Source organism: Heterodontus francisci, chromosome 46, assembly GCF_036365525.1.
Source record: "Heterodontus francisci isolate sHetFra1 chromosome 46, sHetFra1.hap1, whole genome shotgun sequence".
NCBI lineage: Eukaryota > Metazoa > Chordata > Chondrichthyes > Heterodontiformes > Heterodontidae > Heterodontus > Heterodontus francisci.
In genome coordinates, this window is record NC_090416.1 from 20,252,462 (window position 1) to 20,324,550 (window position 72,089).

General features: G+C 47.5%; 2 protein-coding genes across 5 annotated transcripts in view; one reads left to right on the forward strand and one right to left on the reverse strand.

Annotated features, from left to right (window-relative positions):
- The window catches only part of bola1 (bolA family member 1), a 4,179-nt gene extending 1,530 nt beyond the window's left edge, over window positions 1-2,649 (forward strand). The window contains exons 1-2 of one of the 4 annotated variants that reach the window (XM_068022884.1): window positions 417-505; window positions 1,962-2,648. In XM_068022884.1, the coding sequence (XP_067878985.1) occupies window positions 1,983-2,420 (438 nt within the window). In that variant the 5' untranslated portion in view covers window positions 417-505; window positions 1,962-1,982 and the 3' untranslated portion in view covers window positions 2,421-2,648. Of the gene's footprint in view, window positions 1-416; window positions 506-530; window positions 939-1,957 lie in introns of those variants that run through there. The other 3 variants (XM_068022883.1, XM_068022885.1, XM_068022882.1) reach the window with 3 other exon arrangements.
- Window positions 2,650-4,834: 2,185 nt separating this feature from the next.
- On the reverse strand, window positions 4,835-35,783 carry sv2a (synaptic vesicle glycoprotein 2A). Its single transcript, XM_068022819.1, has 12 exons — window positions 35,207-35,783; window positions 22,712-22,892; window positions 20,377-20,528; window positions 18,511-18,644; window positions 17,289-17,378; window positions 15,740-15,850; window positions 15,499-15,587; window positions 7,414-7,578; window positions 6,818-6,951; window positions 6,043-6,246; window positions 5,636-5,795; window positions 4,835-5,018 (listed from the first exon to the last, which is right to left on the reverse strand). Exons 1-12 carry the CDS (start codon window positions 35,781-35,783, stop codon window positions 4,835-4,837), a joined length of 2,181 nt encoding a protein of 726 aa, XP_067878920.1.
- Window positions 35,784-72,089: the final 36,306 nt, after the last annotated feature.

Below are 72,089 nucleotides of genomic sequence, written 5' to 3' on the forward strand. Positions count from 1 at the left end.
ATCCAGTTCGAGAGAGGGTGGAGATCCTGACTCTCACAGATCCAGTTCGAGAGAGGGTGGAGATCCTGACTCTCACAGATCCAGTTCGAGAGAGGGTGGAGATCCTGACTCTCACAGATCCAGTTCGAGAGGGGGTGGAGATCCTGACTCTCACAGATCCAGTTCGAGAGAGGGTGGAGATCCTGACTCTCACAGATCCCCCAGCCTCTGAGCTACTTTTACTGCCGTCACAGGTCCGCCTTTGGCAGAAAGCCCGGTTCCTCAACCGTCACCCGGCTTCGCGCGCTCGCGCCTGCGCAATGAGCAGCCACCGGTGGCGGCGCCCTGCATTCTGGGAGGCGGCTGCGCAGGCGCACTCGCTCCTTCGGCCCGCGGACGACAGTTCCCGTGAGTCTCTGCATCTATGCGCAGGCGCGGTGGCAGCAGCGCTTGGTTGACTGTTGGTCTCGGAGCTGTTCGGCTTCCATCCGTTGTGGAGCAGGATCATCCCACAGCGAGCGGCCAGGTAGGAGGGTCAATCCTGAGGGAGTGCCGCACTGTCGAGGGTCAGTGCTGAGGGAGTGCCGCACTGTCGAGGGTCAGTGCTGAGGGAGTGCTGCACTGTCGGAGGGTCAATCCTGAGGGAGTGCCGCACTGTCGAGGGTCAGTGCTGAGGGAGTGCCGCACTGTCGGTGGGTCAGTACCGAGGGAGTGCTGCACTGTCGGAGGGTCAGTACCGAGGGAGTGCCGCACTGTCGGAGGGTCAGTACCGAGGGAGCGCCGCACTGTCGGAGGGTCAGTACTGAGGGAGCGCCGCACTGTCGAGGGTCAGTGCTGAGGGAGTGCTGCACTGTCGGAGGGTCAGTACCGAGGGAGTGCCGCACTGTCGGAGGGTCAGTGCCGAGGGAGTGCCGCACTGTCGGAGGGTCAGTGCCGAGGGAGTGCCGCACTGTCGGAGGGTCAGTACCGAGGGAGTGCTGCACTGTCGGGAGGGTCAGTAGTTGTCCTCGGTGCCCTGTGTAAAAACAGCCTACTCTGATATATTGCTTCTTCTTACACCAATCAGAAAGTGAAGCCAGACCCTCCATTATCCGATTGGATGATTCCTGGCTGTCAGTCAAACAGTCTTTTGCCATATTCAGTATCTGTAATAAGTAGAGTTGTTCAGTGAAAATTGTTTCAAGCCCTAATGATTTTCACTCCCGGGTTTTTGCTCTGTGCAGTGTCCTGCAAGGTTTTTTTTGAAAAACTCTTTTCGGGATATGGGCATCACAGCCACAATTGCCAATTATTGCCAATCCCAAAGGAATTTCCATAGAACCATAGAAAAATTACAGCACAGAAGGAGGCCACTCCACCCATTGTGTCTGTGCCGGCTGAAAAACTAGCCACCCAATCTAATCCCACCTTCCAGCACCTGGTCCATAGCCTTGCCGGTTACAGCACTTCAGGTGCATGTCCAGGTACCTTTTAAATGAGTTGAAGGTTTCTGCCTCCACCACCATTCCTGGCAGTGACTGCCAGACACCCACCACCCTCTGGGTGAAAACATTTTTCCTCATGTTCCCTGTAATCCTTCTACCAATCACCTTAAATCCGTGCCCCCGGTAACTGACCTCTCCGCTAGGGGACACAGGTTCTTCCTGTCTACTCTATCTAAGCTCCTCATAATTTTGTACACCTCAATTAAGTCACCCCTCAGCCTCCTCTGTTCTAAGGAAAACAACCCTAGCCTATCCAATCTTTTCTCATAGCTGCAACTTTCAAGCCTTGGCAACATTCTTGTAAATCTCCTCTGTACTCTCTCCTTGAGAAAGTGGTGATGGATTCTGCTGTCTTTAGCCTGTTGTCTATGGGAATTAATTGTGGAGTGTTGACAATGCGAGGAGGCAGTGATGTTGGGGGGCTGGGGTGGAGTGGGAAGTTTAACCTGGTGTACTCACGGCCTCAGGATCGCTAACCAGCCTTACTGCTTCAGTCAGCAGGTGACGAAGGCAGCTTGGATGAGTTTCCTGGTGAAGCTGCTTCAGTTTGTGCCAGCCCTGAGCTCGAGAGCAGTGACGACAACATCAGCCCGTGCCATGGAGAGGCCCGTGGAGAGTGCCATCCACAGCAAGCTGGTGCAGTGCCTGGCACCCACGCACCTGCAGGTCATCAATGAGAGCCACATGCATGCAGTGCCCACAGGCTCAGAGACCCACTTCAAGGTGGTAGTGGTCAGCGAGAGGTTCGAGGGGGTGCCCCTGCTCCAGAGGCACCGGATGGTCAATGAGACCCTGAAGGAGGAGCTGGCAACCAGGGTCCATGCCCTCTCCATCCAGGCCAAGACCCCCCGGCAGTGGGGAGCTGAACCCCACATTGACAGGAGCCCAGCCTGCTTGGGGGGCTCCAAACACGACCAGCACATGGCAGTCAAATTGGGAGCACTTTCCAAAGACTGAGGGCCGCTGAGCTGGTGATGCAGCCCCTGCAGAGCGGATGTAGACTGAGGGAAGCAGAGTTACTGTCGCATTACTGACTTCTCACATGTTCTGATGAGGCAAAGCTTTCGTCAGGTACTTCTTTAAAAATGGCAGTTTGGTGATCAGGAAAATAAATCTCTTTGCTCTGCAGTTTCGATAATATCAGTCATGTGGAATTACAGAACAGGATTTGACCATTCAGCCCATTGTATCTGTTTTCCTTTTGAAAGTTACTATTGAGTCTGCTTCCACTGCCCTTTCAGGTAGCACATTCCAGATCATAACTCGTTGTGGAAAAAAAATTATGTCCCCCCTGGCTCTTTTGTCTGTCACCTTAACTTTGTGTCCTCTGGTTACCAACCCTTCTGCCAATGGAAATTATTTTCCCTGTAATTTTGACCACCTTTGTTAAATCTCTGTTCGAAGGAGAACAATCCCTGCTTCTGTAGTCTCTCCAGGTAATAGTCCCTCATTGAAGAAGTTCCTGACCATTGAATTTCTCTCCCTCAGGTGTGTTCTTAACGTGCAAACTGAGTCAGTGTCTGTAAGTTATTTGACTGTAGGGGGCACAACCTATTCTCATCCCATCTTCACTCAGTATCCAGTTGAGGTCACTGGATAATTACAGGAGGCAGAACGTGCTTCTTCCCTTATATAAAAACAAGAAATGCTGGAACCACTCAGCAGGTCTGGCAGCATCTGTGGAAAGAGAAGCAGAGTTAACGTTTCGGGTCAGTGACCCTTTTACTGACCCGAAACATTAACTCTGCTTCTCTTTCCACAGATGCTGCCAGACCTGCTGAGTGGTTCCAGCATTTCTTGTTTTTATTTCAGATTTCCAGCATCCACAGTATTTTGCTTTTATTTTAGTGCTTCTTCCCTTAGTGACCCTGAGCACTGAGGTCCACTGTAGCTTCCCTCTTCCCAGGGGAAGATAGAACACAGACACTCCAGAAAGATTGCTATATCGAGCATTCCCAGTGACGGATGGTCCACAGTTCTTTTTATTTATTTTTGTTACAGCTTGGAGTAGATTTTTGCCAATGATTGGCCTTTTTTTCTTTTTTTAATATAATACAAAACAGCTAAAATTCAGACAGGCTACAATTATACTCTTACTATATCTGAAACGATACAGATAGCCTCCATCTATCACAGGGTTTACACAGACAGACAAGGCTGCATCCAAATACAAGGAACAGGGCACAACTGCACAAAACCAGTTACACACACACACACACATTGGTTTCTAAATCTACAGTATTCACAAGTCTGAACAAATCTCTCACCAGAAAATTAAAACGAGACGCAAAGTAGAAAAATATTTGGCGATTGACAACGGGTCACTCCGTACAACAGTCACAGAGCCACTGATTGTCACTACATTGGCCTACGGTTACTTAAGTGAGCACCATGGGCGGGGAGAGGGCGGTAAATGGGGAGACAAGGGGTGAGGGATGGGAAAGGGGGAGGAGTTTTGATTTGGACCGGCTTCAGATTTGCTGAAAATGCACATTTTGCAATCAGGGTTCTGATTTTGAAATTTTAATTTGTAAATGATTTTCAATTTTTTCTTTTCCTGCCCTGAGGATACAAAGGTCTGCAGCAAGACAGTCAGTGCCAGCCCAGGGCTCTCCCGTAACTAGACTCCAGGGGCTGAATGGGTCTGTTTAGTCTCTGATTATTAGTTGGGACTGGTTAGGGATTGGTTGTTGTTTGGGTCTGGTTAAGGGTTTATTAGTGACTGATCCCCTGCACCTCCCTCCAACCCTGCCAAGTTATAGTAACTACCAGTTAGAAGTGGAGAGGAGTAAATTCTTGCTCTTCTTCCATTGCACCCACTTGGCCCAGTGCTTCACCCTCGGACTGGATTATTGTACTGAATCTAACAGGAAAAGGTCACTCTGGACACCTACACCTAGAAATTGCACAAAGTTTGTCTGATACCAGGAAATGGAAAAGCTGGGTCACTGTACAGATCACATAATCAGGGCCTGGTAAACTATGCCTCAACAGGATGGGGCTTGGACCCTCGGCCATTTTTGACTTTTACACGCTGTATTTACAGTTCAAACTGACACTGCAGCTGGGATCACACGGCAGGTAAATGATGCGGTTGATTTGTGCTCTGTGGGTGGTCGGGTCACTTTCAACTATGGGGTGGGGCTCTCGAGGATCCTGACTTATATCAGACCAACTGTGATCTGTACAGTGAGACTTGTGTACACAATACAAGGAGGATTTGTATTTACATCTCCCGCAGGAGCTGGTAATGAGCGCTATAGAGTTTTATTTCTTTGTCCATGTGGGAAGACGTACAAGAACAATATGAAAAACGGGAGAAAAATGAGTCACAGTGTCTACAACTACAGGGGCTCTAGCCAGAGCCAGACTCACTGCAGCACCTGGCCGCGAGTCTCTGGCAGTTTTAAAGCCAGGTAGCTGCCCATAGCCAGGGCGATGGAGGCCAGCATGATGGGCACTGCTCGCGTCACTCCCACAAAGGACTGGAATATGCTAATACCTAGCACAGCCGCCAGCTTACACAGAGCGTTGAGGAATCCAAAGGCCGTGGTCCTGCCAGGATACAAAAGAAACATGTTACCAATTGAAACACCAGGGAGACCAGCAGCACTGGAAAACATGGAGCGGCGCGAGACCAGGCGTACTGGAAAACGGGGTGCGGTGAGAGACCGGCAACACTGGAAAACAGGGAGGGGCGAGATACTGGGAGCACTGGAAAACAGGGAGGGGCGAGATACTGGGATCACTGGAAAACAGGGAGCGGCGAGACACCGGGAGCACTGGAAAACAGGGAGGGGCGAGAAAACGGGAGCACTGGAAAACAGGGAGGGGCGAGATACTGGGATCACTGGAAAACAGGGAGCGGCGAGACACCGGGAGCACTGGAAAACGGAGCGGCGAGAGACCGGCAACACTGGAAAACAGGGAGGGGCGAGAAAACGGGAGCACTGGAAATCAGGGAGGGGCGAGACACCGGGAGCACTGGAAAACAGGGAGCGGCGAGAGACCGGCAACACTGGAAAACAGGGAGCGGCACAAGACTGGGATCCCAACGTTCCCTGTAAGCTGCACAGCAATCGAGTGTACCACGCGGGAACAAACAGTTTGCGCCTAACAATGAAAAATGAAAGGGAGTATTGCCAGGAGAGCTGAGAGAGGCTCACTCGTACCGTTTATCAGAGGGATACAGTTCCACCGTTATGACATCCAGTGCATTCCACGAAGCAATGCTGACTCCCCCGAACAGACACAGCAGTGCAATCATCGCAGACTCATTGTTACCAAAAGACACAAAGAAGCAGCTGATACAGGAGAGTGTGCTGGAGCCGGCTGGTGAGAGAGAGAAAGAGCAGGGGTGCAGTTACACACAGGACTCAGGCAAAGTTACAACCTTCTGGATTACACTGTATTACTCTACTAGCCCAGTACAGGCCCACCAATGAGGTGTGGAGAGGAATTGCCAAGCCCATCTACCCCGCGCCAAGCACCCCCCCCCCCCCCACAAAACCAAAATCCTAGAGCCGGGAAGAATCAGAGAAGATCCCCCAAACCCCCATTCCCTGCTCCCGCCACTCACCCAGCATCCTAAGCCGGCCGATCTTGTCCAGGAGGAGGGCAGACACAATGTTTCCAGGCAGCACAGCCAGAGATCCCAGGAAACTAACGAAGTAGATCATGTAGGCATTGTTATCATCACTGAAGTCCAGCTGACAGCCCTCCTTACTGTGTAGGAAGGTGCTGTTCACCAAGCGGCAGCTCATCAACTTATAGTCAAAGAAATCTGTACATAGACAATGACACATTTCATCACCACAGCAGTGCAAGGATACCTCACCTCCCCACACAGCTGAAAATCTCCCCCCAGCCCCCCAATTTAAATAGTAAGTTTCCACAGGATATTCAGCCACATGGGCAATGTGGAGAGACCAATCCTGTCCTTATCCATAGTCTCACATACACTGCATTATCATTAGGAGCAGGAATCCTGATTGAACTTCCAACCACCCCTGTTTTCAGCCCCCTGCAACCATCCCTGGGGCACTGAAGCAAACTGCAGGAGCTGCTCACTATTCATCCACAGGTCCAGACACATACACACTCCCCCATTCAGCCACAGATCCAGACACTTACACTCCCCCATTCAACTGTAGGGAGAGCCCTGGACACACTCCCTCCCCAATGCATACACACAAAAGCACACACATCTGAGTTACTGCAGATAAAAAAACATCATCAGACTCTCATGCCCACCTCCCTCCCACCGCCCCACCATCTTCCGAGACAGTGAAGCAGAGGGAGAGTGCGAGCGAGCAGTAGGCAGTCACAAGGAGCAGGGGACTGAGCTGATGAACCTGTGTTGTAGAAGATTGTTGAGATAAAGGTGCAGTTCTTGAAGAAGCTGTTACTGGAGGTAATGTCTTCAAAATAACATTCTTCAAAGAGAGAGTCCTCAAATATCACCGATTTCATCTTCATCCCTATGAACCTGCCCAGAACAACAAGATGATTGGATCTTAACAAAAGGGGCCAAACTCACAGTACGCAGGGAATAATTTTATCACTGTGCCTTAAGGAGACGGTGCTAAAAATCACAAGAAACATAGTGCAGACAGCTAGATAACGTTAGGCAGTCCCGGAATGAGTCGTGAGTTTATCCACACCACACTGACCAAGAACACCCTGATCCACACCCACTTTGCCAGTCTCCACCAGGAACAGAAGTAGAGAGCAAGAGGTCAGCCAGGGTTCCTGATCCTGATCAGCCAGACACATCTGGTGTGTGCAGGAGCTAGCTCAGGTGTGACATCCCCACATGGTGCAACTCTGGGGGAGGTGCCAGAGGGCAGCCCGTGCCCACAGCTGTAGGGCAGGATGTGTAGCCACAGTGACACAATAATACAACTCCTGGGAAGCCCATCCTCTTTTAAGTAATCTCCTGGACACTCACTTGTCATTGTAGTAATCTCCATTCTTATGAATTTGATTTTCCAATGTGAAGTTGAAGGTGAAATGTTCAACCTTCTCCTTGTAGAAGACTTTAGTGCGCGACGAATACTCCATCATCTGCAGATGTTTGATCATATCCGGGAACCACACAGTCAACCCATAGTAACTGAGGAATACAGAGCTTAGATCAGCATGTGTCACTCACCTCAGCTGGAGCAATGGTTACAATTTTCATTTCAGACACAGCAGCAGATTAGATACAGAGTAAAGCTCCCTCTACACTGTCCCATCAAACACTCCCAGAACAGGTACAGTACGGGGTTAGATACAGAGTAAAGCTCCCTCTACACTGTCCCCATCAAACACTCCCAGAACAGGTACAGTACGGGGGTTAGATACAGAGTAAAGCTCCCTCTACACTGTCCCCATCAAACATTCCCAGAACAGGTACAGCACGGGGTTAGATACAGAGTAAATCTCCCTCTACACTGTCCCCATCAAACATTCCCAGAACAGGTACAGCACGGGGTTAGATACGGAGTAAATCTCCCTCTACACTGTCCCATCAAACACTCCTAGGGCAGTTACAGCAATTCACAAGTCCAGGCTGTGAGCCATCGGGGGTGGGGGGGGTGCGGGATTCGTCCTCCCTGATTGCCAGCCCCTCTTCCGCGGTTACGTTCATGCCCGGGTGTCCCTGGAAAAGGAGCATAAGGTGTCCGCCGGTACGCTTGAGGCCTTCCGCGACTGGTGGGCACCGCAAGCACTGGAGTGCATAATTGACGCCGAGAATGGCATTTTAATGAATATAAAGGGGGCCTGAGGAATAAAGGCCCCCTTGACATAAAATACATAAAAGGGGCCTGGGGTATAAAGGCCACCTTCAAAAAACAAGAAAAAAAATGGGGCTGGCTGTTGTTTGATTGGAGGTTTTTTTTATTTCCAAAATATACTTTATTCATAAAAATCTGTAAAAAATACATTCCCAAACAGTTTCAAGCAGCACCAAGTCAAAAAATACAAACAGTGCAAAGATGATCAGTTTCCTTCAATACAATCATGAGCTGCCTCACAACCCTTCCATTTCATTTGTCATGCCATATACATTTTACAGCAAACGAAAATTTTCCCAATACAGTTTGAGGGGTTTCCCATGGATCCAGCCCCTCAGTTCAGTTTGGTGGGGGGACCTTACACAGTGGTCTTTCCCCATTGAGCCTTTGCTGTGGCTGCCCCAAGCTTTAGTGCGTCCCTCAGCACGTGGTCCTGGACCTTGGAATGTGCCAGTCTGCAACATTTGGTCGTGGACAACTCTTTGCGCTGGAAGACCAACAAGTTTCGGGCAGACCAAAGGGCGTCTTTCACCGAATTGATAGTTCTCCAGCAGCAGTTGATGTTTATCTTGGTGTGCGTCCCTGGGAACAGCCTGTAGAGCACAGACTGCTGTGTTACAGAGCTGCTTGGGATGAACCTCGTCAAAAACCACTGCATCTCTTTCCACACCTGCTTTGCAAAGACACATTCCAGAAGGAGGTGGGCAACCATCTCTTCCCCACCACAGCCACCACGAGGGCATTGTGCGGAGGGGGTGAGACTTCGGGCATGCAAAAAAGATCTGACGGGGAGGGCTCTTCTCACCACCAGCCAAGCTACATCTTGGTGCTTGTTTGAAAGTTCTGGTGATGAGGCATTCCGCCAAATAACTTTGGCGGTCTGCTCGGGGAACCATCCGACAGGATCCACCGTCTCCTTTTTCCGCAGGGCCTTGAGGACGTTCCGTGCAGACCACTGCCTGATGGATCGGTGGTCAAAGTGTTTTCCTGCAGAAACTGTTCCACGAAGGATAGGTGGTACGGCACAGTCCAAATGGATGGAGCGTTCCACGGCAATGTGACCAGGCTCATCCTTCACAATACCGGGGACAGATAGAACCTCAGCACGTAGTGACACTTGGAGTTTGCGTACTGGAGGTCTACACACAGCTTGATGCAGCACACACGAAGGTAGTCATCAGGATGAGGGCGACGTTGGGTACATTTTTCCCGCCCTTATCTTGCTTGATTGGATGTGCTGATTGCAGCCTCAGCTGACAGTGCTAGTGGCAGTTGGAGGTTGCAGAGGGAAAGCTTCAGCAACAATCACCATTACAGTGAAGAAAGAGACCTTTTGTTGGAAACAAGGCTTTGTCTGAAAGGTGGGTGCTGAACACCAGTAGTTTGCTTTGGACTGTTGGGGGAGGAACAAGTGGCCGGAACAACAAGGGGTGTGGCTGCCAATTCAGCAGGAATCTGTGCTGTTGCAACAAGCACACAGGGAAGCTCCCTCCCCATCCCAATTGCCCAGCCTGGGTCAGCTGAAGCTGCCCGGCTAAAGAGACGGAAGGGATAGATAGTGCCTGGGCAGTTTCAGCTGACCCAGGTGAAGACACCTCCCCCAACCAGAAGACCGAAAGACCAAGAGTAATGGCGAAGACTGTTTTAAGTGTGCTGTGTGCACCACCTCCCGACAGCAAGTCATCCATTACAGCCTGTCTTCCCCTTTCCTCAGTACCCTCAGCCTCTCCCCTAACCTGTTGTTTGTTGTTTTTATATATATTCAGTATCTCTGGTGAATCTTTCAAGTTATTCGATTTGCACGCCTACAATTCGGGGTGGGTTTAGCTCTTAGACCCATAGCAAGCCCTTCATCTCCGGTGGCGATGCCCTCTACTACCTATGCAGCTGCAGCCTCTGTGGCTGCCCACGTGACCCCATCACCCTTTAAATTGATAACATTCAGCCATGGGGTGAAGAGCTATCCCCACGCCCAACATGTCCATTGAGGCCTGCGAAAAGGCAATGGCCGAGGTTGTCAGCCCCACGGCCATTGTTGCAGCCCCAAAGATGTACGGGAAGGCTGTGTTCTTTCTGAAGACCGAGCGGATGGTGTCCCTGGCCCTGAGTAAGGGGCTCACTGTGGGGGGGGGGACCTTCCTGCCGGTGGACCCTCTGGGGGCCACAGCGCAGCGGATCGTGCGATCAAACGTTTCAGCCTTCATTCCCAGTGAGCTCCTCCTCCCCATATGCACCATCTGGGGGAAGGTAAGGTCAGGGATCACCCCAGTCCCGCTTGGGCTTCGGGAGCACAGCCTCCAACATGTCTACTCCTTCCACCGCCAGCTATTCATGCAGCTGACGTGGGAGGAGGTCTTGGAGGCCACTTTATGGTGGAGTTCCAGGGGACAGCCTACCACGTTTTCTGGACCTCAGACGGGGCGCGATGCCATGTCTGCAAGGGGATGGGACACATTTGTAAGAACTGCCCCAACCACCCAGCTGCCAACTCCAACTCGGCGGCCCAGTGTGGCACCACTGCACCTCCTCCCACTCCCCCTATACCTTCTACAGACATCGCTCCGTCGGTTCCGGAGGCTGTGGTTTTCACGGCCTCCGGTGGGGAGTGGGGTGCCCTTCCGAGTGGAAAGAAGACATGGAGGAAAAATAAGCGCATCCCCTGGACACCGTGGCACAACCTGAGCTCAGCCCTAGGCCTGCTAATGGGGAACCCACCTGCCCCAGGGCTGGGCTCAGTCCCAGGGTGACCAGTCAAAAGGAGGGTGCAGAGGCCTCTGATGACATGGAGGTCTCTGAGCCTCCGCGCCCAAGTTGGAAAAAGAGGAGAAGGCATCCCTCCAAGGAGGTAACTCAGGGTCTTGAGGTGCAGGGCCCATCTATTGGAGGGGAGCTGTCTCCTGGTTCGGGTTCCCAGGTTCCCCCTGCCACCACCAGCATCAAGGCTGTAAACTTTGGGTTGGAGCTCCCTACCCCTCAGGATGGAGGGGAGGGGGAGACCCCTGTACATGCAGCCCCTCTGGAAGAAGCAAGTGGAGCCCTGCTTGTGGTGGGAGAGCCTGGGGACGCTCCTGGAGAAGCCTCCCATTCTGCCACTGGGTCGGGTGCCCTGAGGGGAGGGCGAGGCTCCAAAGGATCGACCCTCCCATCCAAAATCCACTCCCAACCAGGACATACTCGACCCAGCTATGGTTGAAAATGCTGCCCGGTGGGCATTGGTGGGACAGGAGATGGCTTCCTCTCTCCACCTGCAGTCCTGGCTCCGGCTGGATTTCCAGAGTCGGGAACATGATTCTCCCCTGGACCGCTCATTGGCCTGGGGATGGAGGTGGAGGGGGGTCCTGAACCGCTGGCGCCCATTGGCTCCAATTGCATTCTAGAACCCAGAGAGAACTCCTCCGCCATCGATCCTGGGGGTGGGATCGTGACGGAGGGGGGACCGGCTGGCGTGGCTGGGACGTCCGCCCCACAGTGTGTGGTGGGTGTGACGGCTGCTGGAGGTGATAACCCGGAGGAGGATGCGGACTCGATATGGGGCACGGAGGACAATCTTGATTCCATAGTCAGTGAGGCGGTGGAGTCCGTCGTGCCTCCCACCGGGTTTCCTGTCATCCCCATGGTGGAACACCAGGATTTCCTCGCGGCATGCAGGGGTTGCTGCAATAAATTTCAGCTGGCCCTCAGCCGTTGGTCGAATCTGGTGCTGATCATCCGGTCTGTCCGTGCCGCCCTCGAAAGTGGGAAAGGGCACGGGCGTGAAACTGGTTCAGAGGTGCCAGTTTAATGTGTTCCTAATGCTGGAAGAGTGGAAGGCCAGGTGCTCCATCCCAACTCCAGCACCTTCACATGGAGGTCTGGAGGAGAGTCCCGAATCGACCACCTCTACTTTTGACAGGCATACGTCTCCCACGTCTCGGCGGCCTCCATACGGCTGGTGCCATGCTCGGACCACCACCTGGTGTGGGCAGAGTTCACTCCGCACGCGGGTGGGGTCCTCGTACTGGCACTTTAACAACCGGCTACTGGAGGACGAGGGATTCCAGGACTTGTTCAGTCAATTCTGGGCTGACTGGAGAAGGAAGCAGGGGGGCTTCCCCTCCTTGAGGCTATGATGGGATTTGGGCAAGACATCCGTGTCTTCTGTCAGGAGTACGCGAAGGGGTCGACCAAGAGGCGGGAAGCCGAGATCGGGCACCTAGAGACTTATAGTCCCGCCTCGGTCATGCCATCGCCGACCCGGCCCTGTGACAGGCGTAGAGAGAGAAGAAGGGCGCGCAGAGGGACCTGCAGCTCATAGGGTCCCGAGGCGTGTATGTGAGGTCGCGGATTCAGATCCTGGAAGATTTGGACCGCGCCTCACCCTTCTGCCACTCGTTGGAAAAATGGCAGGGGGGGGTGGGGGGTGGAGGGGGTGTTGCTCCATAAGCAGCTCATTGAGCTGCTGGCCGACAACGGATCCTTCATCACAGATCCGGAGGGAATGGGTCTCTTGGTCCGTACTTATTACAGAGCGTTGTTCACTTTGGATTCGTCCAGCGAGGACGCGCAAGGAGATTTGTGGGAGGACCTGCCGAAGGTCAGCCCGGAGGGCGCCGAGGGATTGGAGACTCTGCTCACATTGGCGGAGCTGACCGGCACCCTCCACCAGCTCTCGAGGGACAAGTCCCCGAGGCTGGATGGGCTGACCGTAGAGTTCCTCCGGGCGTTCTGGGACATCCTAGGGGATGATTACGTGCGGGTCCTGGGGGAAAGCCTGGCAACCAGGGAGATGCCCGTCTCGTGGCGCAGGGCAGTCATTGTCCTGCTGCCGAAGGGCGATCTCCGCCTGCTTAAGAACTGGCGTCCGGTCTCCCTGCTCAGCACGGATTATAAGATCTTTGCCCGGGCTATGTCTACCCGCCTGGACTCCATGCTGGCCCACACGATCCACCCCAACCAGTCCTACACGGTCCTGGGCCGGTCCATCCAGGACAACGTCCACCTGGTCCAGGACCTCTTCCATCTTTCCCAGAGGACTGGTCAATCGGTCGCATTTCTCTCCCTCAATCAGGAGAAGGCTTTCGACTGGGTGCATCACAAATATCTTTTTGGGACGCTGCGCGCATTCAGACAAGGGCCACATTTTGTGTCCTGGGTCCAACTTTTATACGCTGCCACAGAGTGTCTGGTCAAAGTTAACGGGTCCTTGATGGCACCCCTTCACTTTGGGAGAGGAGTGCATTAGGGATGCCCCATGTCCAGCCAATTGTATACCATCTGCATGGAGCCGTTCCTGTGCCTGCTTCGCAGGAGGTTGACGGGTTTGGCTCTGCACGGGCCGGCCATGCGGGTCGTCCTCTCAGCTTACGCCAATGACATGCTCCTCGCGGTCACAGATCCCGTTGACCTTCAGAGGATGTGCGACTGCCAGCAGACGTTTTCTGCCACATCCTCCACAAGGATCAATTGGGAGAAATGTTCCAGACTCCTGGTGGGTCAGTGGCAGGTGGACTCCCTACCGGAGGAGGTGACACCTTTCGTGTGGAGCACCACGCACCTCCTCTATCTGGGAGTCCACCTTAGCCCCGCTGAGGAAGCCTGGCCGGCAAACTGGCAGGAGTTGGAGGCAAAAGTCACCACTCGGCTGGGGCGCTGGACAGGACTGCTCCGAGTGCTTTCCTACAGGGGCTGAGTGCTGGTCATAAACCATAAATGGCCTCAATGCTGTGGTCCTGGTTGGTCACTTTGGCCCCGCCCCCTGCATTAGCCACCAAGATCCAGCTCGTTGATTTCTTCTGGGGCAAGAGGAAGCACTGGGTCTCTGCCGCAGTCCTGAGTCTCCCGATTGAGGAGGGTGGCCAGTCGCTGGTATGTGTCCGCACCCAGGCTGCGACTCTCTGCCTTCGGACCCTGCAGAGATACCTTTACGTCGAGCGTCTTTCCAGATGGTGTGCGCTGGTGATGTATTTTTTCCGTCAGTGTCACTGCCTTCAAGACAACACGCAGCTCCCGGCGGAGAACATTAGCCGTGCCTCTCTGAGGGAGTTGCCTGTCTTTTACCGGGATCTATTCAGAGTCTGGTACATTGTCGCCTCCAGTCAGGGCACTCACTCGCTGGCGAACAGCGCCTCAGCTGTCCGGGCGGCCGGCTCCGGGGACAGACCGATGGGCGGAGGAGTAGCTGAAGCACCCTGGACACCCCTCGCTGCAGGTGACGAGGGGGCTCGTGAGCGCAGAACGCTCCCAGCCGAGCTGACCTCCGCTCGTCCGGAACTGCTCATCAGACCCAGGCCCCAAAACCCTTCTTGGGAGCCGGTCCCACACAACTCCAGCCACCTCTCGGAAATGCCCTTCGTGCCATTCTAATCGGCGTGGAGGGGTTTCCCATACAGGCTGCTCCTGCACACTCTCCACTTCCTCACCCTCGTCAGCCAGCCGGACACGCCCTGGCGGCCTGCGTTGCCATCTGGCAGGGAGGGGAAACCCTGGTGGAGGTCTCTCTACGTGGGAGTCCTCCCCCTTTACATCGGGGACCTGGGGTGGAGGGTGTTGCACAGGGCAGTTCCGTGCAATAGACTTTTAAGCAGGTTCACAGACTCCCAGGCCACCTGTAATTTCTGCGGCCTAGACGAGTCCGTGTTCCACGTGCATATAGTGTGCAAGTTTGCAGCCCCTGTTTGCATATTTAAAGGGGCTGCTCAAGTTTTGGCTGCACTTCATTCCCACGCTCCTGATCTTTGGGCACCTGGTGCGGAAGGCCGCGGGCCGGGAGCAGGATCTCCTCGTCGGTCTGCTCCTGGGCCTGGCCAAGGTGGCAGTTCACAGGTCCAGGCTGCGGGCCGTCGGGGGGGGGTCCGTCCTCCCGGATTGCCTGCCCCTGTTCCGAGGTTTTGTTCGCACCCGGGTGTCCCTGGAGGAGGAGCATGCGGTGTCCGCCGGTACACTTGAAGTTTTCCGCAACCGCTGGGCACTGCAGGGGCTGGAGTGCATCATCAATGCCGAGAATTGCATTTTTATTTGAGTCTTGTTTTATTTATCTGTTTATAAAGGCCACCTTATATTTAAAAAAAAGGGTCAGATACAGAGTAAAGCTCTCTCTACACTGTCCCATCAAAGACTCCCAGGGCAGGAGTGAAGTATTTGAAAGGTAGCACAGGACTGGAGGGCTGGGTCAATGGAAGGGGGCGTGTTTGGAGAGGGTGCGTTAGCACCGATCTCTGTCACGCACCGACTCCAGGTTAATGAGCGACATACTCAGGGCTGGAGGGAAAACATACCTGAAGGCCATTGTGAACCAGACTGCCATCAAAAGCAGTGTTGTGTGACGGTACTTGATCGAGAAGCATTGCAGGAAGTTGTTCCAAACCTACAAGAACAGAGAACAGACTTAGTCCCACACTGTGTCTGTGTCCATGCTGCCCCCTTATCTGCGGTACACAGCCCATAGACGGAAAGGTTCTAATGATACATACACTGCCCCACCACATGATGTATAAGGGCTGCGCCTGGGTTCTGTACCTGCTGAAAGATATTGGTGAAGCGGACCAGCCAGCGTCGGTACCAAGTGCCTGTATCTGACTGGATCTCAATCAGCTCATCCAACTGTTTCGGGGTTTTAATGTGAGTTACCTGCGGAGACACAAAACATCAGCCGCTAGAGGAAAGATGATACATCTCAACGGAGCACTGACTCATCACCTCTATTTCAACTGATGCCCTTGGCAGGTGAGCCTCCAGAGTCCAAACTCTTCTTCCAAGTGTAAAAGGTGCAGGAGAGGAGTTCAGTGGCTGAACATCCCCTTGCACTGTTGCCAGGCACATTAAATGATTAACCACGGTATAAATCTTCATCCTTCAAAATGCACGCAAAGATGGTGAAGCTTGAGAAAAATGATCAAACACGATTTATTGTAAGGCTATAAATGAGTAAATCTACAGATCAGATAGCAATCAGCACTTGACTTTCAAATTGTTCACAGAGCCTCTCCACCACTGACAAGCCAAAGTCAGAACTGTGGTGCAATACTCTCCATTTATCTGGATGAGTGCAGCTGCCAAAACACTCAAGAAGCTCAGCACCATCCAGAACAAGGCAGTCTGCTTGATCAGGAGCCCCACCCCTGGCTGAAACATCCACTGCTTCTACCAGCAGTGCACCATGGCTGCAGTGTGTACCATCTACAGGCTACATTGCAGCAACTCGTGAAGGCTTTATCAACATCACTGCTCCAGTGATCTCTGGGTTAGAGACAGGGGGAAATCAGCCAGGGTTCCTGCTCCTGATCACTGTCCAGTGACTCCTGGGTTAGAGAGAGAGGGCAAATCAGCCAGGGTTCATGTTCCTGATCACTGTCCAGTGACTCCTGGGTTAGAGAGAGAGGGCAAATCAGCCAGGGTTCATGTTCCTGATCACTGTCCAGTGATCCCTGGGTTTGAGAGAGAGGGGAAATCAGCCAGGGTTCATGTTCCTGATCACTGTCCAGTGATCCCTGGGTTTGAGAGAGAGGGGAAATCAGCCAGGGTTCATGTTCCTGATCACTGTCCAGTGATCCCTGGGTTTGAGAGAGAGGGGAAATCAGCCAGGGTTCCTGCTCCTGATCACTGTCCAGTGACTCCTGGGTTAGAGAGAGAGGGGAAATCAGCCAGGGTTCCTGCTCCTGATCACTGTCCAGTGACTCCTGGGTTAGAGAGAGAGGGCAAATCAGCCAGGGTTCATGTTCCTGATCACTGTCCAGTGATCCCTGGGTTTGAGAGAGAGGGGAAATCAGCCAGGGTTCCTGCTCCTGATCACTGTCCAGTGACTCCTGGGTTAGAGAGAGAGGGCAAATCAGCCAGGGTTCCTGCTCCTGATCACTGTCCAGTGATCCCTGGGTTAGAGAGAGGGGGGAAATCAGCCAGGATTCATGTTCCTGATCAATGTCCAGTGATCCCTGGGTTTGAGAGAGAGGGGAAATCTCACTGCTAGGACTGGGTGAATGAGGCTAGCTAACTTTGCCACGACTGTACAAACATACCTCAGTGAGTCAGGAGAACAGTAAAGAGAATTGAGAACAAATAAGAAACTCACAGAGAAGACCCTCTCCGGGAACCCTTTGGCTCTCATGTTGGTGTCATGAACCTGTTTCAGAATCATCCAGCCCTCGTCGTGTTTCCCATTCTGTCAGAAAAAAGATAGTACAGGTCATGATTCTGGGAAACTCTCCATGAAACACTCCCCTTCTCAGCCTTTTGGATCATTCAAGTTCATCACTGTCCCTCTGCCTAGCAATTCCTGTACTGGCATGTCCCCAGGGCGCTTTGCTTGTACCCGAACACCAGCTGCTCTGGAGACAGAATGTCCCGTGCCACGCTGATGTCAATCCAAGATGGACATCGACACACAATCTTGCTTCATACCTCATCAGGATGAAATTACAACTACCTTCTCTTCATTTAGGGCAGATACAGCACGGGGTTAGATACAGAGTAAAGCTCCCTCTTCACTGTCCCATCAAACACTCCCAGGACAGGTACTGCACGTTCCATATCGCATTCGTGTGCGTTTATCCAGAAAACACAATGAAGCTGAGGATACACCTAACAAACTCTACACGTTGGTAACCTATGTTCCTGTCACGTCCTACAAAGGTCTGCAGACAGTCAATGTTGATGAAAACTGATCTGTAAATGTTAAAATAAACTTCAAAAACTGAAAAAAAAAACGGGGTTAGATACCATTCTCGGCCGAGAATGGCATTTTAATTTGAGTTTTTTGTTTATCTGTTTTTGATTTTTAAAAAAAGAAAAAAAAAAACGGGGTTAGATACAGAGTAAAGCTCCCTCTTCACTGTCCCATCAAATACTCCCAGGACAGGTACAGCACGTGGTTAGATACAGAGCAAAGCTCCCTCTACACTGTCCCATCAAACACTCCCGGGACAGGAACAGCACGTGGTTAGATACAGAGCAAAGCTCCCTCTACACTGTCCCATCAAACACTCCCAGGACAGGTACAGCACGTGGTTAGATACAGAGCAAAGCTCCCTCTACATTGTCTCCATCAAACACTAAAAAAAACAAAAAACGGGGTTAAGTAGAGTAAAGACCCAGGGGGAACAGTCTGTGTCTGGCCCCAGGATCCAGAGGAATGGTCAGTGTCACTGTAATACAGCAGGGAAAGATGATAGTTGATTAAGTCAATACTTTGTTCATGGACTAAATAGAAGTCTCCTGCCAGACTGTTGCCTGGGGGAGATGCTGAAGATTGCAAGCAAGTGTGTAGTGAAGGAAGGGAAACAGTGGGTATTTACCTCTAGGTAGAAGCGAGGACTCTCAGGCATGAAGTTGAGGGCCACAATCGCAGAAACGGAGGGAAAGACACAGACAAGGACAAAGACTCGCCAGCTGTGGAACTGGTATGCTGATCCCATCTGGAAACTCCAGCCTGGATGGAGAGGGGGAAGAGGGTAGAAAGAGAGTGAGGGAAACAGGGATGGAAGGAGAGTGAGGGGAAGAGGGATGGAAGGAGAGAGAAGAGATGAAGAGGAGGAAAGGAAGGAGAAGGGTGAGCAAGGGGTTAGAGGAGAACAAGGGGGTGAGAAAGATGGAGCAAGGAGGGGAGGGGGAAAGAGATGGAATGGGACAGAGAGGGGAAGTGGCGAGTTATAGGGATGGAAGGGGGAGGTGAGGGAGGGTGGAGAGTAAATGAGGGAGTGGGATTGTGGAGAGGAAATGAGGGAGGGGTGATATTAAAATGGTACAGGAAAACAGAAGTGTTGATGAGAGTAAAAAGCCAGTGGAAAGGAAGATTGCAGCAGGATAATTAGCAGAAAAGTACATCAGAGAGGAGAGACAGCAATGGATGGAGAAAGTTCAAAGGAAGGAGAGGGTGAGACATAGAGATAGAGAAGGAAAGAGTTAAAATGTCATCGTATGGTTAAAAGGGTGCAGTGTTCCGACAGTGCAGACCAGCACTTACCATAATCACACAAACTCAAGCTGCAGTGATTCAGTGTAACATATCACAATGCTGATTCGCTTCCCAGGACAGGTACAGCACGGGGGTTAGATACAGAGTAAAGCTCCCTCGACACTGTCCCATCAAACACTCCCAGGACAGATACAGCTCGGGTTAGATACACAGTAAATCTCCCTCTACACTGTCCCATCAAACACTCCCAGGACAGGTACAGCTCGGGTTAGATACAGAGTAAAGTTCCCTCTACACTGTCCCCATCAAACACTCCCAGGACAGGTACAGCTCGGGTTAGATACAGAGTAAAGTTCCCTCTACACTGTCCCCATCAAACACTCCCAGGGCAGGTACAGCACGGCGTTAGATACAGAGTAAAGCTCCCTCTACACTGTCCCCCATCAAACACTCCCAGGGCAGGTACAGTACGGGATTAGATACAGCCCCTCTCTTTGAGTATCTGAAGGGGCTGCTCCTCAAATTCTGGCTGCACTTCAGTCCCACGCTCCTGCTCTTTGGGCACCCAGTGCAGAGGGGCTTGGGCTGGGAGGAGGATCTCCTCGTCGGTGTGCTCCTGGGCCTGGCCAAGGTGGCAATTCACAGGTCCAGGTTGCGGGCCGTCGGGGGATCCGTCCTCCCCGATTGCCTGCCCCTCTTCCGCGGTTACGTTCGCACCCGGGTGTCCCTGGAGAAGGAGCATGCGGTGTCCGCCGGTACGCTTGAGGCCTTCCGCGACCAGTGGGCACCGCAAGGACTGGAGTGCATTGTCGACGCCGAGAATGGCATTTTAATTTGAGTTTTGTTTATTTATCTGGTTTTAATAAAGTTATTTTAAAATTATGTATATAAAGGGGGCCTGAGGAATAAAGGCCCCCTCGACATAGATTATATAAAAGGGGCCTGGGGTATAAAGGCCACCTAAAAAAAAACGGGGTTAGATACAGAGTAAAGCTCCCTCTACACTGTCCCCATCAAACACTCCCAGGGCCGGTACAGCACGAGTTATCTGTGTTGAGCACACTGGTGGTGTGTCTGGTGCTTGAGAACTGGAGCTGGCATTCTAAGCCCAGTTTTAGAAACAATGACTATGACACTGGCATTTGAACCCCTGTATAATCTTGCCATTGCCCCTTCCTCATATCTCCCTCCAGAGCCGGCTCGGTGTTGCTGTCTGACGGCTAGGATCTGATGTTGGTGTCCTTACCATAGTGAGGGATGATGGCCCAGGCCATTGCTGAGGCATAGATTCCCCCGATCATCCAGAAGAGGCAGAGCCAGCTCAGGTGCTCCCCTCGCTTCTCCTGGGCCAGGAACTCCGAGAAATAAGAAAACACAATGGGAATGGAACCTCCGATTCTAGAGTGAGTGGGAGAAAGAGGCATGTTGACAAACCAATCTACTGTGCCTCTTCAGCGTTATCACAGCATCACAGAATCTTAGAATGCTACAGCCCAGAGGGGGGCCATTCGGCCCATTGTGCCTGTGCCAGAAATCTCAGGATCTATTCAGCTCCGAGGGAGAACTTACACACAGGCATAAACATGTACTGTCCTCAGCACATGTACACATGGCGCGCACAGACAGACAGATAAGACATGCACACAAGCACACCTAGAGACAGACACACACTTACTTGTAGGGGGTCACTGGACAGTGATCAGGAGCAGGAACCCTGGCTGATTTCCCCCTCTCTCTCTAACCCAGGGGTCACTGGACAGTGATCAGGAGCAGGAACCCTGGCTGATTTCCCCCTCTCTCTAACCCAGGGGTCACTGGACAGTGATCAGGAGCAGGAACCCTGGCAGATTTCCCCCTCTCTCTCTAACCCAGGGGTCACTGGACAGTGATCAGGAGCAGGAACCCTGGCTGATTTCCCCTCTCTCTAACCCAGGGGTCACTGGACAGTGATCAGGAGCAGGAACCCTGGCTGATTTCCCCTCTCTCTAACCCAGGGGTCACTGGACAGTGATCAGGAGCAGGAACCCTGGCTGATTTCCCCCCCTCTCTCTAACCCAGGGGTCACTGGACAGTGATCAGGAGCAGGAACCCTGGCTGATTTCCCCTCTCTCTAACCCAGGGATCAGTGGACAGTGATCAGGAGCAGGAACCCTGGCTGATTTCCCCCTCTCTCTCTAACCCAGGGGTCACTGGACAGTGATCAGGAGCAGGAACCCTGGCTGATTTCCCCTCTCTCTAACCCAGGGATCAGTGGACAGTGATCAGGAGCAGGAACCCTGGCTGATTTCCCCCTCTCTCTCTAACCCAGGGGTCACTGGACAGTGATCAGGAGCAGGAACCCTGGCTGATTTCCCCCTCTCTCTCTAACCCAGGATTCACTGGATAGTGATCAGGAGCAGGAACCCTGGCTGATTTCCCCTCTCTCTAACCCAGGGATCAGTGGACGGTGACCAGGAGCAGGAACCCTGGCTGATTTCCCCCTCTCTCTAACCCAGGATTTACTGGATAGTGATCAGGAGCAGGAACCCTGGCTGATTTCCCCTCTCTGTAACCTGGGAGTCAGTGATCAGGAGCAGGAACCCTGGCTGATTTCCCCTCTCTGTAACCTAGGAGTCAGTGATCAGGAGCAGGAACCCTGGCTGATTTCCCCCTCTCTCTAACCCAGAGGTCACTGGACAGTGATCAGGAGCAGGAACCCTGGCTGATTTCCCCCTCTCTCTAATCCAGAGGTCACTGGACAGTGATCAGGAGCAGGAACCCTGACTGATTTCCCCTCTCTCTAACCCAGGGGTCACTGGGCAGTGATCAGGAGCAGGAACCCTGGCTGATTTCCCCCTCTCTCTCTAACCCAGGGGTCACTGGACAGTGATCAGGAGCAGGAACCCTGGCTGATTTCCCCTCTCTCTAACCCAGGAGTCAGTGATCAGGAGCAGGAACCCTGGCTGATTTCCCCCTCTCTCTAATCCAGAGGTCACTGGACAGTGATCAGGAGCAGGAACCCTGGCTGATTTCCCCTCTCTCTAACCCAGGGGTCACTGGACAGTGATCAGGAGCAGGAACCCTGGCTGATTTCCCCCTCTCTCTAACCCAGGGGTCACTGGACAGTGATCAGGAGCAGGAACCCTGGCTGATTTCCATTCTCTCTAACCCAGGGGTCACTGGGCAGTGATCAGGAGCAGGAACCCTGGCTGATATCCCCCTCTCTCTAACCCAGGAGTCATTGGACAGCGATCAGGAGCAGGAACACTGACTGAACCTCCCCTCTCTAACCCAGGTACGGAGACTAACTAGGTCATTGAGTTACCCCTGGTTGGAACCTGCCCCCCCCCACCCCACCCCACAATACCACAAGGGGCAGTGGATTTTTTTCAGTGAGTCACTGGGGATGACCATTAACATTGTAAACCGATTGTGAACCTTCAGTGTAGCAGTGACAGCAATGGGCCATTCCCCTCACCTCAGCAGGTGGGTTTCAGCCTGGGGCTGTCCAGGAGGTTAATTCCCATCAGAGCAAGCAGGCTAGCACAGTGCAGTATTCAGCATGAGAAAAGGAGCAAGGAAGCAGAGCTGGTCTACCTTACCCAATGCCAGAGAGAAGCCTGCAGAAGAGAAAGGTTCCGTATCCTTGCACAAAGGATGAGAAGAAAGCACAGACACTGTTTACCGAGAGAGAGATGAGCAGACACTGCCTGCGGCCCATTCTGTCTGCAAGACCTCCCCAAAGGAAGGCCCCCACCATCATCCCCAAATACACAATCAGCCCTGCAAGAGAAACAGAGACACAGTCTAGTGAGCCACTCAGTGCACACCCACCCCTGTCCTCTAACCCACTCACACTGGAATGACCCGTCTAACCGACCAGTCCCACCCTTTACCCGCCTTCCCTCTAGCTTGGTGACTAATAACTATTCTACCTGTCTCACACCAAGTTTCATCGCTAACCACCCTGCCCTTCCTGACCTGCATTGACTCCTGGTCCCTACAATGTCTCCAATTTATGTAGCGTCTTAAAGGAGAAGAGGGAGTTGGAGTGGTTTAGGCACTGCATCAGTGGTGGACAAAGGGAGGGTGAAATGCAGCAGAGGCAAGAGTTGCAAAAGGGCAGATATCTTGAAGGGCTCTAAGGCTGGAGGAGGTTACAGAGATAGGGAGCGGGTGAGGCCATGGAGGAACTAGATCACAAGGATGAGAATTTTAAATTGGAGACAGCGGCTGTTTTCTTAAATTCCTGTCCCCTCCACCCTCACCTCCAATAAGTGCAAGGAGCTCTTGGACTTCTTAGTCACTAAGATTGAGACCATCTGATCAGCTGTTTCTGCCGTTCCCTCCCTTCCACCTGGCCAAACGTCCTCTAATGCTCCCCTTTGCCCTAGCCCTGAACTCGCATCTTTATCGTGTTTCTCTCCTATCTTCCCTCATGCCCTCTCTGAGCTCATCTTGTCCATGAGACCCACCTCCTGTCCCCTCGATCCTATTCCCACTAAAGTGCTGACCGTCCAACTTCTCCTCCTGGTCCCCGTGTTAGCTGATATTGTTAACAGTTCTCTCTCTTTAGGTATTGTTCCCTTTCCTTTAAATCTGCTGTCATCACCCCTCTCCTCAAAAAACTAACCTTTAACCCCACCATCCTTGCAAACTACTGCCCCCTCTCCAAAGTCCTTGAGCGTGTTGTCATCTCCCAAATCCATGCCCATCTTTCTGGAACTCCATATTTAAACCTTTCCAATCAGGTCTCTGCCCCTGCCACAACCTTTATCAAAATTGCAAAGGACACCTTATGTGACTGTGACCACACCATTCCCCTCCAACACCTCTCCACCATTGTCCAGCTGGGTGGGACTGCACTCGTCTGGTTCCATTTTTATCTATCTAATTGTAATGGGAGTATCACCTGCAATGGCTATTCTTCCCATTCCCACATTACCACTGATGTGCCCCAAGGATCTATCCTTGATACCCTATTTCTCAGCTACATGCTGCCCCACAGCGATATCATCTGAAAACACAGTTTTCACATGCATACTGACAACACCTAGTTGTACCTCACCACTACCTCTCTCAGCCCCACCACCATCTCTGAATTATCAGACTGCTTATCTGACATCCAGTACTCGATGAGCAGAAATTACTTCCAATTAAATATTGAGAAGACTGAAGCCATTGTCTTTGGTCCTGTTTACAAACTCCGTTCCCTCGACCCCGCCTCTATTCCTCTCCCTGGGAACTGTCTAAGGTTCAAGGTTCTTGCAGCTTATGTGGACGAGATGTGGGACTGCAAGGAGGAAGAGCAAACTGACCACAGCACCAAGTGGGGGGAGTGAAAAGGAATTTATTAAGTAGTAGGGGACAATATAGTTAAGGGGTAGGTACTGTTCTGTGCAGCCGAGAGCGCGAGTGGCAAAGGCGATGTTGCCTGCCTGGTGCCAGGGTTAAGGACATCTCCTTGGGGCTGGAGAGAAACTTGGAATGGGAGGGGAAGGATCCAGTTGTTGTAGTCCATTTGGGTACCAACGACATAGGTCAGACTAAGAAAGAGATTCTGCTGAGTATGAGCAACTAGGGGCCAAATTAAAAAGCAGAACCACAAAGGTAACAATATCTGGATTAGTACCTGAGCCAAGAGCGAATTGGCATAGGGTAAATATGATGGTGAGATTTGTGGGATAATTGAGATTGCCAAGACCAGCTTTGTCAGAATGAAGGACGTGTTAACATCAAAGAAACTGAACTTGAATCTTAAGAAAAGAATGCTACATTTTGTCATCTGTGTTATATGTCTCAGAGACATGGATAACAAACAAAGAGACTATTGATAAGCTGAATGCATTCGAGATGTAGACATATAGGAGGATGTTCTGCATATCCTATAGACAGACAGACTAATGAGGAAGTGCTGGAAATGGCTGGAGAAAAGAGGAAATTAGTGCATAACATCAGAGAGAGAAAGATACAATACTTCAGTCACATCATTAGAGCAGAAGGTAGACAGAGACAATTATAGGAAGGAAAGATCGATGGAAAACGTAGGAGAGGGAAGCGGAGAAGAAAATGGATGACCAATATAATGTACAGGATGCAGTTGACCTATGTGAAATGTGTAAGGGTAGCACAGGACAGACTGGTTGAGATCCATGACAGACAACTTTCTGGGAAGAAGTTGACAAATGAATAAAATAAGATCAGAGTTGAATGCGTGACTTAAAGATTGGTGCAGGAGAAATGGGTTTAGATTCATGGGGCACTGGCAGCAGCACTGTGGAAAGAGGGAGTTGCAAGGACCAGTGGCCTGGCGAATCATAAAACTAGGGCTATAGAGAGGGCTTTAAACTAAATAGTGGAGAGGTGGGTTCAGGTGAGGGAAAATTTAGTAAGTTAACAAGAAAGGACAAGGCAATAGCGCAGGGTAGCGATACAGGTAATGATAACCAGAGTGCGACAGGAAAGGACTGAGTGTACAAACTTAAGAGTGCACCAACAAATAAGGTCAGATTAGGAAAAAATGGCAAAAAGAAAAAATTAAAAGTTCTTTATCTGAATGCATGCAACATTCGTAACAAATTGAATGAATTGATAGCACAAATAAAAATTAATGGGTGTGATATGATAGCCATTCCAGAGACATGGTTGCAAGGTGACCAAAGTTGGGAACTAAATATTCAAGGGTATTTGACATTTCGGAATGATAGGAAGAAAGGGAAAGGAGGTGGGGTAGCTCTGTTAATAAAGGATGAAATCAGAACAGTCGTGAGAAATGATCTAGGCTCGGAAGATAAAGATGTAGAATCAGTTTAGGTGGAAATAAGAAATTGCTAAGTAAAGAAGTCACTGATGGAACTACTTTATTGTTCCCCTAACAGTAGCTACAATATAGGATAGAATATAAATCAAGAAATAAAGAGGGCTTGTAGGAAAGGTATTGCAATAATTGTGGGCAATTTAAACCTTCATATAGATTGGACTGATCAAATTGACAAAGGTAGCCTGGAGAATTAGTTCATAGAGTGTATTAGGGACAGTTGCTTAGAACAATACATTCTGAAACCAACCCAGGAGCCAGCTATTTTAGACTTGGTAATGTGTAATGAGACAGGATTAATAAATGATCTCATAGTAAAGGATCCTGCAGGCAAGAGTGATCTTAACATGATAGAATTTCACATTCAGTTTGAAGGTGACAAGTTTGGGTCTGAAACTAGCATCTTAAACTTAAATAAAGGCAGTTACAAGGGTATGAAGACAGAGTTGCCGAAAGTAGACTGGGAAAATAAGTTAAAAGGTAAGGCAGTAGAGAAGCAGTGGCAGACATTTAAGGAGATATTTCATAACTCTCAACAAAGATATATTCCATCAAGAAAGAAAGACCCTATGAAAAGGATGCACTACCTGTGGCTACCTAAGGAAGTTAAGGATGGTATCAAATTGAAAGTAAAGGTGTACAATGTTGCAAAGATTAGTGGTAGGCCAGAAGATTGGGAAAATTTTAGAAACCAGCAAAAGATGACTCTTACCTTCTGGGAGCGGAGCGGAGCTGACCTGTGGGGAGAACGCTGGGAGCGGAGCCTATAAGTCGACCCTGAGGATTGAGGCCCAGTCTCTTACCTTCTGGGAGAGGAGCAGAGAGGAGCTCTTCCAGCGCGCCGGAGTTTTGAAAAAAAAGGGCAAACAGTGACATCAGAGCAGAGCTGCAAGGTTGGTGAGTAGCAGCAGTTACAATATCTTAAAAAAAGGGGAACTTTTTTTTTTGTTGGAAAAAAACCTCTGGTGATAAGGTGACTACTACTAAATTGTTTTTTTTTTAAGGACTTTAGGTTGAAGTGGGTAAAACAAGGCCCCTAGTGTAATTAGTATTTTTTAATTAAGGGAGTAACTAATTAACCTAAGGGTAAGTCATGGCAGGAGAGCTCAGCCCCGTGATATGCTCCTCCTGTGCTATGTGGGAAATCAGGGACGCTTCCAGTGTCCCTGACGACCATGTGTGCAGGAAGTGTATCCATCTGCAGCTACTGGCTACCCGCATTATGGAGCTGGAGCTGCGGGGGGAATCACTGTGGAGCATCCGCGATACTGAGGAAGTCGTAGATAACACGTTTAGTGAGGTGGTCACACCGCAGGTAATGGCTGCACAGGCAGAAAAGAGATGGGTGACCACCAGACAGAGTAGTAGGCACAGGCAGGTATTGCAGGAGTCCCCTGCGGCCATCCCCCTCTCAAACAGATATACCGCTTTGGATACTGTTTGGGGGGGGGATGACCTCCCAGGGGAAAGCAGCAACAGCCAAGTTCGTGGCACCACGGAGGGCTCTGCTGCACAGCAGGGGAGGAAAAGGGTTGGAAGAGCTATAGTGATGGGAATTCTATCATAAGGGGTGCAGATAGGCATTTCTGTGGCCACAACCGAGACTCCAGGATGGTATGTTGCCTCCCTGGTGCTAGGGTCAAGGATGTCTCTGAGTGGCTGCAGGACATTCTGAAAGGGGAGGGTGAGCAGCCAGAGGTCGTGGTCCATATTGGTACTAACGACATAGGCAGGAAGAGAGATGAGGTCCTGCAAAGTGAATATAGGGAGTTAGGCAGAAGGTTAAAAAGCAGGACCTCGAGGGTTGTAATCTCAGGATTACTCCCTGTGCCACGTGCGAGTGAGGGTAGGAATAGGCAAATGAATGCGTGGCTGAAGAGCTGGTGTAGGCGGGAGGGCTTCAGCTACTTGGATCATTGGGATCTCTTCTGGTGCAGAGGTGCCCTGTACAAGAAGGACAGGTTGCATCTAAACTGGAGGGGGACCAATATCCTTGCAGGGAGGTTTGCTAGTTCTACTCGGGAGGGTTTAAACTAGTCTTGCAGGGGGGTGGGACCCAAAGTAGTTGTCTCTCAGATGAGATAGTTGAGGCAAATGTAGAGGTTAAAGCAAGCAAGTCCAGTAGGCAGGCCGGACAGGGGCAGGACAGGGAACATGGAAGGTCTGGTAGGCTAAACTGCATTTACTTTAATGCAAGAAGCCTTACAGGTAAGGCAGATGAACTCAGAGCATGGATCGGTACATGGGATTGTGATATTATAGCTATTACGGAAACGTGGTTGAGGGATGGGCAGGACTGGCAGCTCAATGTTCCGGGGTACCAATCCTTCCAGCGTGACAGAGGTGGAGGTAAGAGAGGAGGGGGAGTTGCACTATTGATTAGGGAGGACATCACGGCAGTACTTAGAGAGGATATCCCAGGGGAACGTCCAGCAAGGCCATATGGGTAGAACTTAGAAATAGGAAAGGGGTGATCACTTTGATGGGATTATACTATAGGCCCCCCAATAGTCAGAGGGAAGTGGAGGAGCATATATGTAGGGAAATCACAGATAGGTGTAGGAATTATAGGGTAGTAATAGTAGGTGATTTTAACTTCCCTAATATTGACTGGGACTGCCTTAGTGCTAAGGGATCAGATGGGGAAGAATTTGTTAACTGTGTCCAGGATAGTTTCCTGAAGCAGTATGTGGATGGCCCTACTAGAGAAGGGGCTACACTCGACCTCCTCTTAGGAAATGAGGATGGGTAGGTGGTTGATGTGCAGTGGGGGAGCACTTTGGGACCAGTGACCATAACTCTTATTAGCTTCAAGATAGTTATGGAAAAGGATAGGACTGGTCCTCAGCTTGAAGTCCTAAACTGGGGGAAGGCTAATTTCAATGGCATCAGACAGGAACTCTCAAAAGTTGAATGGGAGAGGCTGTTTACAGGTAAAGGGACGTCTGGCAAGTGGGAGGCTTTTAAAAGTGAGATGGGAAGCATTCAGGGCCGGCATGTTCCTGTTAGATGGAAGGGCAAGGCTGGCAAGTTTAGGGAACCTTGGTTGACGAGGGATATTGAGGGTCTGGTCAGGACAAAGAGGGAGGCATATGTCAGATATAGGCAAGTGGGAACGAGCGAGTCCCTCGAGGCGTATAGGGGATGTAGGACAACACTTAAGAAGGAAATTAGGAGGGCGAAAAGGGGCCATGAGATTTCCCTGGCAGAAAAGATAAAGGAGAATCCTAAAAGATTCTATAAGTATATTAAGAGTAAAAGGGTAGCTAGGGAGAGAGTAGGTCCCCTTAAGGATCAGTGTGGCAATCTATGTGTGGAGCCACGGGAAATGGGCGAGGTCTTAAATGAATATTTCTCGTCCGTATTTAGCGTGGAGAAGGTCATGGAAGCTAGTGAGTTCAAGGGAGAGAACACTGATATCCTGGAGCATATCAGCATTACAAAGGAGGTTGTGTTGGAGGTTTTGAAGTGCATTAAGGTGGATAAATCCCCAGGGCCTGACCAGGTGTATCCTCGGATGCTATGGGAAGCAAGGGAGGAGATTGCTGGGGCCCTGGCAGAGATTTTTGTATCATCGTTAGCCACGGGTGAGCTACCGGAAGACTGGAGGATAGCTAATGTTGTGCCTTTATTTAAGAAGGGCAGCAGGGATAAGCCAGGGAACTACAGGCCGGTGAGCCTTACATCAGTGGTGGGAAAGTTATTGGAAGGGTTTCAGAGAGACAGGATTTATATGCATCTGGAAAGGCAAGGTCTGATTAGGGATAGTCAGCATGGCTTTGTGCTTTGGAAATCATGTCTCACAAATTTGATTGAGTTTTTCGAGGAGGTGACCAAGAGGATTGACGAGGGCAGGGCGATGGACGTTGTCTACATGGTCTTTAGCAAGGCCTTTGACAAAGTTCCGCATGGTAGGCTGGTTCAAAAGGTTGGAACATATGAGATCCAGGGTGAGCTAGCAAATTGGATACAAAATTGGCTTGGTGATAGGAGGCAAAGGATGGTAGTGGAGGGTTGTTTTTCAGATTGGAGGCCGGTGACCAGTGGTGTGCTACAGGGATTGGTGCTGGGTCCTCTGTTGTTTGTCGTATACATTAATGACTTGGATGTGAATGTAAGGGGAATGATTAGTAAGTTTGCAGATGACACCAAAATTAGTGGTATAGTGGACAGTGAAGAAGGTTGTCTAAGGTTACAACAAGATATAGATCAACTGGGAAAGTGGGCAAGGGAGTGGCAAATGGAATTTAACGCAGACAAGTGTGAAGTGATGCATTTTGGGAAGTTAAACCAGGGTAGGACATATACAGTGAATGGCAGGGTCCTGGGGAGTGTTCTTGAGCAGAGAGACCTTGGGGTGCAAGCACATAGTTCCCTGAAAGTGGCAACAGGTAGACAGGGTGGTGAAGAAGGCGTATGGCATGCTTGCCTTCATCAGCCGAGGCATTCAGTGCAAGAGTTGGGACGTCATGTTACAATTGTACATAATGTTGGTTAGGCCGCACTGTGTACTGTGTGCAGTTCTGGTCGCCGCACTACAGGAAAGATATGATTAAGCTAGAGTGGGTGCAGAAAAGATTCACAAGGATGTTGCCTGGTTTGGAGGGCTTGCGTTATAAAGAGAGATTGAATAGGCTGGGTCTGTTTTCTCTGGAGCGAAGGATGCTGAGAGGGGACATGATAGAGGTAAATAAAATTTAGAGAGGCATAGATAGGGTAGATAGCCAGAATCTGTTTCCCATGGTAGGGGTGACTAAAACTAGAGGGCATAGATTTAAGGTGAGAGGGAGGAGGTTTAAAGGGGTAAATTTTTCACACAAAGAATAGTGGGTATCTGGAATGAGCTGCCTGAGGTGGTGGAGGCAGGAACAGTAGCGACGTTTAAGAGGCATCTGGACAGGTACTTGAATGAGCAAGGCATAGAGGGATATGGAATTAATGCAGGCAGGTGGGATTAGTATAGATAGGCATTATGGTCGGCATGGACACGGTGGGCCGAAGGGCCTGTTTCTATGCTGTACGACTCTATGACTCTAAAAAGGGAGAAATTAGAGTATGAGAGTAAACTAGCAAGAAATATAAAAACAGACAGTAAAAGCTTCTACAAATATTTAAAAAGTAAGAGAGTAGCTAAAGTAAGTGTTGGTCCCTTAGAGGATGAGAATGGAGAATTAATAATGGGAGACAAGGAATAGCAGAGACTTTGAACAAGTGTTGTGTATCTGTCTTAACAATAGAAGACACAAAAAGCATCCTAAGAATAGCAGAAAATCAAGAGGCCAACAGGAGGGAGGAACTTGAAACAATTACTATCACTGGAGAAAAAGTACTAGGAAAACTAATGGGATTAAAGGCTGACAAGTCCCCTGGACCTGATGGCCTGCATCCTAAGGCCTTAAAAGAAGTCGCTGCAGAGATAGCAGATGTATTGGTTGTGATCTTCAAAAATTCCCTAGATTCTGGAAAGGTCCCAGCCAGTTGGAAAACCGCAAATGGAACATCTCTATTCAAGAAAAGGGGCAACAGAAACACAAAACTGTAGGCCAGTTAGTCTAACATCTGTCATTGACAAAATGCTAGAATCCATTATTAAGGAAGTAATAGCAGTATATTTAGAAAATCATAATGCAATCAGGCAGAGTCAACATGGTTTTATGAAAGGGAAATAGTGTTTTACAAATTTATTAGAGTTCTTTGAGGATGTAGTGAGGAGGGTGCATAAAGGGGAACCAGTAGATGTCATGTATTTGGATTTCCAAAAGGCATTCGATAAGGTGCCACGTAAAAGGTTACCTCACAAGATGAGCGCTCATGGAGTTGGGGTAATATATATTAGCATGTAGAGGGGCATTTTCAGGTTGGTAAACTCTAACTAGTGGAGTGCAACAGGGATCAGTGCTGGGACCTCACAGAATCAACTATTTACAATCTATATCAATGACTTGGATGAAGGGACTGAGTGTACAGTATCCAAATTTGAGATGATACAAAGATGGGCGGCACAATGGCGCAGTGGTTAGCACCGCAGCCTCACAGCTCCAGCGACCCGGGTTCAGTTCTGGGTACTGCCTGTGCGGAGTTTGCAAGTTCTCCCTGTGACCGGGTGGGTTTCGCCGGGTGCTCCGGTTTCCTCCCACAGCCAAAGACTTGCAGATTGATAGGTAAATTGGCCATTGTAAATTGCCCCTAGTGTTGGTAGGTGGTAGGAGAATGGTGTGGATGTGGTAGGGAATATGGGGTTAATGTCGGATTAGTATAAATGGGTGGTTGTTGGTTGGCACAGACTCGGTGGGCTGAAGGGCCTGTTTCAGTGCTGTATTTCTAAATAAATAAAATAAATAGGTAGGAAAGCAAGTGGTGAGGAGGACATAAAAGAGAGATATAGGATAGATTGAGTGAGCAAATGTTTGGCGGATACATGGACAGACACTGTAGAATGCTGCAGTACAGAGGGATCTGGGTGTCCCTTGTACATGAACTACAAAAAGTTAACATGCAGGTTCAGCAAGTAATTCGGAAGACAAATGGAATGTTAGCATTTATTGCAAGGGGGACAGAGTATAAAAGTAAGGAAGTCTTGCTACAACTGTACAGGACATTGGTGAGACCGCAGCTAGAGCACTGCGTACTGTTTTGGTCTCCTTATTTAAGGAGGGATATACTTGCATTGGAAGCAGTTCAGAGAAAGTTCACTAGGTTGATTCCTGGGATGAAGGGGTCGTTTTATGAGGAAAGGTTGAGCTTTGGAATTTTGAAGAATGAGAGGTGATCTTATTGAAACATACAAGATTCTGATGTGGCTTGACAAGGTAGATGCTGAGAGAATAAAAATGTTAAGTCTGTTTCTCTCTTTACAGATGCTACCTGACCTGCTGAGTATTTCCAGCACTTCCTTGTTTTATTTCATATTTCCAGCATCCGCAGTATTTTGCTTTTATTTTAGATGCTGAGAGGATGTTTCCTCTCATGGGGAATCTCAAACTAGAGGACACAGTTTCAGAATAAGAGGTCTCCCATTTAAAATGGAGATGAGGAGAAATTTCTTCTCTCAGAGGGTTGTTAATCTGTGGAATTCTCTTCCCCAGAGAGCAGTGGAGGCTGGGTCATTGAATATATTCAAGGCTGAGTTAGACAGATTTTTGATCTACAAGGGAGTTGAGGGTTGTGGGGGGCAGGCAGAGAAGTGGAGTTAAGGTCACAATCAGATCAGCCATGATCTTAGTAAGTGGTGGAGCAGACTCGAGGGGCCAAGTGGCCTGTTCCTGCTCCTATTTCTTATGCTGTTATGTTCTAAGGCTGAACTTGGCGTGATATTTGACCCCGAGATGAGTTTCCGACCACATATCCACACAATCACCATGACCGCCTACTCACACCTCCGTAACATTATCCCTCTCTGCTCCCGCCTCAGCTCACCTGCTGCTGAAACCTTCAATCATGCCTTTAGATTCCAGCACCACCCAGCTTTCACCCACATTCTACCCTCCATAAACCTGACCTCATCCAAAGAATGAGCTTGGGAGGAGTGAAAGGGGTTTGTAACCGGTCACGGAATGGAGTGAAAGGGGTTTGTAACCGGTCACGGAATGGAGTGAAAGGGGTTTGTAACCGGTCACGGAATGGAGTGAAAGGGGTTTGTAACCGGTCACGGAATGGAGTGAAAGGGGTTTGTAACCGGTCACGGAATGGAGTGAAAGGGGTTTGTAACCGGTCACGGAATGGAGTGAAAGGGGTTTGTAACCGGTCACGGAATGGAGTGAAAGGGATTTGTAACCGGTCACGGAATTGAGGGAAAGGGATTTGTAACCGGTCACGGAATGGAGTGAAAGGGATTTGTAACCGGTCACGGAATGGAGTGAAAGGGATTTGTAACCGGTCACGGAATGGAGTGAAAGGGATTTGTAACCGGTCACGGAATGGAGTGAAAGGGATTTGTAACCGGTCACGGAATGGAGTGAAAGGGATTTGTAACCGGTCACGGAATGGAGTGAAAGGGATAAATTATACTGTTGCACTCTCTAAATGATGTGGAGACTAAAACCCCTCAGTCTGGGTGTCCCTTTCTTAGTTACTGTGGGAGGCTAAAGGATGTGTGGATGGCATCGGGTTGCTCTGACTTAGTGTGTCCTCTGTTTAATATTGTAGCTCTCTGAAGAGTGCATCAATCTGTCGATGAGATGAATATCACTTAAAACCTGGCTCCCCGACCTGAACCCAACTAGACCCGATTACGTGTCGGGTTCGGGTCAGATTAAAATTCCGAGTCCAGCATTCGGGCTCGGGTTGGGTCGGGCTGGACACTGCTTCTGGGAAGTCACGGGATCAGGCTTACCCATGATTCCCCACAACTCCAGCTGCAGGAATAGGTGCTGCCCAGAACAGGTAAAAGAGATTCACGTCGGGTCAGGCGCAAAAAAAAATTGAAGGGCTTGGGTTGGGTTTTAATTTTATACCGAAGCCAGGACCGCGGATTGCAAACTGTGACACCAACAGCATCGAAAACACCTTGAGCAGCCTCAGTCAATGATGCAGTCAGTGGCTGTTTCCCTCTGCAATTACCCCACGTCAAGAATAATTACAGCTGATTGATTCCCATTTGCAAAAACACAATCTTTCAATGGGGGAAGATGCGAGAACCCCAGACTGAGGGCGGGGCCAGGGCCACACACGCAGCGGGGCGGGGCCTGGGGGGGGCCACACACGCAGCGGGGCGGGGCCTGGGGGGGCCACACACGCAGCGGGGCGGGGCCTTGGGGGGCCACACACGCAGCGGGGCGGGGCCTGGGGGGGGCCACACACGCAGCGGGGCGGGGCCTGGGGGGGGCCACACACGCAGCGGGGCGGGGCCTGGGGGGGCCACACACGCAGCGGGGCGGGGCCTGGGGGGCCACACACGCAGCGGGGCGGGGCCTGGGGGGGGCCACACACGCAGCGGGCGGGGCCTGGGGGGGCCACACATGCAGCGGGCGGGGCCTGGGGGGGCCACACACGCAGCGGGGCGGGGCCTGGGGGGGCCACACACGCAGCGGGGCGGGGCCTGGGGGGGCCACACACGCAGCGGGGCGGGGCCTGGGGGGGCCACACACGCAGCGGGGCGGGGCCTGGGGGGGCCACACACGCAGTGGGGCGGGGCCTGGGGGGCCACACACGCAGTGGGGCGGGGCCTGGGGGGGCCACACATGCAGCGGGGCGGGGCCTGGGGGGGCCACACATGGGTCACAGTGACTATATAACAGTTTGTGGCCTATAGCAGTTGGGTTTGAACGTTCCTTGCACTTACCGAGCATGCCCTTGTTGGAGTCAGATAGACACATGTCCTTCTCAGCACTGGGGAGCACGAATCCAACCACAAAGACCTCGACTCCGTCTGCCATGAGAGCCAGGCCCAGGACAAAGTACAGGGTCCACTGGAAGCGGCCATGACCACACTCCTGCAGGATGAGCTCATACTGCTGGGCTAGCTGCTCTTTCTCCTTCTCCAACTCGCCTTCCATGTCCTCATAATCCCTGAACTCCTCCACCATGGGCTGTGTGCTCGCCATGTGGTCCTCTGCCATCTTGTTGGCATGGGGGATGCCCTGATATTCCCCCTCATAGATCTCGTCTTCCTCATCATGCCCCTCAGTGGCATCGCTTGAGCCTCCCTCTTCATCGTTTCCACGGGAGTAGCTACGTTGCGGCTGGTAATCATCGTCATCGTCCTCCTCCTGGAATCGTGTGTAGGAGCGCCGGCTGTACTCATCCTGGAGCCGGTCTGTACCCTTGCCCACCTTTTTTGCTGCCTGCCGTTTCACCTCCTTGGCAATGTCCTTGGCTCCTCGGATGAAGGCTGTCCGATCTTTGAAGTTGTCATCCATGGCGACTTGTCTCAGCAGCTGCGGGGGATTGTATGGGAGATTGGCCTTGTGTTTCACATCCAGGAGCAAAACTGCAGAGGCACACGGCACACTGGCTCTAGATGGCGAAACTCAGCAGGGATCAGACAGAGCTTGAGTCGGGAGAGCGAGCGGGCGGGGACGGAGCGGGGACGGAGCGGGAACGGAGCGGGAACGGAGCGGGAACGGAGCGGGAACGGAGCGGGAACGGAGCGGGAACAGAGCGGGAACAGAGCGGGAACAGAGCGGGAACAGAGCGGGGTATGTGTTGATTTAAAACGCAGGTAGTGTGTTAAGAAGTAGGGCAGAACAGTGACTTTGTGGCAAGGAGTCACTGATGTACTCAATACAGACAGGTGAGCAGCTGTTGGTTCGGCAGATCCTGAAAGTTAAGAGAGAAAAAAGTGAATTTTATTGGTTCACAGTGAAAGTAGTGCAGAGCTGTTCAACTAAAGGAGACAGGAGTTGCTAAGCCATGTCAGGTAAGGAGCTTGCAGCAAGCAGTCTAACTCCCATACAGGCCCCTGTGAACAGCTCTACCACACCAAGGTGAAGCACACAGATATCAGTCCTGGAGAACGGAGAGGTAGTCGGTCCATTGGGTGGGTTAGAGACAATGAGCCAGTGGTTAGCAGTCATCCAGAACTTATACGACCTGTTCCTCAGGAGCTGCATGGCAGAGCGAGGTGCCAGCTTGTGAGCTCCTGGTCTCTGTGGCTTTGTCCCACAACAATGATGGGGGAGGGGGGGGGTCAGAGACAGGGAGAGAGAATTATAGAATGGTTACAGCACAAGAGGCCATTCAGCCCGTCATGTCCATACCGGCTCTCTGCAAGAGCATTTCAGGTAGTCGCACTCTCCCACCCTTTCCCCATAGCCCTGCAAATTTTCTCTCCAAAGGCTTAGCCATTCCCTTTTGAAAGCCACAATTGAATCTGCCTCCACCACCCTCTCAGGCAGTACATTCCAGATTGTACCAATCACTGCATAAAAAAAGATGTTCCTCATGTTGCCATTGGTTTTTTTGCCAATCGCCTTATATCAATGTCCTATAGTTCTTGACCATTCTGCCAATGGGAACAGTTTCTCTCTATACTGTCTAAACCCCTCGTGATTTTGAACACACCTATCAAATCTCCTCTCAACCTTCTCTAAGGAGAACAACCCCCGTTTCTCCAATCTCTCCTCAACTGCAGTCCCTCAAACTAGAACCATGCTCATAAATCTTTTCTGCACCCTCTCTAAAACCTTCACATCCTTCCTTAAAGAGAAAGAGGGGCAGATACAGGGAGAGAGAGACAGGGGCAGAGACAGGGGTTCAAGAAAGCAGTTCAGCATCACCTTCTCAAGGGAAATTAGGGATGGGCAACAAATGCTGGCCTTGCAAGCGACGTCCACATCCCATATCAGCTCTCCTTAATATCTTGAAAATTTGGATCAAATCACCCCTTAATCTTCTAAATTCCAGGGTATACAAGCCTAGTTTGTATAATATCTTTTCATACCATTGGGAGTTCAGGTATCATTCTAGTAAATCTACACAGCACTCCCTCTAAGGCCAATCTATCCTTCTGAAGGTGTGGTGCCCAGAACTGCTCATAGTGCTCCAGGTGTGATCTCACCAAGGTTGTGTATATCTGAAGCATGACTTCTAATCCTTTGTATTCTTGTCCTCTCGATATAAAGGTCAGTATTCCGTTAGCTGCCTTGATTATTTTTGTACCTGTCCATGACATTTTAATGATCTATGTACATGGACCCCTAAGTTACTTCAGACGTTCACTCTAGCTTTTCACCATTTATACAGTACTCTGATCTCTCCTTTTTAAGATCCAAGTTGGATGACTTCATACTTGCTAACATTGAAATCCATTTTCCACAGTTTTGTCCATTCACTTAATCTGTTAGTAACCCTTTATTAATTTTTGTTTCCATCTACACTACTGGCTTGATTGATTATGTGAGGGCATCACAGCTGCTCCTGCTCCTGTCCTTCACTGCGCTTTAGACAGGCACCCTGCTTCCTCCAAACATTTACAATGTCTGCTCTTCTGCCCAAGCTCAGATTATCTAAACAGATACCAACCTGTGATTTTAATTAGGAATTTAATTCCTAGTCTGTCTCTCTTGTTACACCTGGTGGTGGTGCATTTTCCCACGAAAATATCAGTGAGTTAACATTCTTTTCAACGTGGCGGCATCGGCTCTATCAGCCGAATGGACACCTTCTGTGCTGTAAATGACTCTGCATGACTGAGAGGGAGGGCAGAGACAGGGGAGAGGGGGTCAGAGACAGGGGAGAGCGAGAGGGGGTCAGAGAGGGGAGAGGGAGAGGGGAGAGAGGGAGAGGGGCAGAGACAGTGGAGAGAGAGAGAGAGGGGCAGAGACAGTGGAGAGAGAGAGAGGGGCAGAGGCTGGGGAGAGAGAGAGGGGCAGAGACAGTGGAGAGAGAGAGAGGGGCAGAGACAGTGGAGAGAGAGAGGGGCAGAGACAGTGGAGAGAGAGAGAGGGGCAGAGACTGGGAGAGAGAGAGAGGGGCAGAGACTGGGGAGAGAGAGAGAGGGGCAGAGACTGGGGAGAGAGAGAGAGGGGCAGAGACTGGGGAGAGAGAGAGAGGGGCAGAGACTGGGGAGAGAGAGAGAGGGGCAGAGACTGGGGAGAGAGAGAGAGGGGCAGAGACTGGGGAGAGAGAGAGAGGGGCAGAGACTGGGGAGAGAGAGAGAGGGGCAGAGACTGGGGAGAGAGAGAGAGAGGGGCAGAGACTGGGGAGAGAGAGAGAGGGGCAGAGACTGGGGAGAGAGAGGGACAGAGACTGGGGAGAGAGAGGGACAGAGACTGGGGAGAGAGGGGGACAGAGACTGGGGAGAGAGGGGGACAGAGACTGGGGAGAGAGGGGGCCAGAGACTGGGGAGAGAGGGGGCCAGAGACTGGGGAGAGAGGGGGCCAGAGACTGGGGAGAGAGGGGGCCAGAGACTGGGGAGAGAGGGGGACAGAGACTGGGGGGAGAGAGGGGGACAGAGACTGGGGAGAGAGGGGGACAGAGGCTGGGGAGAGACGGGCAGAGGCTGGGGAGAGAGACGGGCAGAGGCTGGGGAGAGAGACGGGCAGAGGCTGGGGAGAGAGACGGGCAGAGGCTGGGGAGAGAGACGGGCAGAGGCTGGGGAGAGAGACGGGCAGAGGCTGGGGAGAGAGACGGGCAGAGGCTGGGGAGAGAGACGGGCAGAGGCTGGGGAGAGAGACGGGCAGAGGCTGGGGAGAGAGACGGGCAGAGGCTGGGGAGAGAGACGGGCAGAGGCTGGGGAGAGAGACGGGCAGAGGCTGGGGAGAGAGACGGGCAGAGGCTGGGGAGAGAGAGGGACAGAGACTGGGGAGAGAGAGGGGCCGAGAGACGGGCAGAGGCACCACCTTTTAGGCAGTGCATTCCAGAACACAACAACTCACTGTGTGAAATAAAAATGTTATCTCAGCTCTGGTTCTACTGCCTATCTCCTTGAATCTGTCTTCTCAGGTTACCAGTGGAACGAGTTTCACCTTATTTATTCTATTAAAATTAGGAACACTTCTATCAAATTTCCTCTTAACCTTCTCGGCACTAAGGAAACCAATCCCAGTTTCTCCAGACTCTCCACATTAACTATTGTTCCTCATTCCTGGTACCTTTCTAGTAAATCTCCTCTGCACCCTCTTCAAGGCCTTGGCAACCTTTGTAAAATGTGGATTCCAAAGTTGAATACTCCAGCTGGCCTAATAGTGATTATCATGATTTCAGAACCGAAGAATACACAAGAGTGATCTCCTTGTTTTTGGACAGTCTTGCTCTATTAATAAAGCCAAGGATCCCATATGCTTTTAAACAGCTTTCTCAAATTCTCCTGCCCCTTTCTAAAATGTTTGCACTTACAACCTCAGGTCTCTGTTCCTGCACCACTCTTAAAATTGTATAATTTATTTATATATAAACCGCCAAACCACTGGAATAGATTCCAGTCGGTAACTCACTCCCGCCTATCCATTACTCCCTATGCAAACCCCCCGAACTAGAGGCCTGCGATCCGACCCGAACCCCACGGGACCCGATGACATGTGTCAGGTCCGGGTCGGGTCGGGCCCATCTTCCGGGGCCAGCTTTCGGGCACAGGACTTGTCTATTTGGATCGGGTCGGACAGACATGGGAAGTGCTCTGCTGGTAAGTATTAAAACATTTTTTAATTACTTGAGCTGGGAGTCCGGGACGAAATTGAGTCTGCGCAGTGCGTGCGATGACATCATAGTGACTGTATGAGCAGCAGCTCGGTGGAGCTTCCCAGTCTGAAGGTAAGTAAACGGAGGGTCGGGTAGGGCAGAGTACTGACGGGCTCGGGCCGGGTCGGGCTTCGGTCGGGTTCGGGTCAGGTTCATTTTCCCGAACGAAAGAAGGCCTCTACCCCGAACCCCTCGATTAGATTCCGGTCTGCAACTCACTCCCAGGTATCTGTTATTCTATATATAAACCACCCCGAACCCCTCGATTAGATTCCAGTCTGTAACTCACTACCGGGTATCTGTTATTCTATATGTAAACCACCCCGAACCCCTCGATTAGATTCCAGTCTGCAACTCCCTCCCGAGTATCTGTTATTCTCTATATAAACATCCCCGAACACCTCGATTAGATTCCAGTCTGCAACTCCCTCCCGAGTATCTGTTATTCTCTATATAAACATCCCCGAACACCTCGATTAGATTCCAGTCTGCAACTCCCTCCCGAGTATCTGTTATTCTCTATATAAACATCCCCGAACACTTCGATTAGATTCCAGTCTGCAACTCACTCCCGGGTATCTGTTATTCTATATCTAAACCACCCGAACCCCTCGATTAGATTCCAGTCTGTAACTCACTCCCGGGTATCTGTTATTCTATATATAAACCACCCGAACCCCTCGATTAGATTCCAGTCTGTAACTCACTCCCGGGTATCTGTTATTCTATATATAAACCACCTGAACCACTCGATTAGATTCCAGTCTGTAACTCACTCCCGGGGATCTGTTATTCTATATATAAACCACCCGAACCCCTCGATTAGATTCCAGTCTGTAACTCACGACCGGGTATCTGTTATTGTATATATAAACCACCCGAACCCCTCGATTAGATTCCAGTCTGTAACTCACTCCCGGGTATCTGTTATTCTATATATAAACCACCCGAACCCCTCGATTAGATTCCAATCTGTAACTCACTCCCGGGTATCTGTTATTCTATATATAAACCACCCTGCACCCCTCGATTAGATTCCAGTCTGTAACTCACTCCCAGGTATCTGTTATTCTATATATAAACCACCCTGCACCCCTCGATTAGATTCCAGTCTGTAACTCACTCCCGGGTATCTGTTATTCTATATATAAACCACCCGAACCCCTCGATTAGATTCCAGTCTGTAACTCACTCCCGGGTATCTGTTATTCTATCTTTAAACCACCCGAACCCCTCGATTAGATTCCAGTCTGCAACTCACTCCCGGGTATCTGTTATTCTATATATAAACCACCCAAACCCCTCGATTAGATTCCAGTCTGTAACTCACTCCCGGGGATCTGTTATTCTATATATAAAACATCCGAACTCCTCGATTAGATTCCAGTCTGTAACTCACTCCCAGGTATCTGTTGTTTTATATATAAACCACCCTGCACCCCTCGATTAGATTCCAGTCTGTAACTCACTCCCGGGTATCTGTTATTCTATCTTTAAACCACCCGAACCCCTCGATTAGATTCCAGTCTGTAACTCACTCCCGGGTATCTGTTATTCTATATATAAAACACCCGAACCCCTCGATTAGATTCCAGTCTGCAACTCACTACCGGGTATCTGTTATTCTATATGTAAACCACCCCGAACCCCTCGATTAGATTCCAGTCTGCAACTCCCTCCCGAGTATCTGTTATTCTATATATAAACATCCCCGAACACCTCGATTAGATTCCAGTCTGCAACTCACTCCCGGGTATCTGTTATTCTATATCTAAACCACCCGAACCACTCGATTAGATTCCAGTCTGTAACTCACTCCCGGGTATCTGTTATTCTATATATAAACCACCCGAACCCCTCGATTAGATTCCAGTCTGTAACTCACTCCCGGGTATCTGTTATTCTATAGAGAAACCACCTGAACCACTCGATTAGATTCCAGTCTGTAACTCACTCCCGGGGATCTGTTATTCTATATATAAACCACCCGAACCCCTCGATTAGATTCCAGTCTGTAACTCACGACCGGGTATCTGTTATTGTATATATAAACCACCCGAACCCCTCGATTAGATTCCAGTCTGTAACTCACTCCCGGGTATCTGTTATTCTATATATAAACCACCCGAACCCCTCGATTAGATTCCAATCTGTAACTCACTCCTGGGTATCTGTTATTCTATATATAAACCACCCTGCACCCCTCGATTAGATTCCAGTCTGTAACTCACTCCCAGGTATCTGTTATTCTATATATAAACCACCCTGCACCCCTCGATTAGATTCCAGTCTGTAACTCACTCCCGGGTATCTGTTATTCTATATATAAACCACCCGAACCCCTCGATTAGATTCCAGTCTGTAACTCACTCGCGGGTATCTCTTATTCTATCTTTAAACCACCCGAACCCCTCGATTAGATTCCAGTCTGTAACTCACTCCCGGGTATCTGTTATTCTATATATAAAAGACCCGAACCCCTCGATTAGATTCCAGTCTGCAACTCACTCCCGGGTATCTGTTATTCTATATATAAACCACCCAAAACCCTCGATTAGATTCCAGTCTGTAACTCACTCCCGGATATCTGTTATTCTATAAATAAAACATCCGAACCCCTCGATTAGATTCCAGTCTGTAACTCACACCCGGGTATCTGTTATTCTATATATAAACCACCCGAACCCCTCGATTAGATTCCAGTCTGTAACTCACTCCCAGGTATCTGTTATTCTATATATAAACTCCCTGAACCCCTCGATTAGATTCCAGTCTGTAACTCACTCCCGGGTATCTGTTATTCTACAGATCAAACACCCCGAACCCCTCGATTAGATTCCAGTCTGTAACTCACTCCCGGGTATCTGTTATTCTTTGGAAAACCACCCGAACCCCTCGATTAGATTCCAGTCTGTAACTCACTCCCAGGTATCTGTTATTCCATATTAAAACCACACGAATCCCTCGATTAGATTCCAGTCTGTAACTCACTCCCAGGTATCTGTTATTCCATATTAAAACCACCCGAACCCCTCGATTAGATTCCAGTCTGTAACTCACTCCCAGGTATCTGTTATTCCATATATAAACCACCTGAACTCCTCGATTAGATTCCAGTCTGTAACTCACTCCCGGGTATCTGTTATTCTACATATCAAACACCCCCGAACCCCTCGATTAGATTCCAGTCTGTAACTCACTCCCAGGTATCTGTTATTCTATATATAAACCACCCGAACCCCTCGATTAGATGCCAGTCTGCAGCTCACTCCCGGGTATCTGTTATTGTTTAGATAAACCACCCGAACCCCTCGATCAGATTCCAGTCTGTAACTCACCCCCAGGTATCTGTTATTCTATCTACAAACCTCCCAAACCCCTCGATCAGGTTCCTGCCTGTAACCTACTCCCAGGTATCTGTTATTCTATATTTAAACCCCCCGAAATCCTCGATCAGATTCCAGTCTGTGACTCACTCCCCGGTATCAGTTATTCTATATATAAACCACCCGAACCCCTCGATTAGATTCCAGCCTGTGACTCACTCCCGGGTATCTGTTATTCTAAAAATAAACCACCCGAACCCCTCGATTAGATTCCAGCCTGTGACTCACTCCCGGGTATCTGTTATTCTATATATAAACCACCCGAACCCCTCGATTAGATTCCAGCCTGTGACTCACTCCCGGGTATCAGTTATATATATATATATAAACCACCCGAACCCCTCGATTAGATTCCAGTCTGTAACTCACTCCCGGGTATCTGTTATTCTATCTATAAACCTCCCAAACCCATCGATCAGGCTCCTGCCTGTCACTCACTCCTGGGTATCTGTTATTCTATATATAAACCACCCGTACTCCTCGATTAGATTCCAGTCTGTAACTCATTCCCAGATACCTGTTATTCTATATATAAACCACCCGAACCCCTCGATTAGATTCCAGTCTGTAACTCACTCCTGGGTATCTGTTATTCTATATATAAACCACCCGAACCCCTCGATTAGATTCCAGCCTGTGACTCACTCCCGGGTATCTGTTATTCTATATATAAACCACCCGAACCCCTCGATTAGATTCCAGCCTGTGACTCACTCCCGGGTATCTGTCATTCTATATATAAACCACCCGAACCCCTCGATTAGATTCCAGCCTGTGACTCACTCCCGGGTATCAGTTATATATATATATATAAACCACCCGAACCCCTCGATTAGATTCCAGTCTGTAACTCACTCCCGGGTATCTGTTATTCTATCTATAAACCTCCCAAACCCATCGATCAGGCTCCTGCCTGTCACTCACTCCTGGGTATCTGTTATTCTATATATAAACCACCCGTACTCCTCGATTAGATTCCAGTCTGTATCTCGCTCCCGGGTATCTGTTATACTACATATAAACCACCCGAACCCCTCCATCAGATTCCAGCCTGTGACTCACTCCCGGGTATCTGTTATTCTATTTATAAACCACCCGAACCCCTCGATTAGATTCCAGTCTGTAACTCACTCCCGGGGATCTGTTATTCCATATATAAACCACCTGAACCCCTCGATTAGATTCCAGTCTGTAACTCACTCCCGGGTATCTGTTATTCTATATATAAACCACCTGAACCCCTCGATTAGATTCCAGTCTGTATCTCGCTCCCGGGTATCTGTTATACTACATATAAACCACCCGAACCCCTCCATCAGATTCCAGCCTGTGACTCACTCCCGGGTATCTGTTATTCTATTTATAAACCACCCGAACCCCTCGATTAGATTCCAGTCTGTAACTCACTCCCGGGGATCTGTTATTCTATATATAAACCACCCGAACCCCTCGATTAGATTCCAGTCTGTAACTCACGACCGGGTATCTGTTATTGTATATATAAACCACCCGAACCCCTCGATTAGATTCCAGTCTGTAACTCACTCCCGGGTATCTGTTATTCTATATATAAACCACCCGAACCCCTCGATTAGATTCCAATCTGTAACTCACTCCTGGGTATCTGTTATTCTATATATAAACCACCCTGCACCCCTCGATTAGATTCCAGTCTGTAACTCACTCCCAGGTATCTGTTATTCTATATATAAACCACCCTGCACCCCTCGATTAGATTCCAGTCTGTAACTCACTCCCGGGTATCTGTTATTCTATATATAAACCACCCGAACCCCTCGATTAGATTCCAGTCTGTAACTCACTCGCGGGTATCTCTTATTCTATCTTTAAACCACCCGAACCCCTCGATTAGATTCCAGTCTGTAACTCACTCCCGGGTATCTGTTATTCTATATATAAAAGACCCGAACCCCTCGATTAGATTCCAGTCTGCAACTCACTCCCGGGTATCTGTTATTCTATATATAAACCACCCAAAACCCTCGATTAGATTCCAGTCTGTAACTCACTCCCGGATATCTGTTATTCTATAAATAAAACATCCGAACCCCTCGATTAGATTCCAGTCTGTAACTCACACCCGGGTATCTGTTATTCTATATATAAACCACCCGAACCCCTCGATTAGATTCCAGTCTGTAACTCACTCCCAGGTATCTGTTATTCTATATATAAACTCCCTGAACCCCTCGATTAGATTCCAGTCTGTAACTCACTCCCGGGTATCTGTTATTCTACAGATCAAACACCCCGAACCCCTCGATTAGATTCCAGTCTGTAACTCACTCCCGGGTATCTGTTATTCTTTGGAAAACCACCCGAACCCCTCGATTAGATTCCAGTCTGTAACTCACTCCCAGGTATCTGTTATTCCATATTAAAACCACACGAATCCCTCGATTAGATTCCAGTCTGTAACTCACTCCCAGGTATCTGTTATTCCATATTAAAACCACCCGAACCCCTCGATTAGATTCCAGTCTGTAACTCACTCCCAGGTATCTGTTATTCCATATATAAACCACCTGAACTCCTCGATTAGATTCCAGTCTGTAACTCACTCCCGGGTATCTGTTATTCTACATATCAAACACCCCCGAACCCCTCGATTAGATTCCAGTCTGTAACTCACTCCCAGGTATCTGTTATTCTATATATAAACCACCCGAACCCCTCGATTAGATGCCAGTCTGCAGCTCACTCCCGGGTATCTGTTATTGTTTAGATAAACCACCCGAACCCCTCGATCAGATTCCAGTCTGTAACTCACCCCCAGGTATCTGTTATTCTATCTACAAACCTCCCAAACCCCTCGATCAGGTTCCTGCCTGTAACCTACTCCCAGGTATCTGTTATTCTATATTTAAACCCCCCGAAATCCTCGATCAGATTCCAGTCTGTGACTCACTCCCCGGTATCAGTTATTCTATATATAAACCACCCGAACCCCTCGATTAGATTCCAGCCTGTGACTCACTCCCGGGTATCTGTTATTCTAAAAATAAACCACCCGAACCCCTCGATTAGATTCCAGCCTGTGACTCACTCCCGGGTATCTGTTATTCTATATATAAACCACCCGAACCCCTCGATTAGATTCCAGCCTGTGACTCACTCCCGGGTATCAGTTATATATATATATATAAACCACCCGAACCCCTCGATTAGATTCCAGTCTGTAACTCACTCCCGGGTATCTGTTATTCTATCTATAAACCTCCCAAACCCATCGATCAGGCTCCTGCCTGTCACTCACTCCTGGGTATCTGTTATTCTATATATAAACCACCCGTACTCCTCGATTAGATTCCAGTCTGTAACTCATTCCCAGATACCTGTTATTCTATATATAAACCACCCGAACCCCTCGATTAGATTCCAGTCTGTAACTCACTCCTGGGTATCTGTTATTCTATATATAAACCACCCGAACCCCTCGATTAGATTCCAGCCTGTGACTCACTCCCGGGTATCTGTTATTCTATATATAAACCACCCGAACCCCTCGATTAGATTCCAGCCTGTGACTCACTCCCGGGTATCTGTTATTCTATATATAAACCACCCGAACCCCTCGATTAGATTCCAGCCTGTGACTCACTCCCGGGTATCAGTTATATATATATATATAAACCACCCGAACCCCTCGATTAGATTCCAGTCTGTAACTCACTCCCGGGTATCTGTTATTCTATCTATAAACCTCCCAAACCCATCGATCAGGCTCCTGCCTGTCACTCACTCCTGGGTATCTGTTATTCTATATATAAACCACCCGTACTCCTCGATTAGATTCCAGTCTGTATCTCGCTCCCGGGTATCTGTTATACTACATATAAACCACCCGAACCCCTCCATCAGATTCCAGCCTGTGACTCACTCCCGGGTATCTGTTATTCTATTTATAAACCACCCGAACCCCTCGATTAGATTCCAGTCTGTAACTCACTCCCGGGGATCTGTTATTCCATATATAAACCACCTGAACCCCTCGATTAGATTCCAGTCTGTAACTCACTCCCGGGTATCTGTTATTCTATATATAAACCACCTGAACCCCTCGATTAGATTCCAGTCTGTATCTCGCTCCCGGGTATCTGTTATACTACATATAAACCACCCGAACCCCTCCATCAGATTCCAGCCTGTGACTCACTCCCGGGTATCTGTTATTCTATTTATAAACCACCCGAACCCCTCGATTAGATTCCAGTCTGTAACTCACTCCCGGGGATCTGTTATACTATATATAAAACACCCGAAACCCTCGATTAGATTCCAGTCTGTAACTCACTCCCGGGTATCTGTTATTCTATATATAAAACACCCGAACCCCTCGATTAGATTCCAGTCTGTAACTCACTCCCGGGGATCTGTTATTCTATATATAAACCACAAGAACCCCTCGATTAGATTCCAGTCTGTAACTCACTCCCAGGTATCTGTTATTCCATATATAAACCACCTGAACCCCTCGATTAGATTCCAGTCTGTAACTCACTCCCGGGTATCTGTTTTACTATATATAAAACATCCGAACTCCTCGATTAGATTCCATTCTGTATCTCATTCCCGGGTATCTGTTATTCTATATATAAAACATCCGAACTCCTCGATTAGATTCCATTCTGTATCTCATTCCCGGGTATCTGTTATTCTATATATAAAACACCCGAACCCCTCGATTAGATTCCAGTCTGTAACTCACTCCCTGGTATCTGTTATTCTATATATAAAACACCCGAACCCCTCGATTAGATTCCAGTCTGTAACTCATTCCCGGGTATCTGTTTTACAATATATAAAACATCCGAACTCCTCGATTAGATTCCATTCTGTATCTCATTCCCGGGTATCTGTTATTCTATATATAAAACACCCGAACTCCTCGATTAGATTCCATTCTGTATCTCATTCCCGGGTATCTGTTATTCTATATATAAAACACCCGAACTCCTCGATTAGATTCCATTCTGTATCTCATTCCCGGGTATCTGTTATTCTATATATAAAACATCCGAACCCCTCGATTAGATTCCATTCTGTATCTCATTCCCGGGTCTCTGTTTTACTATATATAAAACATCCGAACTCCTCGATTCGATTCCATTCTGTATCTCATTCCCGGGTATCTGTTATTCTATATATAAAACACCCGAACCCCTCGATTAGATTCCATTCTGTATCTCATTCCCGGGTATCTGTTTTACTATATATAAAACATCCGAACTCCTCGATTAGATTCCATTCTGTATCTCATTCCCGGGTATCTGTTATTCTATATATAAAACATCCGAACTCCTCGATTAGATTCCATTCTGTATCTCATTCCCGGGTATCTGTTATTCTATATATAAACCACCCGAACCCCTGGATTCGATTCCAGTCTGTATCTCACTCCCGTGTATCTGTTATTCTATATATAAACCACCCGAACCCCTCGATTAGATTCCAGTCTGTAACTCACTCCCAGGTATCTGTTATTCCATATTAAAACCACCCGAACCCCTCGATTAGATTCCAGTCTGTAACTCACTCCCAGGTATCTGTTATTCTATATATAAACTCCCTGAACCCCTCGATTAGATTCCAGTCTGTAACTCACTCCCGGGTATCTGTTATTCTTTGGAAAACCACCCGAACCCCTCGATTAGATTCCAGTCTGTAACTCACTCCCGGGTATCTGTTATTCTTTGGAAAACCACCCGAACCCCTCAATTAGATTCCAGTCTGTAACTCACTCCCAGGTATCTGTTATTCCATATTAAAACCACCCGAACCCCTCGATTCGATTCCAGTCTGTAACTCACTCCCAGGTATCTGTTATTCTTTTTATAAACCACCCGAACCCCTCGATTAGATGCCAGTCTGTAACTCACTCCCGGGTATCTGTTATTCTATATATAAACTCCCCGGACCCCTCGATCAGGTTCCTGCCTGTAACTCACTCCCAGGTATCTGTTATTCTATATATCAACCACCCGAACCCCTCGATTAGATTCCAGTCTGTAACTCACTCCCGGGGATCTGTTATTCTATTTCTAAAACACCCGAACTCCTCGATTAGATGCCAGTCTGTAACTCACTCCCGGGTATCTGTTATTCTATATATAAACTCCCCGGACCCCTCGATCAGGTTCCTGCCTGTAACTCACTCCCAGGTATCTGTTATTCTATATATAAACCACCCGAACCCCTCGATTAGATTCCAGTCTGTAACTCACTCCCGGGTATCTGTTATTCTATCTATAAACCTCCCAAACCCATCGATCAGGCTCCTGCCTGTCACTCACTCCTGGGTATCTGTTATTCTATATATAAACCACCCGTACTCCTCGATTAGATTCCAGTCTGTATCTCGCTCCCGGGTATCTGTATACTACATATAAACCACCCGAACCCCTCCATCAGAATCCAGCCTGTGACTCACTCCCGGGTATCTGTTATTCTATTTATAAACCACCCGAACCCCTCGATTAGATTCCAGTCTGTAACTCACTCCCGGGGATCTGTTATTCTACATATAAACCACAAGAACCCCTCGATTAGATTCCAGTCTGTAACTCACTCCCAGGTATCTGTTATTCCATATATAAACCACCTGAACCCCTCGATTAGATTCCAGTCTGTAACTCACTCCCGGGGATCTGTTATTCTATATATAAACCACCTGAACCCCTCGATTAGATTCCAGTCTGTAACTCACTCCCGGGTATCTGTTATTCTATATATTAAACATCGGAACTCCTTGATTAGATTCCAGTCTATAACTCACTCCCGGGTATCTGTTATTCTATATATAAACCACCTGAACCCCTCGATTAGATTCCAGTCTGTATCTCGCTCCCGGGTATCTGTTATACTACATATAAACCACCCGAACCCCTCCATCAGATTCCAGCCTGTGACTCAGTCCCGGGTATCTGTTATTCTATTTATAAACCACCCGAACCCCTCGATTAGATTCCAGTCTGTAACTCACTCCCGGGGATCTGTTATACTATATATAAAACACCCGAAACCCTCGATTAGATTCCAGTCTGTAACTCACTCCCGGGTATCTGTTATTCTATATATAAAACACCCGAACCCCTCGATTAGATTCCAGTCTGTAACTCACTCCCGGGGATCTGTTATTCTATATATAAACCACAAGAACCCCTCGATTAGATTCCAGTCTGTAACTCACTCCCAGGTATCTGTTATTCCATATATAAACCACCTGAACCCCTCGATTAGATTCCAGTCTGTAACTCACTCCCGGGTATCTGTTATTCTATATATTAAACATCGGAACTCCTTGATTAGATTCCAGTCTGTAACTCACTCCCGGGTATCTGTTATTCTTTGGAAAACCACCCGAACCCCTCGATTAGATTCCTGCCTGTAACTCACTCCCGGGTATCTGTTATTCTATATATAAAGCACCCGAACCCCTCGATTAGATTCCAGTCTGTAACTCACTCCCGGGTATCTGTTATTCTATATATAAACCACCCGAACCCCTCGATTAGATTCCTGCCTGTCACTCACTCCCGGGTATCTGTTATTCTACATATAAACCACACGTACTCTTCGATTAGATTCCATTCTGTATCTCACTCCCGGGTATCTGTTATACTACATATAAACCACCCGAACCCCTGGATTAGATTCCAGTCTGTATCTCACTCCCGTGTATCTGTTATTCTATATATCAACCCCCCGAAACCCTCGATCAGATTCCAGTCTATAACTCACTCCCAGGTATCTGTTTTTCTATATATAAACCACCCGAACCCCTCGATTAGATTCCAGTCTGTAACTCACTCCCGGGTATCTGTTATATATATATATAAACCACCCGAACCCCTCGATTAGATTCCAGTCTGTAACTCACTCCCAGGTATCTGTTATTCTATCTATAAACCTCCCAAACCCTTCGATCAGGTTCCTGCCTGTCACTCACTCCCAGGTATCTGTTATTCCATATTAAAACCACCCGAACCCCTTGATTAGATTCCAGTCTGTAACTCACTCCCAGGTATCTGTTATTCTATATATAAACCACCCGAACCCCTTGATTAGATTCCAGTCTGTAACTCACTCCCAGGTATCTGTTATTCTATATATAAACCACCCGAACCCCTCGATTAGATTCCAGTCTGTCACTCACTCCCGGGTATCTGTTATTCTATATATAAACTCCCCGGACCCCTCGATCAGGTTCCTGCCTGTAACTCACTCCCGGGTATCTGTTATTCTATATATCAACCCCCCGAAACCCTCGATTAGATTCCAGTCTGTAACTCATTCCCAGATATCTGTTATTCTATATATAAACCACCCGAACCCCTCGATTAGATTCCAGTCTGTAACTCATTCCCAGATATCTGTTATTCTATATATAAACCACCCGAACCCCTCGATTAGATTCCAGTCTGTAACTCATTCCCAGATATCTGTTATTCTATATATAAACCACCCGAACCCCTCGATTAGATTCCAGTCTGTAACTCACTCCCAGGTATCTGTTATTCTATCTATAAACCTCCCAAACCCTTCGATCAGGTTCCTGCCTGTCACTCACTCCCAGGTATCTGTTATTCCATATTAAAACCACCCGAACCCCTTGATTAGATTCCAGTCTGTCACTCACTCCCGGGTATCTGTTATTCTATATATAAACTCCCCGGACCCCTCGATCAGGTTCCTGCCTGTAACTCATTCCCAGATATCTGTTATTCTATATATCAACCCCCCGAAACCCTCGATTAGATTCCAGTCTGTAACTCATTCCCAGATATCTGTTATTCTATATATAAACCACTCGAACCCCTCGATTAGATTCCAGTCTGTAACTCACTCCCGGGTATCTGTTATTCTATATATGAACCACCCGAACCCCTCGATTAGATTCCAGTCTGTAACTCATTCCCGGGTATCTGTTATTCTATATATAAAACATCCGAACCCCTCGATTAGATTCCAGTCTGTAACTCACTCCCGGGTATCTGTTTTACTATATATAAAACATCCGAACTCCTCGATTAGATTCCATTCTGTATCTCATTCCCGGGTATCTGTTATTCTATATATAAAACATCCGAACCCCTCGATTAGATTCCATTCTGTATCTCATTCCCGGGTATCTGTTTTACTATATATAAAACATCCGAACTCCTCGATTAGATTCCATTCTGTATCTCATTCCCGGGTATCTGTTATTCTATATATAAAACATCCGAACCCCTCGATTAGATTCCATTCTGTATCTCATTCCCGGGTATCTGTTTTACTATATATAAAACAACCGAACCCCTCGATTAGATTCCATTCTGTATCTCATTCCCGGGTATCTGTTTTACTATATATAAAACATCCGAACTCCTCGATTAGATTCCATTCTGTATCTCATTCCCGGGTATCTGTTTTACTATATATAAAACATCCGAACTCCTCGATTAGACTCCATTCTGTATCTCATTCCCGGGTATCTGTTATTCTATATATAAAACATCCGAACTCCTCGATTAGATTCCATTCTGTATCTCATTCCCGGGTATCTGTTATTCTATATATCAATCACCCGAACCCCTGGATTCGATTCCAGTCTGTATCTCACTCCCGTGTATCTGTTAGTCTATATATAAACCACCCGAACCCCTCGATTAGATTCCAGTCTGTAACTCACTCCCAGGTATCTGTTATTCCATATTAAAACCACCCGAACCCCTCGATTAGATTCCAGTCTGTAACTCACTCCCAGGTATCTGTTATTCTATATATAAACTCCCTGAACCCCTCGATTAGATTCCAGTCTGTAACTCACTCCCGGGTATCTGTTATTCTACATATCAAACACCCCCGAACCCCTCGATTAGATTCCAGTCTGTAACTCACTCCCGGGTATCTGTTATTCTTTGGAAAACCACCCGAACCCCTCGATTAGATTCCAGTCTGTAACTCACTCCCGGGTATCTGTTATTCTTTGGAAAACCACCCGAACCCCTCAATTAGATTCCAGTCTGTAACTCACTCCCAGGTATCTGTTATTCCATATTAAAACCACCCGAACCCCTCGATTAGATTCCAGTCTGTAACTCACTCCCAGGTATCTGTTATTCTATATATAAACCACCCGAACCCCTCGATTAGATGCCAGTCTGTAACTCACTCCCAGGTATCTGTTATTCTATATATAAACTCCCCGGACCCCTCGATCAGGTTCCTGCCTGTAACTCACTCCCAGGTATCTGTTATTCTATATATCAACCACCCGAACCCCTCGATTAGATTCCAGTCTGTAACTCATTCCCAGATATCTGTTATTCTATATATAAACCACCCAAACCCCTCGATCAGATTCCAGTCTGTAACTCACTCCCGGGTATCTGTTATTCTATATATAAACCACCCGAACCCCTCGATTAGATTCCAGTCTGCAACTCACTCCCGGGTATCTGTAATTCTATATATAAACCACCCGAACCCCTCGATTAGATTCCATTCTGTATCTCATTCCCGGGTATCTGTTTTACTATATATAAAACATCCGAACTCCTCGATTAGACTCCATTCTGTATCTCATTCCCGGGTATCTGTTATTCTATATATAAAACATCCGAACTCCTCGATTAGATTCCATTCTGTATCTCATTCCCGGGTATCTGTTATTCTATATATAAACCACCCGAACCCCTGGATTCGATTCCAGTCTGTATCTCACTCCCGTGTATCTGTTATTCTATATATAAACCACCCGAACCCCTCGATTAGATTCCAGTCTGTAACTCACTCCCAGGTATCTGTTATTCCATATTAAAACCACCCGAACCCCTCGATTAGATTCCAGTCTGTAACTCACTCCCAGGTATCTGTTATTCTATAAATAAACTCCCTGAACCCCTCGATTAGATTCCAGTCTGTAACTCACTCCCGGGTATCTGTTATTCTTTGGAAAACCACCCGAACCCCTCGATTAGATTCCAGTCTGTAACTCACTCCCGGGTATCTGTTATTCTTTGGAAAACCACCCGAACCCCTCAATTAGATTCCAGTCAGTAACTCACTCCCAGGTATCTGTTATTCCATATTAAAACCACCCGAACCCCTCGATTAGATTCCAGTCTGTAACTCACTCCCAGGTATCTGTTATTCTATATATAAACCACCCGAACCCCTCGATTAGATTCCAGTCTGTAACTCATTCCCAGATATCTGTTATTCTATATATAAACCACCCAAACCCCTCGATCAGATTCCAGTCTGTAACTCACTCACGGGTATCTGTTATTCTATATATAAACCACCCGAACCCCTCGATTAGATTCCAGTCTGCAACTCACTCCCGGGTATCTGTAATTCTATATATAAAACACCTGAACCCCTCCATTAGATTCCAGTCTGTAACTCACTCTCGGCTATCTGTTATTCTATAGATAAAACACCCGAACTCCTCGATTAGATTCCAGTCTGACACTCACTCCCGGGTATCTGTTATTCTATATATAAACCACCCGAACCCCTCGATTAGATTCCAGTCTGTAACTCACTCCCGGGCATCTGTTATTCTATTTCTAAAACACCCGAACTCCTCGATTAGATTCCAGTCTGTAACTCACTCCCGGGTATCTGTTATTCTATATATAAAACACCCGAACCCCTCGATTAGATTCCAGTCTGTAACTCACTCCCGGGGATCTGTTATTCTATATATAAACCACAAGAACCCCTCGATTAGATTCCAGTCTGTAACTCACTCCCAGGTATCTGTTATTCCATATATAAACCACCTGAACTCCTCGATTAGATTCCAGTCTGTAACTCACTCCCAGGTATCTGTTATTCCATATATAAACCACCTGAACTCCTCGATTAGATTCCGGTCTGTAACTCACTCCCAGGTATCTGTTATTCCATATATAAACCACCTGAACTCCTCGATTAGATTCCAGTCTGTAACTCACTCCCGGGTATCTGTTATTCTATATATAAACCCCACAAACCCCTCGATTAGATTCCAGTCTGTAACTCACTCCCGGGGATCTGTTATTCTACATATAAACCAATCCAAACCCCTCGATTAGATTCCAGTCTGTAACTCACTCCCGGGTATGTTTTATTCTATATATAAAACACCCGAACTCCTCGATTAGATTCCAGTCTGTAACTCACTCGCGAGTATCCGTTGTTCTAGATGTAAACTCCCTGAACCCCTCAATTAGATTCCAGTCTGTAACTCACTCCCGGGTATCTGTTATTCTATATATAAACCACCCGAACCCCTCGATTAGATTCCAGTCTGTAACTCACTCCCAGGTATCTGTTATTCTATATTAAAACCACCCGAACCCCTCGATTAGATTCCAGTCTGTAACTCACTCCCAGGTATCTGTTATTCTATATTAAAACCACCCGAACCCCTCGATTAGATTCCAGTCTGTAACTCACTCCCAGGTATCTGTTATTCTATATATAAACTCCCTGAACCCCTCGATTAGATTCCAGTCTGTAACTCACTCCCGGGTATCTGTTCTTCTACATATCAAACACCCCCGAACCCCTCGATTAGATTCCAGTCTGTAACTCACGCCCGGGTATCTGTTATTCTATATATAAACCACACGAACCCCTCGATTAGATTCCAGTCTGTCACTCACTCCTGGGTATCTGTTATTCTATATATAAACCACACGAACCCCTCGATTAGATTCCAGTCTGTAACTCACTCCCGGGTATCTGTTATTCTATATATAAACCACCCGAACCCCTCGATTAGATTCCAGTCTGTCACTCACTCCTGGGTATCTGTTATTCTATCTATAAACCTCCCAAACCCCTCGATCAGGTTCCTGCCTGTAACTCACTCCCGGGTATCTGTTATTCTATATATAAACCACCCGAACCCCTCGATTAGATTCCAGTCTGTAACTCACTCCCGGGTATCTGTTATTCTATATATAAACCTCCCAAACCCTTCGATCAGGTTCCTGCCTGTCACTCACTCCCAGGTATCTGTTATTCTATATATAAACCACACGTACTCTTCGATTAGATTCCATTCTGTATCTCACTCCCGGGTATCTGTTATACTACATATAAACCACCCGAACCCCTGGATTAGATTCCAGTCTGTATCTCACTCCCGTGTATCTGTTATTCTATTTATAAACCACCCGAACCCCTCGATTAGATTCCAGTCTGTAACTCACTCCCAGGTATCTGTTATTCCATATTAAAACCACCCGAACCCCTCGATCAGGTTCCTGTCTGTAACTCACTCCCAGGTATCTGTTATTCTATATATAAATTCCCTGAACCCCTCGATTAGATTCCAGTCTGTAACTCACACCCGGGTATCTGTTATTCTATATATAAACCCCCCGAATCCCTCAATTAGATTCCAGTCTGTAATTCACTCCCGGGTATCTGTTATTCTATGTATAAACCACCCGAACCCCTCAATTAGATTCCAGTCAGTAACTCACTCCTGGCTGTCTGTTATTCTACACATAAACCCCCTCCGAACCCCTCGATTAGATTCCAGTCTGTAACTCACTCCCGGGTATCTGTTATTCTATATATCAACCCCCCGAAACCCTCGATCAGATTCCAGTCTGTAACTCACTCCCAGGTATCTGTTTTTCTATATATAAACCACCCGAACCCCTCGATTAGATTCCAGTCTGTAACTCATTCCCAGATATCTGTTATTCTATATATAAACCACCCGAACCCCTCGATTAGATTCCAGTCTGTAACTCACTCCTGGGTATCTGTTATTCTATCTATAAACCTCCCAAACCCTTCGATCAGGTTCCTGCCTGTCACTCACTCCCAGGTATCTGTTATTCCATATTAAAACCACCCGAACCCCTTGATTAGATTCCAGTCTGTAACTCACTCCCAGGTATCTGTTATTCTATATATAAACCACCCGAACCCCTCGATTAGATTCCAGTCTGTCACTCACTCCCGGGTATCTGTTATTCTATATATAAACTCCCCGGACCCCTCGATCAGGTTCCTGCCTTTAACTCACTCCCGGGTATCTGTTATTCTATATATAAAACATCCGAACTCCTCGATTAGATTCCATTCTGTATCTCATTCCCGGGTATCTGTTATTCTATATATAAAACATCCGAACCCCTCGATTAGATTCCATTCTGTATCTCATTCCCGGGTATCTGTTTTACTATATCTAAAACATCCGAACTCCTCGATTAGACTCCATTCTGTATCTCATTCCCGGGTATCTGTTATTCTATATATAAAACATCCGAACTCCTCGATTAGATTCCATTCTGTATCTCATTCCCGGGTATCTGTTATTCTATATATAAACCACCCGAACCCCTGGATTCGATTCCAGTCTGTATCTCACTCCCGTGTATCTGTTATTCTATATATAAACCACCCGAACCCCTCGATTAGATTCCAGTCTGTAACTCACTCCCGGGTATCTGTTATTCTACATATCAAACACCCCCGAACCCCTCGATTAGATTCCAGTCTGTAACTCACTCCCGGGTATCTGTTATTCTTTGGAAAACCACCCGAACCCCTCGATTAGATTCCAGTCTGTAACTCACTCCCGGGTATCTGTTATTCTTTGGAAAACCACCCGAACCCCTCAATTAGATTCCAGTCTGTAACTCACTCCCAGGTATCTGTTATTCCATATTAAAACCACCCGAACCCCTCGATTAGATTCCAGTCTGTAACTCACTCCCAGGTATCTGTTATTCTATATATAAACCACCCGAACCCCTCGATTAGATGCCAGTCTGTAACTCACTCCCGGGTATCTGTTATTCTATATATAAACTCCCCGGACCCCTCGATCAGGTTCCTGCCTGTAACTCACTCCCAGGTATCTGTTATTCTATATATCAACCACCCGAACCCCTCGATTAGATTCCAGTCTGTAACTCATTCCCAGATATCTGTTATTCTATATATAAACCACCCAAACCCCTCGATCAGATTCCAGTCTGTAACTCACTCCCGGGTATCTGTTATTCTATATATAAACCACCCGAACCCCTCGATTAGATTCCAGTCTGCAACTCACTCCCGGGTATCTGTAATTCTATATATAAACCACCCGAACCCCTCGATTAGATTCCATTCTGTATCTCATTCCCGGGTATCTGTTTTACTATATATAAAACATCCGAACTCCTCGATTAGACTCCATTCTGTATCTCATTCCCGGGTATCTGTTATTCTATATATAAAACATCCGAACTCCTCGATTAGATTCCATTCTGTATCTCATTCCCGGGTATCTGTTATTCTATATATAAACCACCCGAACCCCTGGATTCGATTCCAGTCTGTATCTCACTCCCGTGTATCTGTTATTCTATACATAAACCACCCGAACCCCTCGATTAGATTCCAGTCTGTAACTCACTCCCAGGTATCTGTTATTCCATATTAAAACCACCCGAACCCCTCGATTAGATTCCAGTCTGTAACTCACTCCCAGGTATCTGTTATTCTATATATAAACTCCCTGAACCCCTCGATTAGATTCCAGTCTGTAACTCACTCCCGGGTATCTGTTATTCTACATATCAAACACCCCCGAACCCCTCGATTAGATTCCAGTCTGTAACTCACTCCCGGGTATCTGTTATTCTTTGGAAAACCACCCGAACCCCTCGATTAGATTCCAGTCTGTAACTCACTCCCGGGTATCTGTTATTCTTTGGAAAACCACCCGAACCCCTCAATTAGATTCCAGTCTGTAACTCACTCCCAGGTATCTGTTATTCCATATTAAAACCACCCGAACCCCTCGATTAGATTCCAGTCTGTAACTCACTCCCAGGTATCTGTTATTCTATATATAAACCACCCGAACCCCTCGATTAGATGCCAGTCTGTAACTCACTCCCGGGTATCTGTTATTCTATATATAAACTCCCCGGACCCCTCGATCAGGTTCCTGCCTGTAACTCACTCCCAGGTATCTGTTATTCTATATATCAACCACCCGAACCCCTCGATTAGATTCCAGTCTGTAACTCATTCCCAGATATCTGTTATTCTATATATAAACCACCCAAACCCCTCAATCAGATTCCAGTCTGTAACTCACTCCCGGGTATCTGTTATTCTATATATAAACCACCCGAACCCCTCGATTAGATTCCAGTCTGTAACTCACTCCCGGGCATCTGTTATTCTATTTCTAAAACACCCGAACTCCTCGATTAGATTCCAGTCTGTAACTCACTCCCGGGTATCTGTTATTCTATATATAAAACACCCGAACCCCTCGATTAGATTCCAGTCTGTAACTCACTCCCGGGGATCTGTTATTCTATATATAAACCACAAGAACCCCTCGATTAGATTCCAGTCTGTAACTCACTCCCAGGTATCTGTTATTCCATATATAAACTCCCTGAACCCCTCGATTAGATTCCAGTCTGTAACTCACTCCCGGGTATCTGTTATTCTACATATCAAACACCCCCGAACCCCTCGATTAGATTCCAGTCTGTAACTCACTCCCGGGTATCTGTTATTCTTTGGAAAACCACCCGAACCCCTCGATTAGATTCCAGTCTGTAACTCACTCCCGGGTATCTGTTATTCTTTGGAAAACCACCCGAACCCCTCAATTAGATTCCAGTCTGTAACTCACTCCCAGGTATCTGTTATTCCATATTAAAACCACCCGAACCCCTCGATTAGATTCCAGTCTGTAACTCACTCCCAGGTATCTGTTATTCTATATATAAACCACCCGAACCCCTCGATTAGATGCCAGTCTGTAACTCACTCCCGGGTATCTGTTATTCTATATATAAACTCCCCGGACCCCTCGATCAGGTTCCTGCCTGTAACTCACTCCCAGGTATCTGTTATTCTATATATCAACCACCCGAACCCCTCGATTAGATTCCAGTCTGTAACTCATTCCCAGATATCTGTTATTCTATATATAAACCACCCAAACCCCTCAATCAGATTCCAGTCTGTAACTCACTCCCGGGTATCTGTTATTCTATATATAAACCACCCGAACCCCTCGATTAGATTCCAGTCTGTAACTCACTCCCGGGCATCTGTTATTCTATTTCTAAAACACCCGAACTCCTCGATTAGATTCCAGTCTGTAACTCACTCCCGGGTATCTGTTATTCTATATATAAAACACCCGAACCCCTCGATTAGATTCCAGTCTGTAACTCACTCCCGGGGATCTGTTATTCTATATATAAACCACAAGAACCCCTCGATTAGATTCCAGTCTGTAACTCACTCCCAGGTATCTGTTATTCCATATATAAACCACCTGAACTCCTCGATTAGATTCCAGTCTGTAACTCACTCCCGGGTATCTGTTATTCTATATATAAACCACCCGAACCCCTCGATTAGATTCCAGTCTGTAACTCACTCCCAGGTATCTGTTATTCCATATATAAACCACCTGAACTCCTCGATTAGATTCCAGTCTGTAACTCACTCCCGGGTATCTGTTATTCTATATATAAACCACCCGAACCCCTCGATTAGATTCCAGTCTGTAACTCACTCCCGGGTATCTGTTATTCTTTATATAAACCCCACAAACCCCTCGATTAGATTCCAGTCTGTAACTCACTCCCAGGTATCTGTTATTCTATATATAAACTCCCTGAACCCCTCGATTAGATTCCAGTCTGTAACTCACTCCCGGGTATCTGTTCTTCTACATATCAAACACCCCCGAACCCCTCGATTAGATTCCAGTCTGTAACTCACGCCCGGGTATCTGTTATTCTATATATAAACCACACGAACCCCTCGATTAGATTCCAGTCTGTCACTCACTCCTGGGTATCTGTTATTCTATATATAAACCACACGAACCCCTCGATTAGATTCCAGTCTGTAACTCACTCCCGGGTATCTGTTATTCTATATATAAACCACCCGAACCCCTCGATTAGATTCCAGTCTGTCACTCACTCCTGGGTATCTGTTATTCTATCTATAAACCTCCCAAACCCCTCGATCAGGTTCCTGCCTGTAACTCACTCCCGGGTATCTGTTATTCTATATATAAACCACCCGAACCCCTCGATTAGATTCCAGTCTGTAACTCACTCCCGGGTATCTGTTATTCTATATATAAACCTCCCAAACCCTTCGATCAGGTTCCTGCCTGTCACTCACTCCCAGGTATCTGTTATTCTATATATAAACCACACGTACTCTTCGATTAGATTCCATTCTGTATCTCACTCCCGGGTATCTGTTATACTACATATAAACCACCCGAACCCCTGGATTAGATTCCAGTCTGTATCTCACTCCCGTGTATCTGTTATTCTATTTATAAACCACCCGAACCCCTCGATTAGATTCCAGTCTGTAACTCACTCCCAGGTATCTGTTATTCCATATTAAAACCACCCGAACCCCTCGATCAGGTTCCTGTCTGTAACTCACTCCCAGGTATCTGTTATTCTATATATAAACTCCCTGAACCCCTCGATTAGATTCCAGTCTGTAACTCACACCCGGGTATCTGTTATTCTATATATAAACCCCCCGAATCCCTCAATTAGATTCCAGTCTGTAATTCACTCCCGGGTATCTGTTATTCTATGTATAAACCACCCGAACCCCTCAATTAGATTCCAGTCAGTAACTCACTCCTGGCTGTCTGTTATTCTACACATAAACCCCCTCCGAACCCCTCGATTAGATTCCAGTCTGTAACTCACTCCCGGGTATCTGTTATTCTATATATCAACCCCCCGAAACCCTCGATCAGATTCCAGTCTGTAACTCACTCCCAGGTATCTGTTTTTCTATATATAAACCACCCGAACCCCTCGATTAGATTCCAGTCTGTAACTCATTCCCAGATATCTGTTATTCTATATATAAACCACCCGAACCCCTCGATTAGATTCCAGTCTGTAACTCACTCCTGGGTATCTGTTATTCTATCTATAAACCTCCCAAACCCTTCGATCAGGTTCCTGCCTGTCACTCACTCCCAGGTATCTGTTATTCCATATTAAAACCACCCGAACCCCTTGATTAGATTCCAGTCTGTAACTCACTCCCAGGTATCTGTTATTCTATATATAAACCACCCGAACCCCTCGATTAGATTCCAGTCTGTCACTCACTCCCGGGTATCTGTTATTCTATATATAAACTCCCCGGACCCCTCGATCAGGTTCCTGCCTTTAACTCACTCCCGGGTATCTGTTATTCTATATATAAAACATCCGAACTCCTCGATTAGATTCCATTCTGTATCTCATTCCCGGGTATCTGTTATTCTATATATAAAACATCCGAACCCCTCGATTAGATTCCATTCTGTATCTCATTCCCGGGTATCTGTTTTACTATATCTAAAACATCCGAACTCCTCGATTAGACTCCATTCTGTATCTCATTCCCGGGTATCTGTTATTCTATATATAAAACATCCGAACTCCTCGATTAGATTCCATTCTGTATCTCATTCCCGGGTATCTGTTATTCTATATATAAACCACCCGAACCCCTGGATTCGATTCCAGTCTGTATCTCACTCCCGTGTATCTGTTATTCTATATATAAACCACCCGAACCCCTCGATTAGATTCCAGTCTGTAACTCACTCCCGGGTATCTGTTATTCTACATATCAAACACCCCCGAACCCCTCGATTAGATTCCAGTCTGTAACTCACTCCCGGGTATCTGTTATTCTTTGGAAAACCACCCGAACCCCTCGATTAGATTCCAGTCTGTAACTCACTCCCGGGTATCTGTTATTCTTTGGAAAACCACCCGAACCCCTCAATTAGATTCCAGTCTGTAACTCACTCCCAGGTATCTGTTATTCCATATTAAAACCACCCGAACCCCTCGATTAGATTCCAGTCTGTAACTCACTCCCAGGTATCTGTTATTCTATATATAAACCACCCGAACCCCTCGATTAGATGCCAGTCTGTAACTCACTCCCGGGTATCTGTTATTCTATATATAAACTCCCCGGACCCCTCGATCAGGTTCCTGCCTGTAACTCACTCCCAGGTATCTGTTATTCTATATATCAACCACCCGAACCCCTCGATTAGATTCCAGTCTGTAACTCATTCCCAGATATCTGTTATTCTATATATAAACCACCCAAACCCCTCGATCAGATTCCAGTCTGTAACTCACTCCCGGGTATCTGTTATTCTATATATAAACCACCCGAACCCCTCGATTAGATTCCAGTCTGCAACTCACTCCCGGGTATCTGTAATTCTATATATAAACCACCCGAACCCCTCGATTAGATTCCATTCTGTATCTCATTCCCGGGTATCTGTTTTACTATATATAAAACATCCGAACTCCTCGATTAGACTCCATTCTGTATCTCATTCCCGGGTATCTGTTATTCTATATATAAAACATCCGAACTCCTCGATTAGATTCCATTCTGTATCTCATTCCCGGGTATCTGTTATTCTATATATAAACCACCCGAACCCCTGGATTCGATTCCAGTCTGTATCTCACTCCCGTGTATCTGTTATTCTATACATAAACCACCCGAACCCCTCGATTAGATTCCAGTCTGTAACTCACTCCCAGGTATCTGTTATTCCATATTAAAACCACCCGAACCCCTCGATTAGATTCCAGTCTGTAACTCACTCCCAGGTATCTGTTATTCTATATATAAACTCCCTGAACCCCTCGATTAGATTCCAGTCTGTAACTCACTCCCGGGTATCTGTTATTCTACATATCAAACACCCCCGAACCCCTCGATTAGATTCCAGTCTGTAACTCACTCCCGGGTATCTGTTATTCTTTGGAAAACCACCCGAACCCCTCGATTAGATTCCAGTCTGTAACTCACTCCCGGGTATCTGTTATTCTTTGGAAAACCACCCGAACCCCTCAATTAGATTCCAGTCTGTAACTCACTCCCAGGTATCTGTTATTCCATATTAAAACCACCCGAACCCCTCGATTAGATTCCAGTCTGTAACTCACTCCCAGGTATCTGTTATTCTATATATAAACCACCCGAACCCCTCGATTAGATGCCAGTCTGTAACTCACTCCCGGGTATCTGTTATTCTATATATAAACTCCCCGGACCCCTCGATCAGGTTCCTGCCTGTAACTCACTCCCAGGTATCTGTTATTCTATATATCAACCACCCGAACCCCTCGATTAGATTCCAGTCTGTAACTCATTCCCAGATATCTGTTATTCTATATATAAACCACCCAAACCCCTCAATCAGATTCCAGTCTGTAACTCACTCCCGGGTATCTGTTATTCTATATATAAACCACCCGAACCCCTCGATTAGATTCCAGTCTGTAACTCACTCCCGGGCATCTGTTATTCTATTTCTAAAACACCCGAACTCCTCGATTAGATTCCAGTCTGTAACTCACTCCCGGGTATCTGTTATTCTATATATAAAACACCCGAACCCCTCGATTAGATTCCAGTCTGTAACTCACTCCCGGGGATCTGTTATTCTATATATAAACCACAAGAACCCCTCGATTAGATTCCAGTCTGTAACTCACTCCCAGGTATCTGTTATTCCATATATAAACTCCCTGAACCCCTCGATTAGATTCCAGTCTGTAACTCACTCCCGGGTATCTGTTATTCTACATATCAAACACCCCCGAACCCCTCGATTAGATTCCAGTCTGTAACTCACTCCCGGGTATCTGTTATTCTTTGGAAAACCACCCGAACCCCTCGATTAGATTCCAGTCTGTAACTCACTCCCGGGTATCTGTTATTCTTTGGAAAACCACCCGAACCCCTCAATTAGATTCCAGTCTGTAACTCACTCCCAGGTATCTGTTATTCCATATTAAAACCACCCGAACCCCTCGATTAGATTCCAGTCTGTAACTCACTCCCAGGTATCTGTTATTCTATATATAAACCACCCGAACCCCTCGATTAGATGCCAGTCTGTAACTCACTCCCGGGTATCTGTTATTCTATATATAAACTCCCCGGACCCCTCGATCAGGTTCCTGCCTGTAACTCACTCCCAGGTATCTGTTATTCTATATATCAACCACCCGAACCCCTCGATTAGATTCCAGTCTGTAACTCATTCCCAGATATCTGTTATTCTATATATAAACCACCCAAACCCCTCAATCAGATTCCAGTCTGTAACTCACTCCCGGGTATCTGTTATTCTATATATAAACCACCCGAACCCCTCGATTAGATTCCAGTCTGTAACTCACTCCCGGGCATCTGTTATTCTATTTCTAAAACACCCGAACTCCTCGATTAGATTCCAGTCTGTAACTCACTCCCGGGTATCTGTTATTCTATATATAAAACACCCGAACCCCTCGATTAGATTCCAGTCTGTAACTCACTCCCGGGGATCTGTTATTCTATATATAAACCACAAGAACCCCTCGATTAGATTCCAGTCTGTAACTCACTCCCAGGTATCTGTTATTCCATATATAAACCACCTGAACTCCTCGATTAGATTCCAGTCTGTAACTCACTCCCGGGTATCTGTTATTCTATATATAAACCACCCGAACCCCTCGATTAGATTCCAGTCTGTAACTCACTCCCAGGTATCTGTTATTCCATATATAAACCACCTGAACTCCTCGATTAGATTCCAGTCTGTAACTCACTCCCGGGTATCTGTTATTCTATATATAAACCACCCGAACCCCTCGATTAGATTCCAGTCTGTAACTCACTCCCGGGTATCTGTTATTCTTTATATAAACCCCACAAACCCCTCGATTAGATTCCAGTCTGTAACTCACTCCCGGGTATCTGTTCTTCTACATATCAAACACCGCCGAACTCCTCGATTAGATTCCAGTCTGTAATTCACTCCCTGGTATCTGTTATTCTATATATAAACCACCCGAACCCCTCGATTAGATTCCAGTCTGTAACTCACTCCCGGGTATCTGTTATTCTATATATAAACCCCCCGAACCCCTCGATTAGATTCCAGTCTGTAACTCACTCCTGGGTATCTGTTATTCGATCTATAAACCTCCCAAACCCTTCGATCAGGTTCCTGCCTGTAACTCACTCCCGGGTATCTGTTATTCTATATATAAACCACCCGAACCCCTCGATTAGATTCCAGTCTGTAACTCACTCCCGGGTATCTGTTATTCTATATATAAAACACCCGAACCCCTCGATTAGATTCCAGTCTGTAACTCACTCCCGGGGATCTGTTATTCTATATATAAAACACCCGAACCCCTCGATTAGATTCCAGTCTGTAACTCACTCCCGGGGATCTGTTATTCTATATATAAACCACAAGAACCCCTCGATTAGATTCCAGTCTGTAACTCACTCCCAGGTATATGTTATTCCATATATAAACCACCTGAACTCCTCGATTAGATTCCAGTCTGTAACTCACTCCCGGGTATCTGTTATTCTATATATAAACCACCCGAACCCCTCGATTAGATTCCAGTCTGTAACTCACTCCCAGGTATCTGTTATTCCATATATAAACCACCTGAACTCCTCGATTAGATTCCAGTCTGTAACTCACTCCCGGGTATCTGTTATTCTATATATAAACCACCCGAACCCCTCGATTAGATTCCAGTCTGTAACTCACTCCCGGGTATCTGTTATTCTTTATATAAACCCCACAAACCCCTCGATTAGATTCCAGTCTGTAACTCACTCCCGGGTATCTGTTCTTCTACATATCAAACACCCCCGAACTCCTCGATTAGATTCCAGTCTGTAATTCACTCCCTGGTATCTGTTATTCTATATATAAACCACCCGAACCCCTCGATTAGATTCCAGTCTGTAATTCACTCCCTGGTATCTGTTATTCTATATATAAACCACCCGAACCCCTCGATTAGATTCCAGTCTGTAACTCACTCCCGGGTATCTGTTATTCTATATATAAACCCCCCGAACCCCTCGATTAGATTCCAGTCTGTCACTCACTCCCAGGTATCTGTTATTCTATATATAAACCACACGTACTCTTCGATTAGATTCCATTCTGTATCTCACTCCCGGGTATCTGTTATACTACATATAAACCACCCGAACCCCTGGATTAGATTCCAGTCTGTATCTCACTCCCGTGTATCTGTTATTCTATTTATAAACCACCCGAACCCCTCGATTAGATTCCAGTCTGTAACTCACTCCCTGGTATCTGTTATTCTATATATCAACCCCCCGAAACCCTCGATTAGATTCCAGTCTGTAACTCATTCCCAGATATCTGTTATTCTATATATAAACCACCCGAACCCCTCGATTAGATTCCAGTCTGTAACTCACTCCTGGGTATCTGTTATATATATATATAAACCACCCGAACCCCTCGATTAGATTCCAGTCTGTAACTCACTCCCAGGTATCTGTTATTCTATCTATAAACCTCCCAAACCCTTCGATCAGGTTCCTGCCTGTCACTCACTCCCGGGTATCTGTTATTCCATATTAAAACCACCCGAACCCCTTGATTAGATTCCAGTCTGTAACTCACTCCCAGGTATCTGTTATTCTATATATAAACCACCCGAACCCCTCGATTAGATTCCAGTCTGTCACTCACTCCCGGGTATCTGTTATTCTATATATAAACTCCCCGGACCCCTCGATCAGGTTCCTGCCTGTAACTCACTCCCGGGTATCTGTTATTCTATATATCAACCCCCCGAAACACTCGATCAGATTCCAGTCTGTAACTCACTCCCAGATATCTGTTATTCTATATATAAACCACCCGAACCCCTCGATTAGATTCCAGCCTGTGACTCAGTCCCAGATATCTGTTATTCTATATATAAACCACTCGAACCCCTCGATTAGATTCCAGTCTGTAACTCATTCCCGGGTATCTGTTTTACTATATATAAAACATCCGAACTCCTCGATTAGATTCCATTCTGTATCTCATTCCCGGGTATCTGTTATTCTATATATAAAACATCCGAACCCCTCGATTAGATTCCATTCTGTATCTCATTCCCGGGTATCTGTTTTACTATATATAAAACATCCGAACTCCTCGATTAGACTCCATTCTGTATCTCATTCCCGGGTATCTGTTATTCTATATATAAAACATCCGAACTCCTCGATTAGATTCCATTCTGTATCTCATTCCCGGGTATCTGTTATTCTATATATAAACCACCCGAACCCCTGGATTCGATTCCAGTCTGTATCTCACTCCCGTGTATCTGTTATTCTATATATAAACCACCCGAACCCCTCGATTAGATTCCAGTCTGTAACTCACTCCCAGGTATCTGTTATTCCATATTAAAACCACCCGAACCCCTCGATTAGATTCCAGTCTGTAACTCACTCCCAGGTATCTGTTATTCTATATATAAACTCCCTGAACCCCTCGATTAGATTCCAGTCTGTAACTCACTCCCGGGTATCTGTTATTCTACATATCAAACACCCCCGAACCCCTCGATTAGATTCCAGTCTGTAACTCACTCCCGGGTATCTGTTATTCTTTGGAAAACCACCCGAACCCCTCGATTAGATTCCAGTCTGTAACTCACTCCCGGGTATCTGTTATTCTTTGGAAAACCACCCGAACCCCTCAATTAGATTCCAGTCTGTAACTCACTCCCAGGTATCTGTTATTCTATATATAAACCACCCAAACCCCTGGATCAGATTCCAGTCTGTAACTCACTCCCGGGTATCTGTTATTCTATATATAAACCACCCGAACCCCTCGATTAGATTCCAGTCTGCAACTCACTCCCGGGTATCTGTAATTCTATATATAAAACACCTGAACCCCTCCATTAGATTCCAGTCTGTAACTCACTCTCGGCTATCTGTTATTCTACAGATAAAACTCCCGAACTCCTCGATTAGATTCCAGTCTGACACTCACTCCCGGGTATCTGTTATTCTATATATAAACCACCCGAACCCCTCGATTAGATTCCAGTCTGTAACTCATTCCCGGGCATCTGTTATTCTATTTCTAAAACACCCGAACTCCTCGATTAGATTCCAGTCTGTAACTCACTCCCGGGTATCTGTTATTCTATATATAAAACACCCGAACCCCTCGATTAGATTCCAGTCTGTAACTCACTCCCGGGGATCTGTTATTCTATATATAAACCACAAGAACCCCTCGATTAGATTCCAGTCTGTAACTCACTCCCAGGTATCTGTTATTCCATATATAAACCACCTGAACTCCTCGATTAGATTCCAGTCTGTAACTCACTCCCGGGGATCTGTTATTCTATATATAAACCCCACAAACCCCTCGATTAGATTCCAGTCTGTAACTCACTCCCGGGGATCTGTTATTCTACATATAAACCAATCCAAACCCCTCGATTAGATTCCAGTCTGTAACTCACTCCCGGGTATGTTTTATTCTATATATAAAACACCCGAACTCCTCGATTAGATTCCAGTCCGTAACTCACTCCCTGGTATCTGTTATTCTATATATAAACCCCACAAACCCCTCGATTAGATTCCAGTCTGTAACTCACTCGCGAGTATCCGTTGTTCTAGATGTAAACTCCCTGAACCCCTCGATTAGATTCCAGCCTGTAACTTACTCCTGGGTATCTGTTATTCCATATATAAACCACCCGAACTCCTCAATTAGAGTCCAGTCTGTAACTCACTCCCAGGTATCTGTTATTCTATATTAAAACCACCCGAACCCCTCGATTAGATTCCAGTCTGTAACTCACTCCCAGGTATCTGTTATTCTATATATAAACTCCCTGAACCCCTCGATTAGATTCCAGTCTGTAACTCACTCCCGGGTATCTGTTCTTCTACATATCAAACACCCCCGAACCCCTCGATTAGATTCCAGTCTGTAACTCACGCCCGGGTATCTGTTATTCTATATATAAACCACACGAACCCCTCGATTAGATTCCAGTCTGTCACTCACTCCTGGGTATCTGTTATTCTATCTATAAACCTCCCAAACCCCTCGATCAGGTTCCTGCCTGTAACTCACTCCCGGGTATCTGTTATTCTATATATAAACCACCCGAACCCCTCGATTAGATTCCAGTCTGTAACTCACTCCCGGGTATCTGTTATTCTATATATAAACCTCCCAAACCCTTCGATCAGGTTCCTGCCTGTCACTCACTCCCAGGTATCTGTTATTCTATATATAAACCACACGTACTCTTCGATTAGATTCCATTCTGTATCTCACTCCCGGGTATCTGTTATACTACATATAAACCACCCGAACCCCTGGATTAGATTCCAGTCTGTAACTCACTCCCGTGTATCTGTTATTCTATTTATAAACCACCCGAACCCCTGGATTAGATTCCAGTCTGTAACTCACTCCCGGGTATCTGTTATTCTATTTATAAACCACCCGAACCCCTCGATTAGATTCCAGTCAGTATCTCACTCCCGTGTATCTGTTATTCTATTTATAAACCACCCGAACCCCTCGATTAGATTCCAGTCTGTAACTCACTCCCAGGTATCTGTTATTCCATATTAAAACCACCCGAACCCCTCGATCAGGTTCCTGTCTGTAACTCACTCCCAGGTATCTGTTATTCTATATATCAACCCCCCGAAACCCTCGATCAGATTCCTGCCTGTAACTCACTCCCAGGTATCTGTTATTCTATATATAAACCACCCGAACCCCTCGATTAGATTCCAGTCTGTAACTCATTCCCAGATATCTGTTATTCTATATATAAACCACCCGAACCCCTCGATTAGATTCCAGTCTGGAACTCATTCCCAGATATCTGTTATTCTATATATAAACCACCCGAACCCCTCGATTAGATTCCAGTCTGTAACTTACTCCTGGGTATCTGTTATATATATATATATAAACCACCCGAACCCCTCGATTAGATTCCAGTCTGTAACTTACTCCTGGGTATCTGTTATATATATATATATAAACCACCCGAACCCCTCGATTAGATTCCAGTCTGTAACTCACTCCCAGGTATCTGTTATTCTATATATAAACCACCCGAACCCCTCGATTAGATTCCAGTCTGTAACTCACTCCCAGGTATCTGTTATTCTATCTATAAACCTCCCAAACCCTTCGATCAGGTTCCTGCCTGTCACTCACTCCCAGGTATCTGTTATTCCATATTAAAACCACCCGAACCCCTCGATTAGATTCCAGTCTGTCACTCACTCCCGGGTATCTGTTATTCTATATATAAACTCCCCGGACCCCTCGATCAGGTTCCTGCCTGTAACTCACTCCCGGGTATCTGTTATTCTATATATCAACCCCCCGAAACCCTCGATTAGATTCCAGTCTGTAACTCATTCCCAGATATCTGTTATTCTATATATAAACCACTCGAACCCCTCGATTAGATTCCAGTCTGTAACTCACTCCCGGGTATCTGTTATTCTATATATAAACCACCCAAACCCCTCGATTAGATTCCAGTCTGTAACTCACTCCCGGGTATCTGTTATTCTATATATAAACTCCCCGGACCCCTCGATCAGGTTCCTGCCTGTAACTCACTCCCGGGTATCTGTTATTCTATATATCAACCCCCCGAAACCCTCGATTAGATTCCAGTCTGTAACTCATTCCCAGGTATCTGTTATTCTATATATAAACCACCCGAA

Bases quoted from the DNA above. Each gene is read 5' to 3' on its own strand.
- sv2a (XM_068022819.1), bottom strand. From the start codon at position 35,783: ATGGATGACAACTTCAAAGATCGGACAGCCTTCATCCGAGGAGCCAAG. The intron at 22,893-35,206 runs GTAAGTGCAAGG...TTTCTCTTGCAG, and splicing joins CTCCAACAAGGGCATGCTCG to GGCTGATTGTGTATTTGGGG. The intron at 6,247-6,817 runs GTTCATCAGCTC...GTCTATGTACAG, and splicing joins AACAATCTTCTACAACACAG to ATTTCTTTGACTATAAGTTG.